We start from the raw sequence: 69,124 nt of genomic DNA on the forward strand, positions 1-69,124 counted from the left end.
AGTCCAGAGACTGCGCGCCATCAGGGACTGCGAGCAGGAGATAGACTCCTACTGTCAGGCCCTTCTCCCCCGGGAGCCGCAGGGGAGAGCTCCGTCTCCCTCCGCGACTAAGGAGGACTCTGGGACCTCCCGCTCTGCCCAGTCAGGGGCATGGACCAAGGTGGTCAAGGGACCCAAGGCCCGCCGCACCAAGGCCCCTGCCCCGCCGGAGCGTAGCAACAGGTTTGCACCTCTTGCAGCCCCGGCAGAGCCCACGCAGTTGCCAGCTCCCGCAGGCAACCCAGGCTCAACCACAGCTACTGGCCCCGCTCTTCCCAAGACAAAGCGAAAGGTGCTTGTCGTGGGAGACTCCATCCTGCGGGGCACTGAGGGGGCAATCTGCCGCCTCGACCCCTTAGCCCGGGAAGTCTGCTGCTTCCCGGGGGCCTGCATCCGAGACATTGTGGAGAGGATCCCGCAGCTCCTCCGGCCCACAGACCACTACCCCATGCTCCTTACTCACATGGGCACCAGTGACACGGCTCGGAGCACCCCCAGCCAGGTCATGAGGCGCTACAGGGAGCTGGGAGCGGGGCTTAGGGGTCTGGGAGCTCAGGTGGTGTTTTTGTCGATCCTCCCAGTCTCGGGCTATGGGCTGAGGAGGGAGAGGAGGATCCACGCAGTGAACCAAAGACTGTGGCGCTGGTGTCATCGGGAAGGTTTCAGCTTCCATGACCACAGCCCGCTCTTTGGCGAGAGAGGCAGCGAGCTGCTGGGAAGAGATGGCCTCCACCTCTCTCCCCTGGGGAGGAGGCTCTTCTCAGCCAGGCTGGCTGACCTGCTCCACCAGGCTTTAAACTAAGCCCGCTGGGGGATGGGGGGACTACTGCCCCTGCTGGCCCGCTGAGCAACCCTTGCAGAGCCAGCAGGCCAAGGCACTTAAGGGAGCCCACCCCTGCCCCAGCCGTGGCACAATCTGTGGGCAAGGCAAGAGCCCCCAAGGGGACACTTGCCTGCCTGTACACTAATGCCAGGAGCCTGGGCAACAAGCAGGAGGAGCTCGTCCTTCTGCTCAGTGCAAAGAAATACGATGTCATTGGGATAATGGAGACCTGGTAGGACTCCACCCATGATTGGACCACGGGTATAGAGGGCTATACCCTGTACAGGAGGGATCGTGTTGACAAAAGGGGCGGGGGTGTAGCTTTCTATGTGAAGGAAAGCTACATGTCCCTGCAAGCTGATGTTGGTGACTGGCATGGACAGCTAGAGACCCTCTGGGTAAAAATTTGTGGGGAATATGGCACAAGGGACACAATGGTGGGAGTCTACTACAGACCTCCCACTCAAATTCATGAGCTTGACCAGGAGTTCGCCCAGGAACTGACTGAGGCTGCTTGCTCCAGGACCTTGGTTGTCATGGGTGACTTCAATTACCCGGACATCTCGTGGAAAGATCACTCAGCAAAATCTGAGCGGTCACAAAGCTTTCTCTCATGCGTGGATGACCTCTTCCTGACTCAAGAAGTCTATGGGCCAACGAGAGGCAAAGCGCTGCTCGACCTGGTACTGACTACGGGGGACGACCTAATCGGCGACCTAGTGATCAATGGGAAGCTGGGTGACAGCGACCACGAGCTGATCACCTTCACCATCCGCCGTAAAGCTGGCAAGTCAGTCAGCAACACAGAAGTCCTTGACTTCAGAAAAGCCGACTTTGACAAGCTCAAGAGGCTAGTCGGTCAGGCCCTCAGGGACCATGACCCCAGGGAGATGGGAGTTCAAGAAGAGTGGTTGCTCCTCAAGGAAGCGATCCTCAATGCACAAGCTAAATCTATTCCAACATGGAGGAAAGGCAGCAAGAAGGCACAGCAGCCCCCCTGGCTCTCCAGGGACCTAGCGGACCTCCTGTGGCTAAAAAGGAAAGCCTACAAAGGATGGAGGACGGGATTCACCTCCAAGGAGAATTATTCTGCGCTGGTCCGGTCCTGCAGGGAGCAAACCAGGAAAGCCAAGGCTGCAACTGAACTCCAACTAGCTTCAGGCATAAAGGACAACAAAAAGTCCTTTTTCAGATATGTGGGGAGCCGAGGAAAAGCAGGGGCAACGTTGGACCCCTGCTAAACCAGCTGGGGCAACTGACAACTGACGCCCAGGAAAAAGCCAACCTATTAAATAGGTACTTTGCGTCAGTCTTTCATCAGTCACACGGGATGCCCATGCCTGCTGTGGGACAGGGAGATCCGGGTGATGGGGATCCCCTACCCTCCATCAATGCTGACCTCGTGAAGGAACACCTTGAGAAGCTGGATACCTTCAAGTCAGGTGGCCCTGACAATCTGCACCCCAGGGTACTCAAGGAGCTGGCGAGCGTCATAGCCCAGCCCCTGGCACGGATCTTTGAAAACTCCTGGCGCTCTGGTGTAGTGCCCGAAGACTGGAAGAAGGCCAATGTGGTGCCAATCTTCAAGAAAGGGAGGAGAGTGGATCCGGCTACCTACAGGCCCATTAGCCTGACTTCTATCCTGGGGAAGATCTTAAAAAAGTTTATTAAGGAGGCCATCCTTGAGGGACTGGCCCAGGCTAACATCCTAAGGGATAGCCAGCACAGGTTTGTTGCGGGTAGGTCTTGTTTGACCAATCTCATTTCCTTCTATGACCAGGTGACCTATCATGTGGACAAGGGAGAAGAGATTGATGTCATATATCTTGACTTCAAAAAAGCTTTTGATCTGGTATCCCATGATCACCTCTTGGCCAAACTGGCCAGTTGTGGCCTTGGCTCCACCACGATCCGCTGGCTGGGAAATTGGCTCCGTGGTCGGACCCAGAGGGTTGTGATTGATGGCAGTCACTCATCATGGTGCCCTGTGACCAGTGGGGTCCCTCAAGGCTCTGTCCTGGAACCCATACTGTTCAACATCTTCATTAACGATGTGGACATTGGAGTCAGGAGTGGGCTGGCCAAGTTCGCCGATGACACCAAACTTTGGGGCAAAGCATCCACGCCAGAAGATAGGCGAGTGATCCAGGCTGACCTGGACAAGCTCAGCAAACGGGCAGACGAGAACCTCATGGTGTTTAACACCGAAAAATGCAAGGTTCTCCACCTTGGGAGGAAAAACCTGCAGCACCCTTATAGGCTCGGCAGTGCTACGTTGGATAGCACTACAGAAGAAAGAGACTTGGGGGTCATCATTGACCACAAGATGAACATGAGCCTACAATGTGATGCTGCGGCTAGTAAAGCGACCAAAACGCTGGCTTGCATCCATAGATGCTTCTCGAGCAAATCCTGGGACGTCGTTCTCCCCTTGTACTCGGCCTTGGTGAGGCCGCAGCTGGAGTACTGCGTCCAGTTTTGGGCTCCACAATTCAAAAAGGATGTGGAGAAGCTTGAGAGAGTCCAGAGGAGAGCCATGCGCATGATCGGAGGTCAGGAAAACAGATCTTACGATGACAGGCTGAGAGCCAAGTGTCCAGATATTTGGTAGTGGAGGTGCAGTCACAGCATTAATTGTTGCTCCCCTGCTTCAGATTTCCAGTGGGGAGCACCACAGCCTGCCACGCATGCCTGATCTGTGGTGCAGGACTGCACTGGGGGGGCACAGGTCTGAGCTGGGGTGGGTGGTTCCTAATTGGGCAGCATGAGGTCAGATCTGACATGGGTCTGCATTAAGCAGCACATGGCTGGATCTGGCACCACACATCTGCATTAGGATGTGCGGTATCTGGCCCCTGGACCAACCCCGCACCACTCATTCGGCTCATGGAGGCAAAAGGTTGGGCATCGCTGCTCTATACTAGTGATGCCCAACCATTTTCTCCATGGGCCAGATGAGCAGTGCCAGGTCAGTCTGAAGCTGGATCCACCAAGTGGGATCAATCCAGTATGCGGGTCCACTATGGTGGAGCGTTATCTGGCAGTGGGGGGATGCATATCCCAACCCTAATCAGTCAGGAGGGGGACCACCGTGGCCCCAATCTGAACGTGGGGGGGAGGGGAAGGGATGAGAGTGGGAGGGGGGGAGGGCAGCAAGAATGGGGGCTTCTTGGCTCTTCTCTAGATGTGTCAGGTGGGGGTGAACAGGGGGCAGTCCAGCCCAATCCAGGCATGCCAGAGGCAGGCCTGACCCTCATGTCACTGTCCAGCAGTGGCCCAGGTCGGGCTGGATCTGGCTGCGGAGAGCTTCTAGCACTTCATGCCAAATTTTCCACCCTGGGGGGATTCTTCTAGCTCCTCCCTTGCCTTCAGTCAAAACATCGCTTTGTATCAAATATGACAACAAGGCTCCTGCCCCCAAAGTTTGAATTTTTAGGTCCTAAGTATGCGGCTACCCATCACTCTCATTAACTTCACTCATGTGAGGTTGCCACAGTGGGTCCAGGCCTCCTCTCATACTGGTGGAAAGCAGGAGTCACTCCGTTTAAATCCCTAGTAGAACTATTGGGAGAAGACAATCAGACCCAATGGCACAACCTCATGCAAGTAGCATTGCTCCTGTGTAAGAGGTTGCAGGATTTCTCCCTCACTGATAAAAAAGCAAAAAAAAAAGAAGCAGGGGCAGGGGTGAGAACAATGAAAGCCTTTACATCAGTTCCCCTCCTATGCTTGTGTGCGTGTGTGTGTGTGTCCACAAAATACAGCCTCTGCCTCAAAGTCCATGTCTGACCCCAGTGCCAATGTCAGAAAGTGGCAGAGGTCTGTCTCGTGAATGTCTGTTGGAGGAGTCAATATGGCTGCACGTATGCAGAAATGGAGGTCTGTCCTGAGGAACGGAGTCCTGCTGTGGCGGGGGAAATGACTGCGGCCATTTAAACACAATTCTTTTCCCTGTTAGAAACCTGGGGAGGACTCGTTCAAGTCAGTGGTCCAGTGCTGATGCCAGACTGGTGTGAAGGAGAGGTGAATTAGGCCCCTTCAATGTGTAAAAAAGGGTGTATCTGCAGAGCCATTACACTGATGTCTGAGAGCAGGCTGCTCGAAGCCCAGAAAGTGCCTTTAGTTTAAAATGTTTTGAGTAGAAGCATGTTCAGGCACTTTCTGAGATGCTGATGGAAAGAGCTGTGTGCTTGTTTCTTTCTCAGGCTTTCCCTGGCGGTGTGGGGAACTCACCTGGGGCACAGGGCTAGGCACCAGCACCAGACAGCAATGCTAATGAAGGGTCAGATCCAACGTAGGGCACAGTGAGCACTCTCAGATGGCTTGCGTGTTATTTAAAGGGATGGTACATCGTCCCTATGCACAGCAGTAGAATGGGGGACTTCCACTATCTCAAACTGAGTGAAACGTAGGAGTCACCGCTGCAAGGAGCTGGCAGAGCTGTGATGTGCAGCCCGCGCGCTCCACGTAGGGAGGCACAGGCAGCAGAAGGCAGCCCTGCCCTGGCTCCTTGCAGCAGCGACAGCCTCGTCTGGAGCAGGGGCAAAGCCCTGATCCCCTGCCTGTACACCCCTGCCCGGAGCAGGCGGGCTGCAAATCCGGGCTCTGCCCAATTGCTCTGGAGCAGCTCCCTGCCCTGCTGTGCCGTGTGCCCTGCCAGCGTGGCTGGGGCTGGTCTCCATGGCAACCCCAGCCTTCAGCTTTCTCAAGGCAGCTGCAGCTGGGGTCTCCATGGAGACTGGCCCCAGCCATGAGGGCAGAGGCTTCTGGGAAATCAAGTCTGGCTGCTGGCCAGAGTGGCCATTTTGCCCTGCCCTGTTCTGAGGGGTATAATAGCGGGAACCCAACAAGAAACTGCCTGGACACAACGGGAACACAAGGCAACGGCACGAGACCAATGTGGCTGCGCACGGCGCTGCTGAAATGCCTGAAATGCGGAAGGAAAGCTTACAGACAATGGAAGAATGGACATGTCAGCAAATATGTGTACCAGGAAACAGCAAGAGCCTGCAGGGCCAAAACCAGGAGACAGAGCTGAAGAAGGATCTGCCCGTGGCCAAGGAGGCTGAGGACAAGAAGGGACCATGAGTGGGTTGGCCAGAAAAGAAGGAGCAAGGAAGCTGCAGTCCTCTGTTAACTAGCCAGGGCGAACTCTTATCAAAAGATACACAGAAGGTGGAGCTACTCAACAGCTACTTTGGTGATCTTGGAGCCCTTGGCAATACTATTTGTGAAATCATGGGACATAGGTCAGGTACCAGAGGACTGGAAAAGGGCCAGTGTAGTGCCCCTCTTTAAAAGGGGCCAAGGTGGACCCAGGATGCTGCACATGAAAACTGCAAGCTTGAACAGTGTCTCTTGCCCAAAAATGCATGACAATGGCTGCGGCAAGACTGGATTGCAGCAACAAGAAGGCCACAAGGAAATCAAACTCTGCTAATGGCTTACAACCCATTAGGTGTTGGGACAGTGGAGTACTTGTGGTACCGAATACCAGACCCATGCCATAAAATATTAAAAGTAGTGGAAATTGTTGGCAGAGACCTGATGCACTCATCACATGTGTGTACCTAAGAAAGCCCTTTAAAGAAAAGGATGAGCCACTGAAGGCAAGGAAAATACACATGCATTTCAATTATCCTAATAAATAAATAAAAGGTATCATTTTGGAACCAAGAGTTCTAGTTTTTTGTATGTTTTCTGTCAGCGACGGACTAGCCAATGCAGCGATTAGATTCGAAACGGTGGAAAGGGGGTGAACCTAGTGTATTTATTCTTTGGCACCAAGATAAAAAAGATTCCCACAAAGTTAAAAGCAAAACAAAAACTTATATCCTACCAACAAACATTTAAGCCATTAAACACAAGTGGCATTTATCGGTCCGAGCGCAAGCCGAGCCGAGCGTGCACGCAAAGTCCAAGTCTATGGTGGGCTACCAGATAACCCCTCACGAGTCAGGTGTCCCCGAGGATCGTGAGCCGTGCTCGGGCCGGAGAGAAGGAATCAGCAGTTGCAGGCTGCCTTGCGGGAGGAAAGTGGCCGCACAGTCCCCTGGGACCCCCCTGGCCAGAGCCTCCTTCCTGGGAAGATACACCACCGCCTTGGCCAGGGCCAGGAGGAGGCTGACTAGGAAGTCCCGGGACTTGGGCAGGGAGTGCCTAAATGAACAGGCAAGGGGGACAGAGCGGCCAGCACCTGAAGAAGAGGTCCTGGAGGAGGTGGTGCAGGGGCTGCAGCCTGGCGCACTCCAGGTACACACGTGCCAGGGTTTCCGTCTGCTCGTAAAAGAGGCATGTATTGGGGGTGTCCATGACCCAGGCTAGATACACACCCCTGGCAACAGCTGCATGGAGGGGCTGCCAGCTGAGGTCCCTGGGGGCTCCCAGGATCAAGGTGGAATACAGACTTGTCCACTAGGGACCCTCGCCCTTGACTTGTCAGGATGAGACGTGAGGATGGGATGACGGGCAGTGTAGAGCGGGAGTGTGTAGAGCTGGTGTGGGCAGATCAGAAGTGGACTGGTTTGGTATCCCCCGGTCTGCTAAGATGGTGGGGTGAGGAGCGCTGTGGGGCCTGGGAGTGATACCTGCCCCTTGTGCCTGTACCTGGCCCTCTACCCTCAGCTCCCCTAGCCCTTTACTTTCTGCCCTGGCCCCTTCTCTCCAGCTCCAGCTCTGCCCAGCAGGAGCTGCCCCTACTTCTCTCTTCCAGGGCAGGGCAGGGCAGGGCTGGGGCTATACTGCTGCCACGTGCCCCAATCTGGAGGCTAAGGGCTCATTAGTGGTTTTCATTTGTGAGTTTCTGCCTATGAACACTAGTGTCCACTGTGCAACGGCGGGTTATGGACGTGACCCTCTGGAATGTGTCACTTGCTAAGGGTTTTAGAGGGTGCGTGATGCTTTAAGAACAAATAGTGCTGAGTCCTGTAAAGCAGCTGAAACAGGCCTGACACAAAGCCAGGGCTTGCCTTTCATGTGGATTTTCCTGGAGCTCAGCCCCTGGGCTGACCCTGCCTGCAGAAGCACTGGGTGTTATTTCCACAGGAAGTTGTGTCATTCAGCAATCCCGGGCCCCCAAATCTGAAATCAAAGGGGCCCTGCGAGCTGGGCACGCTGGGGCCGGTGTTGCCGCTAAGGCAGGTTTCGGTACTAATAAGGTGGACCAATGGCTTGAAGTCGCAGCAAAGTAAATTTAGCTTGGGTGTCTGAAAAAACTCCACTGTGAGAACAGTGAGGCAGTGGAATAGCTGTCCGAGGGAGCTGTGGACTCTCCATCACTGCAGGTATTCAAAAGATTGCACAGCCACTGGTCAGGGATAATCTAGGTGTAGCTATGCCTATGCTCTACCATGGGTATTTCCCCCTGCTTCTGGGCTTGCTGGTTGCTCCCCACCCTCCCTTTTTGCTGCTATATGTGTCAGGGTGTTTTTAAGCCTCCCAGAGGCATTAGATGTTGGCTATAGCTAAGATTCGGGACTTAGTTTCATAGTTTCTAGGGTCGGAAGGGACCTGAGTAGATCATCTAGTCCGACCCCCTGCCATGGCAGGAAAGAGTACTGGGGTCAAACAACCCCAGCAAGATGTTCATCTAACCTCCTCTTAAAAACCCCCAGGGTAGGAGCCAGGACCAACCACCTCTCTCGGAAGTTGGTTCCAGATCCTAGCTGCCCTGACCGTGAAGTAGTGCTTCCTGATATCTAGAGTTCATCTGGTATGTGACAGTTCCCCGGCTAGAAGCAAAGCCAGAGGTTCCTGGCTAGAGGGTCTTGCCCTCCACTCAGCATCAGACCGATCACTGTCCCTGCGGTCAGGCAGGAATTTTACCCCATGGCCAGACTGGTGTCAACTATGGGGGTTTGCTTCCCTCTGTAGCGCGGGGGAGGGCATTACCTGGGACTTCTTAAGCAAATATTGACAACATTTTACAGAAGCAGGACATTGCCTGCCATGGTTCCCCTCCTTTATTTATAGATTCATAGATGCTAGGGGCTGGAAGGGACCTCTTGAGATCATCAGGTCCAGCCCCCCTGCCCTTAGGCAGCAATGACTGCTAGGGTCAGATGACCCCAGCAAGGTGAGCATCTAGGGGATTTTTGAAAATATCCAGAGTGATTGAACCACTCAGGGTGGGGGAGTCTATTCCAGACCCCGAACACTTGAGTTGTAAAGAAGTTTTTCCTTATGTCTAAACTAAAGTACTTTTCTAGCAATTTATGATCGTCAGCCCTAGTCTTCCCCTGGGGAACCCTGGCGAACAGATGTTCTCCCAGTCCCTGATATGCACCTTTTATATATTGATAGGCTGCCACCCAGTCCTCTGAGCCTTCTCCTCTCCAGGCTGAACAAATCCATGCCTCTCTGCCTCTCATCATAGGGCCTGTTCTCCATATCTCTAACCATTAACCATATGCATAACTCTCCTGTAGCAGGTTAGGGTGTTAGGCCTGTGTTGTGTCAGGGTTGATGGTAGTCTTACAGAGTTTAGAATAAGGTTGTATGGGATAGTTTGGCTAGGGATGATCCTACCTCATGGACTGGGCTGGACTAGATGACCTCTGGAGGTCCCTTCCAGCCCTACTTCTCTATGAGCCTATGAGGTGTTTCCATCACTTAGAAACACTGTGGCCTCCATTTCCAGGAAACCCCCTTTTTCAGCATAGTATATTAAGGGCTGGCACTGGTGGTATCATCAATGATCTCATTTCAGCAGGCACCAGTCCTTCCCCAAAGCAACCAAAGGGCTGTGGCTTTGGTAGGCGGGGACATTTGGCACATGAACTGCACACATGGGTGCTCAGTACCAGTCCTTCCTAAACAGGACAGACTGTTAAACTAGCTGGGGGCGGTTGACATTCTCTCACAGGCCAGCAGCCGGTACCTTCACTGGGTTTTTAGCACCACTAGGTAGCCCCTACAAGCCCAATACACTGACCATAAAGCTGCTTATTTGAGCAATAACCTGATTTTTGCCTAGGATTTTTCTAGTATTTTGCTCACTTACATGTGTAAGATACTTGGTGAGGCCTGAAACCTTGAAGGACTTGCATCTAAGTGCAGTTTACCCCTGGCTGGAAAGGCAAACTGCAGCGACAACCTGGGGGCAAAGGGCCCAGCCAGTATTGTTTCGAAGGACTAGCACTGAAAGCCACCAAGTTCCTGCAGCTGTGGGTCAAACGCACGTGGTACTTCGCTGCGGGAGGAAGACGACACGCCACCCTGGCTTGTCTAATTTTATGCCAACCATGCAGCTTGGTCCAATGAAAGATGAACCCAAACAATCCTTGCTTCTTGCCAAATCCCCATTTATACTTAAGGCAGCTGTTTCAAGTGTGCCCGTTAGTTGTGCAAGCTGTTGTTCATACTTCATTAAATCTCCTTCATATGGCTAATAGCAGCCTCACACGTGGCAGCCCTGAAGAGATGTGGCCTGCCAACAGCCCAGCACCAACACTGGTCGAGATGAGGTGGAACAGATTATAGCATCTGCCCCACAACTGAGTTCTCCGTCTGTCAAAATAAACCTCACCTTCTGCCCCTGTACTCCAATAGACCCAACCTAGGAGAGCACGAGGACAGGCCTAGAGGCAGCCAATTTGCCGGTGGGAAACCTTTTTCAACCCACTAACCTTTGTAGTGGAGAAGCCATGGGCAGCAATGGGCAGCGGGAAAAGACAGTTGCCCAGGTCTCCCAGCCCCTCTCCATGAGCAACATCCTAGTGCCAGCACGTGGGGATGGACAAGTGCACAGACAGCTGCCTGCTCACCAGTGCTCATGGAGTGCCGTGTCCGCAGCAGCCATGAGCAGGGGCAGAGTACTGGACTACGCAGCCAGGGAGGCAGGACATCGGGCCGGGCGAGTCCTGCCAGGACGGCGGAAATTCTGCGCTATGCAAGACCAACGCTCTCCTCCAGAGGTCTGCTGCAGCATGGGGGACAGGGTTGGGATGACCCAAGGACCAGGGAGGAGGCTGCTACATCCCAGCCAGCAAGAGAGGCAGGGCCTGGAAATAAATGTCACCTTTATTCATATACAGTGGCTATGTAACACGGGAATGTGGGGCTGGGGCTGGGCCCAGCCTCCTCCCCATTTCTCAATGTGTCCAGCGTTAGGGGGAGGCACTAACACTCGTCCTCCCCCAACAAAGCAAAGGCATTTCTGCAAGCGAGTTTTGCCTTGGGCACCTTCCTGGGCTGAGGCTGGCCTGGGGTGCTGGTCCCAACTCCACTGGGGACAGCTGGCTCCTCCTCCTCTTCCTCTTCATCAGCATCCCGGTCCTTCTCCTCATCCTCCTCTTCCCCAGAGCTGGAGATCTCCTCCTCTTCCTCCTCTTCCTCACCAGAGCTGTGCTGGCCATTGCTGTGATGTGCCTTCTGCAGGGCACTGATCTCTGCTGTTTCAGGGTGGTGCTCCCAGGTGGCTGCAGGGACAGACAGAGATGGGCCTCCTGGCTCCCAGACCCGCTGCTCTAACCCACTGGACTCCTCTCCCCTTCTGGAGCCGGCAAGAGAACCCCAGAGAGTCCAGACTGCACCACTCCGGACCACCTAAACCATGCGAGTTTTCTGACGCAGTGAAAATAATAAATTACAGCCTGTGTACTCTTTCTAACAGGATTTAAAGACTGTACATAATTGTACTGCTGGATGCATTTGTTACTCTTCAGTTACACAGGAGTGCTATTGCTGCTCTTACAAAAAAGAATGTATATTAGCTTCACGCCGAGTAGAGACTATACACCTCATATTGTATGCGGTATTTCTGCTCATTAACAGAAACTGAATTGACATATAGCTTCTCTCTCTGCATAAATCCCCTGTATGTTACAGGATTAACAACCTTTAATTCTTTTAAAATCATTTTAATTCATTCATTAGGGAGTTTAAAATGATAATCCTACTATTATTATTAGAATTATACATGATACAAATGTATATAAGAATTATCAGACAGCAGCACGATCAGCTCTGACTGCTAGCTTCCCAGAAGTCAAAATAAAACCCAGGAGGCCTGACCTCTGTTCTCCTTTACAAGAGCCTCTCTCAGCTGGTAATGAAATCCAGCTACAAACAACTGTAAATTGGTGGAACATAAGCCAAGATTATCTGTATAATTATAACCACACAAAGAGCATCGCAAAGTCAGGACTCCTGGTTTCTATTCTCAGCCCTATACATAAACTCAGCAGAGAACACAGAATCTGCTCCTTTCCATGGGAGTTTCTTCCAATGGTCAATCATCTTCACTGTTACATCTTTGTGCCTTTTCGTATGAATGTGTCTGGCTTCATCTTCTAGTGCAGGGCTGTCCAACTGGGTGCCCACAGGCCACATCTGGCTCAGTGACCCCCAGGTCCCAGTCCAGATGCCGTCCCCTCCATCACTCTGCAACTGCTACCACTGGAGACCAGGAGGGCTGGAGTGCTACAGCTTAGAGTGGAGGAAACCTGTGGCTGGAGGACTTGGGGAAACCCATGGACCACACATGGTGCAGCAAGGGCAATGCAGCACAGAGCAGTAGGGGAGGAGTGGTGGGGGAAAGCGCATGCAGTGGAGTGGGGAGGGGAAGCACATGACACAGCACACAGCATGCCAAAGGAGTGGGGGGTTGCACATGCCAGGGTGAGCAGCGTTGCAGGTGGATGGACTGCACAGCGTAGCAGGCAGCCTGCATAGTGCGTGTGTTTGGGGACCTGCGGCCCTTCCACTCACTAGACATCCCTGTTCTAGCCCTGGGTTCCTGTTCTGCCTCGTACCTGGTATTCTGGTTATGACTAGTACCTGGGTCCTCACTAAAACCCAGCAGGCACAACATTAGATGATAACACAAACTAGCCACTGAACTGCATTTAGGACATCAGTCTAATGCAAACAAAACGCACTGAAAACAACCACCATCGGAAGAAAAAGCCTCTCTTGTATGCAATAAATTAAATGCTTGCAAATTAAACACTCTTCACAGATGAGAAAAGGGAAGCATTTTATAAATTAGCCACTGGAATGGAAAGAATATCTAATAGAAGTGACTCTCTGAAACCCCAGCGCTGTTGGAGGTATGCAATGTGCTGCTGACCTGCCACAGACTGATTCCTCAAAAGCCCCTCCCTTTGGCTCAGAGGCAACTTGGCACTGCATCAACATCCTTTCCCCTGCCCATCGTTAAAGAGCAGGGGTCATCAACCTGTGGCCAGCACTAGCTCAGGGACTCTGTGGATTCACCCACAGAGTTCTGGCTTTGGTTGCAGTCAGCGGTGGAGGACTCTGCCCATGCCATGCCACAACCAGGTTCCTGGGGAGCTTTGGCCACAGGCTTCATTGGAGACAGCTGGAGCCAGGAAAAGTGGAGGAGGCCTGATCCTACTACCTACCCATGCCAGACCCAGGCTGGGTTAGTAAAGCACTGGAACAGACTACCCAGAGAGGTTTTGAAGTCTTCATCCTTGGAGGTTTTTAAGACCCAGCTAAACAAAGCCTTGGCTGGGATGATCTAGTTGGAGATGGTTCTGCTTTGAGCAGGGGGGGTTGAGCTGGATAACGCTGCTGACCCCATCATTGAGGAATGCTGGATAAATTCCCAGAATGCCATGGGAGTGATATCCCTCTGCCCCCTGCATCACTCTGGTGGTCTCCTACCTTTCTGAGTGGAGTAGCCTGGGGGCCGCAGGCAGAGGCAGAGACGTCCATCCGCTGCCAGACGCAGGATGCTGTTGGCAGCTCGGTACACATCATTACGTGCTGCCTTGGCTGTCTTGTAGCCACGCTTCTCAGCCCAGGCTGGGAAGAATACAAGGAGGTCAGAGCTCCCCGCAAGTTGAGTGTCCCCCACCCCATTCTTCTACTGCCTCATGCCCCTCCCCAGTGCTGCCAACACAGGCCACAAGGGGAAAGGGCTCCTCACTGCCTGCAGCACAGTGCCCCCGCATGCCACCACCACACCTGTGCAGATTGTCTTACCTTCACAGATGTCCCATGCACACCACTGGGTCTTGAGTTGATTACCCTCAGCATCGGGGTGGCGCAGTTTGAGCAGGGTCTGGATGGGGATGCGGGCAGCCAGGTACCCTACTGCAGTGTAAGGCTCCTGGATTTGGGAGATGGGGTGGATGCCAGAGAGGATCTGCAGCAAGACAGGGGCAGCAATGGTCAACTATAGCAGGAAGCCTGGATGTTACGCCAGTACCCGCCAACTGGACAGACAACAACATGAGGCACGACTCATACCACTAATCCCCTTGCTGTGGGGACTATTATACCTGTCACAGAGTTACAAGGGAAACTGAGGTAGAGAGAAAAATGGGCCTGAAGTCCTGACTCCCAGTCCCCTCACACACAACTAACTTAAACCCATTAGACCCCACCCCTCATCAGTGCAAATGATAGACACTAGGCTCCCAACGCCCTATGCGCCAATCCACAGACCCCTCTATCATCTCCAGGGTTGGGCACTGAACCCAGGAGTCCTGGCTCCTAGGGCCACTCTAACCTAGTAGGCCTCCTTCCCTTCCCCCACCACTTGTGGGGCAGTACCTGAAGCTGCCTGTCCACCAGGGAGGGGAAGATAAGGCCAGGGCAGTCACAAAGCCGCACAGTGGGGGTGAGGAAGTAGGTCTGAAAGTACTTGGTGTGCCCGGGCGTCCGCGACACACTCACCACCTTGCGCCCCACCAGCCCGTTCATCAGTGAAGACTTCCCCACGTTGGGGAAACCTGTGAGAGGAGGGGGCAAGTCAGAAACCCCAGGCAACCCCAAGACCCCACATCCCCTCAGCTAAAACTTACCCTTTCCATAAGCCCTGCCCTTCAATTCCTCCCACCACAGACCATCCGGCCTTCTTCTCACACCCCATTTCCGCAAAGCCTCCTGCTGACCAGAACCTGCTGTTATCCTCTACATGGACTCGCCCAGCAACTGCTAAGATCTTGCCCACGTGTCCCAGTCACCCCAGACTCTAACCCACCCAACATCTGGCCAGACATTCCCCAAATCACCAGCTGGCCTCCTCTGCCCTAAAGCTCAGCTTACCCCCTGCTAGCTCTCACCCTGTCACTCCTTTGCTCAGACACAACCAATCATACAGGAATTTTCTTCTCTACCTCCTCAACTTCAATGCAGCCCCGACAACGCTTTGTCCTTGACTCACCAGGCCCCACTGTACTGTGACCTATAACAAGCAGTCATTTCTTCCACCCTGGCTGTTCAGACATCTCCTCCACACACAGCCCCCAAATTCCACTCCAGCAACACATCCCCTCCAACCTGACTGTTCAGATGCCTTTTTCTCCAACCCCTATTTCGTACCTGGCAACTGAAGCCCAGGCAACCTGTCCATACCTCTCCACTCCCCAAGCTGAGCTCTGCCTCACTACAACACGGACCTCCGCAAACGATGCCCCAGCAGCTTGCTCAGACACCTGGCCCGTAAGCCCTCTTTTAGATCCTGCTCCCTCCTTTACCTTTCAAACAAGAGGCCCCTTCCTCCCAGCCTTCCTTCTGTACTCCAAATCAGCCCAACACCCGCTACCACAAATTCCTAGCACTACCCCCAGCCTACCAGGCAATACATTAAGGGTTCAGACCCTTCCCCTCCACACCCGTTCTTACCAACACAGCCCACAGTCAGGACACCATCTTTGTATAGTTCCTCGCAAGGGGCCCCTGCCTCCATGGCCACGTCAGTCTGGTGCTCCACCACCACAGCTGCCCCCTCATCCTCCTCCTCTTCCTCATCCGAGTCTTCTGTAGGCAGGCAGGCGCTGGCTGCGTCCCGTTCAATCTTCTCCTTCCAGCTACTCAGGTCCACTAGAGCCAAAAGATAAAGAGACACCTGATGAATCAGAAGCACGTGCCCTATGGCTGCAAGCACAGGTGGGGAAACTAAGCAGGCCTGGATCCAGTCAGACTCTGGGTGGGAAACCACACAGTAAGGGGCACTCTCCAGAAACCCCAACAAGGCACTAGGGGCTGGAGGGACACCAGGGGAGGTTCATTAAGGGTCTTTCTTCCCAAGTCAATACTGTTCCTCAAAGTGCATTAAAAAGTGGTGTAGGGCATGAGTTGGAATTGTAGGTGAACCACTGGGGTGTCTTGAGCAAATTCCAATTCGGTTTCCTCTTGGTGTAATCTTCTTTATAGGTAGGCTTTATAAACATTGCATTCATTCCCAATTCCAAGTTACAATAGCTCAGGTGTCACCAAACTGTTTCACCCCAGAAGCTGCTGCTTCTCAGCACAGGGGGATCAATCCCTCTGTAGCGTTACTGTGCTGTACTCCATACCCCAAGAACAACTACATTTCAGTATCAGAAAAACTATCCTGGTGTCTACAACCCAAGAAGAGCTCTAACATTCTGGAGCATAAATGTCCCCCATGGCACCCAGGCTGAGAGCAGGGAGGAAAAATGAGTGAGTGGTGGTGGTGTTACCTTTCCCAGCAGTGATAGTCTCACAGGCTGACAGCAGCTGTGCTGGTCCCATGGCAGTGCTCCAGGCTTTTCGCCGTTTTCGCCGCTTCTTAAACACTGGTAGATACAAAGGGAGAAGCCAGGATTAAGACTCCTGGGCTCTATTCCCAGCTTGGAGGGGAAAAATGGGGTCTAACAGGTCAGACCAGGGGGTGGCGGTGGCAGCCAGAACTCCTGGGTTCCAGTTTTCATTTGCAGCTCAGTAGTAACATTTTGTGATGTCTCTTCAAAACATCCAGCTCCCACCTCTGGGCCTGCATGGAGGCTCCTAAAGAACCTGCCCCTGAGGCAGATGAGGTCCAGGCCCTACCTCCCACCCCACTGACCTGGAAGTACGCGAGAACCACCTTAGTCCTGTACTGCCTCCTCCTCCCACTTCAATCAATCCTCCACCTTCCCTACCTAGGGCTGGGTAAGAGCTGGCCCCTCAACAAGGGAAGCATTACCAGCGCTTGGGTCCTGGTGGTGCTGGGGGTAGGAGGTGAAGCAGACCACGTGCACCTCAGGGAAACAGGCTGTGAAGTAATGCTTCCAGGCAATCACCAGTGCTGGTGGTGCCAGGTCAATCTTGTTAAGCACCAGGATCAGGTGCTTCTTCATCTCCTTGGTCACAAAATCATACAGCGCAGGGGAGAAGTTAATGACCTGGTGGGAGAGAGATGAGAGTGTTAGAGCAGGGGGGAAGGATTCCCGCTTGGGGGGCACAGTGGGGACAAGAAGGGGCCTAAACCAAAAGTCATGTTTTCCAGGCCACGTTGCAGCCAATATTTCTTTCCTTCCCTCATCGCTGCACCCCTGACTGAAGGCATCTTGTGGGAACCCTCCCAGCACATAGGGGCAGGGAAGGCTTCTAGCGGTGGGCTCAGCAGAAATCCCAATTCCCATCCATGTTTCCTCACACCCAAGAAGCAGCTGGAATGGCAGCTGCTGTGCTATCTTCAGGCAGGCGCTCATGGTAAGGCAGTGAAGGGAAGGCACAGGGACCCTAGGCACATGTAGATGGATCTCAGCTGAACCCCTGCCAACATCACCCCTCCACCTGGACTCACAGGAAGGAAACTGAGCTCAGCAAGGATGCTGACCAACAGACAGGAGCAAGAGCAAAGAAGACATCAAATTGCTATGGGGCTCTTCATTTCCTTCCCAGAACTGGGGAGGAAACCCAGAAGTCCTGGTCCCCGCCTCTAGATCTCACATGGGCTGTCCTGGGCCAGGGCTTCTCTGCTCCGCCTTCTAGGCTGCCTCTGTGGCCTTGGCCCCCTACAACTACCCCCTGCTCCCAACCTACATCTGAGGATGGCTGCTCTCTCCTCCACTCTGGGGTCCCAGCTAGGAGGAAAAGGACCCCTTACTGGATGCCGGATGTCCGTGATAAGGAGGACAATGTCTGACATCTCCAGCACCCGCCACAGCTGGCGCCACGTCTGCAAGAGAAAATTGCATTGTGAAAAAACACAAGAATGCTCCATTCCCATTCCCATGTGCAGTAAATTCGCCCCCATCCTCCTGACCTGGTATCAGATCAGAACCAGTAATCCCACCCCCCAGAAGACCAAGGTCCTTGTATCCCTTTCTCAACCCACATAAGCCAATCCAGACTCCCCCCACTTGGAGACAGACTGGGCCCTGCATCCCCTCACCTCCAGGTTGTGCTCAAAGTAGCTGAGCTGGCTGGGCTGGTAGGTGCTGTAAATTCCCTCCAGATAATCTCTGAAACACTTCTCCTCCCGTGCCAGGAGCTGCTCCTTGGTCATTTGGTAGTTCCAGGGGGGGCGCTTGGGGAAATCTAGTACTGGAGAAGAGGAGACAGGCAAGAGAAAAGGAATGAGAAGAGAAAAGAGATGGAAAGTGGAAGACATAAGTACAAAGGGATCCCCATGGGCCCACTAATCTCCTGCATTAGGGAGATCCAGAGAGCAGCTATCTTCCTGGATCTCTGACTAGCTTCAAGCAACAAAGCTCCTCCCCTGGGAAACGCTACTTGGAAAGTTCAGAAGGGAGCTGAACTTGCAGCAGCAGCCCCTGGGGAACAGCAGCTTCCAAGAGGAACAAGGAATCCAGCTCCTGCAAAGTTCCCTGCTGGGACACATTTCACTCTAGACTAGAGGCGGCCACATCTCAGCAGGATGGATGCAAACAGTTGCAATTCATTTCTTGGGAAAGCAGCAGAGGCCACCAAGAGAAGGCAGGCTGTGGCACAGACCAGCCACAAGATATCTGTCTGATAAGGGGTGATTTTGCAGAGTCCCAGTAGTTCCTGCCTTTCCAGACAAGATCCCGATCCCCTGTGCAGTACCCTGGGCCTTTGCTCACCAGAACCAGATTTGTAGACGTCCTCAATGTCCAACTCCAAGCTAGTCTCGGGGACAGGCTCTAGGATCTTTTCCCGTGCCACCTTCTTCCGCCGTTCCACCTCCTCACGACTCTCTCGCTCAAAGTGTATGCGGTACCTGATTGGGGAAGGGAGAGGGGGCGGGGGCGGGGGCAGGAAAAGAAACCGACAGGGCATGAGGAGACTGGGAAACCCCAAACAGATATGGTTATTTCCTCTACCAAGGCTTTCAAACTCAGCCCATATCTTAATCCAAGTCTCCCTTCTGGATCCAAATCCAGGCTGACTTTGGCTGCAAATCTGGGAAGGGTCCCTCAGCTAATCGGTTTTACTTATGGATGAACAGAGGAACTGGCTGACTAGAGGGAGAGGGGCAGGAAAGGTGGCTTGAGGGTCCTCCCCACAGAGTTGGTCCCAGCTCTGACCCTGCTCAAACAAGAAGAAAACGATAGCTCAAGGGGCAAGGAATAGAAGAGGCACCGCTTGTGGATTGTGAATAGAGCCAATCCAACCCCACTCCAAATGGCAGCCCTCTCCCCAGCTGGCCAGAGTCCACTTCATGGCCATTACAAATTGCCAAGTGATCCAAGCTCAGTCAGGGATGCACACATCCCCCTGCCTAGAGGCTTTGCCTTAGCCAAGGAGGATGGAGCTCCTTCCAATACCCTTCAATCCTTTACACAGGCAGAGAAGCAGAGGAAATCACACCCCAGCTTCCAACAGCAGATCGATCACAGTCCTGCAAGGGGACAGACCTGAGCCAGCCTCAATCACATGCATCCTATTGAACCTACCAAGATTAGCAATAGGGTGGGGGCTGGGAACCAGAACTACTGGGTTCTCTCCTCAGCTCTAGGAAGGGAGTGAGGTCTAGTAAGCCAGGGGGAGTCCTGGACTTAAGCCCCACTTCTTCCCGTGCTGCCTGCGTGACCTCGAGCAGGTCACGTCCTTCTGAACCTCAAGGCTGGGGCCCTGGTCAACCAGGTCCCAAATTACCTGTTGGGGTCATAGCCTCGTTCCCCCGGCTTGCGGACCTGGGGCTGCTGATTGATCCTGCGGACCTGCAGGGACAGGGACTCGCTGTCCGACGTGTCCGTGTGATCATCATGCCGGTCATGGCTGCCACTCCGGCTATTTGAACTGGACCTCACACCATCGTGGAGACCTGGTGACATTGAAGAGACAGTGAGTGCCCTCTCTCCTACGGGACACCAGCGCCAAGCCAGCTCCTGTTCCACTGGACTGTGACAAGCCTCTGCAGTACACAGACCTGGGCACTGCAGGGAGACTGAGCAGGACCCACAATGCTGCATCAAGGCTGCAGAGAGCTGCCTTGCTGCCAGCCATATCACATATCCACAGGATCCTGCCCCTCCTCCCTGGAAAGAGGCTATTCTCCCAGACGCTCACCTTCATAGGAGCAGAGGACAGCCTGATGGCAAGGGGGAGGGGCAAACAAGGACAGGTCAGGATTCCTGGGTTCAGTCCCAGCTTTAGGAGGGCAATAGGATCTTGTGGGTTAGAGCAGAGGAGCCAGTAGGAGCTGGAGCTGAACGGGTGACTACTACTAGCAGGAATTTTTGAGAGAGACGTTTTTTGTCTCAGGACTTGAGGGGCATTTAGGGGTTGAATAGAGGGTGAGGGATTAGCCTGACATGGGTGGGGCCCCCTTATCAACACTTCCCAGTCCACATTTCTTCAGACCAGCTGGTGATCTCTGCTGCAGGCAGTGGCCGAGGAACGCCAGGTGGTTAGACTGGATCAGGGATGGGGACAAGCAGAGCCAGCCCTGGAAAGTTACTGAGTATAATCCCAGTACAAATGACCCTAGGATTTGCTCGGGCAGGACCGGTGGGTCTGATCCACATGGGGTGACACGACACAGCCGGACAGAGGGAGGCCTGCCCAAGGCCACAATGGGGTCCCAGGATCAGCTCCCTACAGAGCCCCTAACCCCCCACTCCCGGCAGCCAGACGCCTCCTGGTGCCCCCAGGCACAAGCATCAACAACCACTCCGGGCACATTTGACAACCAAATGCTTTGGTGAGGATGTCTTGGGCCTGGAAACGAGCAAAGGGCCCAGGAGGGCAGCCAGTCTCACGCCAGGACCAGCACTCCCAGAGGCTTAAACGCAGCCGGGGCCAAGCTTCGCAGACTCTCTGGCATGGGGTTTGCCCTGGCTACCTCCCCCGCCCCTTCCACGCTCACCGCGCCCCCGGCCGCTGGGGCGGGAAGGGGTGGAAGGAGTCTCGAGGTCTCCCATTCGGCTGGGGGGGGGGCGGGACAGGAAACCAAAAGTCGGGGGAGGGGGAGCCAGGCCCAGATGTTGGAGGGCAGGGCAGGAACCCAGATGTTGGGGGGAAGCCAATCCAGCTGTTGTGGGCAGGGCAGGAACCCAAATGTTGGGGGGCAATCAGGCCCACATGTTGGGGGGGGGCAGGGCAGAAACCTAGCAGGTGGGAAAGCGGGAGCCAAGCCCAGATGTTGGGGGGGAAGTCTGGTCCAGATGTTGGGGGGGAGGGGGGAAGCCGAGCCCAGCAGCCCCTCACCCCGCTTCCGCTCCCTCTTGTCTTGCAGCTGCTTCTTCTTCTGCTTGGCGCTGAACGGCCTCTTACGGGGCATGTCCCGAGCCGGCCGCCGCCCTCCCGCCGCGCCGCGCCGCGGGGAAGGCGGTGCGGCAGGGCGCGCGGCAGCGGCGTAGTCCAGGGCGGGGGCGTGGCCGGGTGAAACCACCGGGCCGCCAGGAAACGGGGGAGGTGGAATATACCAACGGGCTCTTGGGCGAAACCACTGAGCGGGAGGACAGTGACCCGCGTCCAATGAGAAGATGGAAGAGTGGAAGAAACCATCGGGGAAGAACCCTGTCAGGGAGCTGGACCATTTTGCCGGGGGGCGTTGTCGGCTCACTGCCCGCAGCCTCCGAATCCTGGAGGACTTTGGATCCCCTCTCCCGCTCCGCACCCCCTGGGCTTGTCTAGCTGTGCAGCGCCAACTCCACTGCTCCGCGCCAGGTCTTTGTGGATCCGGGGCGGGGCTGCCGCGGTACTTCCGGGCGGCATTTCCGGCCGGGCGCGGGGCACACGTGAGGTTGGGGTGGGCATGCCGCGGGGGGGTCGGGCGGCGGCGGTGCCGCCGCGCGAGGAGTGGGTCGGGGATGGTGACGAGCCGGGGCGGCCCGCGGGGGAGCCCGCCGGTGAGTGAGTGCGCTGGGCCGGGAGGGCTGGGCGGGCGGGGTGGGGGGCGCTGCCCCAGGCTGACGCGCTGCTCCTGTTGTAGAAAAAGCGGTGAAGAAAGGCAAAAAGGACAAAAAGGCGAAGAAGTCGGTAAGGCCGGGGAAGGGGCGGGTGAGGCGGCCGGGTCCGGCTCCCCAGCGCTGACGCCACAGCTGGCGGCCGGCACCGCCCAGCCCCACCCGGGTCGCCGCCCCCGCGCCTCTGAGGCGAGAAACCCCCGAGCCCCGTGGCACGGGTGGGGGGGGGGGGTCCCTGCCGCGCTGACGGGCTGCTGGAGGGCCAGGCTGGGAGGTCTCTAACAAACGTGCCCTGCTTGCCCCAGTTCTTCGAGGAGCTGGCTGAGGAGGAGAAGCAGGTCAGCGAGCAGCAAGTCGTTGTGAAAGAGAAGGAGCAGCAGCAGCAGGTGAGCGGCCAGCAGGGCATCTGGGCTGCAGTTCTCCGCCTCTCTCATACCAGGACCTGTTTGTAAACATGGATGGCCAGTCCCAACCCACTGCCCCATGCAGCCCCTCACAAGGTGCAGCTCTGGCAGCCCGGAAGGGAAAACCCATAGTGTCCTACATTTTATTTTCTTTAAAGGAGAGTCCATTTTTTAAGGTTGCTCGTGATGCTGCTATATTTTTGTGACCGCTCTTTGGGTTGCAATCTGTGGGTTGAGACGCGCTGCTCTTGGTACTTGCTGGGGGTTTATTGCATGTCCTGCGAGACTTCTCCTGCTAGCGAGGGAAGGAGCGCCCTGGCTTAACCACCTGCACCCCTGGAGACTTTGTGGGGCAGTGGATGCAGATGTGGCCTCTTGCCGCAGCTGTGTTCCTTGCCCCAACAGCAGCAACAGAAAAAGAAGCGAGATAAGAAAAAAGACAAGAAGAAAAAAGAGGAGGAGGATGTGGAGGACAACCTACTGATTGAGAAGCTGAAGAAGCTGTCTGCTCAGGCCAGTGATGAGGATGAGGAAGGTGAGCTGGAGGGATCCAGGGGAGTGTGGGATGAAGTGGGTTACAGCAGAACAGAGTTGGGGACTGGGGGGGATTTGAGGGTCAGAAATCTTGGGTCCTGCATGAGGGAAGTAGGCTCTGTAGGTTGTGCTCAGTGAGGAGCTGGAGGTGAGGATCTTGGATTTCTGCAGTCCCTGTAACTCGCCTAAACAGCTTGTCTCCCTTTCCCATGTTTGGCAGCTCCTTGCTTGCAGATGGTTATGCAATAGGTAATACTTGATGCTGAGTGGTGGCTTTTGACAGAAGCTATGACACGGTCCCTGGGGCACAAACAGCATCGTGGTTATGTTGCATCCTGCCAGGAAGCCTCTGGAGGGATCTGCCACAGACCCTCCTGTACAAACTGCCTTGTGAGACTGAGGGTTTTGTACAAGGCAGGTATTATCTCCCCTCACCCTAGCTTTTTCTCTTCTGCCGTTAGGAGTAGAGAGAACTGACCTGGGTGCTTCAGCAGGGTGCTGGAGAGTCCCCACCAGGAAGTCATTGCTACCCCTGGCCCCATTTCACCACCCTAGTAGCATAACCAGGGGTGGATAACTAGGACATCTACTTTGGGTGTTGACATTAAGGCAGTGCCAGTTAACTGCTATATAATGTTGATGACTCCATGTTTGTCCCTTGCTGTCACCAGATGGAATTGGCATGTCAGGCAGGGTGGGGACGTGAGAGGCTTTCGTCATGTTGCTGGGGTGAGGAGTTGCTCACAGCTGGTAGCTTGTGTCCCTTGCCTGCTCCACATCTCCATTAGCCATGGTCTTATCAGCCTTATACTCTTTGGGAGATACCGCTGCTCTGGGGAAACGTGTCGGTACAGCCAGCCAGGGGCTTCAGTGCATCCCCCTCGCTGTAGCTGCTGCCTTTGTTGCTCAGGCAGTGGGGGTGAGCTAGAGCGTTATTCAGAGTTTGTTGATCTGATTCAGGTTGAACTTGGGCTCTTGTAACTAGCACTGGCCTCTCCATGGTCCGTGGACAGGAGAGATCAGCCTTGATGCCTACACTGCCCCTGTGCTGGTGCCAAGACCTTTCCACTGTGGAAGGATTGCATGGTAGGATTCTCAGGGAAATATCTGCATTCACTTTAAAGACTGGACAGAGCCAAAGGTATAAAGGGGTGTGAACATGACTGAGCATCAATTCTTCCACTGCCAACAGAGTTCAATTTGAAATGGGATTTAGGCTCCTAAATCATTTAGATAATTTTCAAAATTTTAATCTAGAATTGATCCAAAGGTGGTAAACTGCTTTATTATTTAAGTTAAGTGGAGCCTCTTTTTTACTGTGAAACTATTCCTGAGTTGTTATGACTTACTGATTTTTTTTTTTTTTCCTCACCAAAGAGTTATGCTTTTTTTCCAACCCTTTCTTGTACGATGTTGTCACCAACCTTAAGCCAGTCAGTTTACTAGAAGCCTGGATTTTGGACAATAAAACTTCAAAAAACAAATTCACTTAAAATTTTGAAAATGTTACACTTCCAAAAGAGAGCGAGCTTCATTTGGAACACGCAGAACTTGGGCATTTTTCATGAAAGTTGGATTTTGTTTTCTGCCAGTTCTAGTTTTCTGGCACCCACAGTCATTTTGAGGGACCCAGCCTCTCTTTTTTTTCTCCCATGGCCAAGGAAGCCACTGGGCAGCCAAGAATTCAAGATTTGTTAGGGAGGAGAACAGACATGACAGAGACTTAGTCAGTAGCCAAAGAATTAGGATTCTCTCCTGGGAAGGGAGACAGGCCTGTGTTTCAAAGTGTGTGCTTTGTGTGCTGATGTTAAGGTAGTGCCAGGTGGACTCAAAAGGACACTGCCCTACAACGTTGCTGAATCCATGCTTGTCCATTGCTGTCAAGGGACAGCAAGGGTGGTTCTTGGGAAGGGGCAGGGTGGGGGGAAGTCACGGCCAGCCTGAGGCTTTGGGAATGTTGCAGGGGGCTGGAATCACTCTCAGCTGGTGGGGCAGCTAGTGGCTTGTGTCCTCCCCCACCATTAACCCTGGCCTCATCAGCCTTGCACTGCTTGGGGGAGAGCCTTGCTGCTGTAGGGGAAAAGGTAAGAGTAGGGCCAGCAGCCAGGAGCTTTAATGCACCCCCCCACCTTACAGAAGCTGCTGCCTTTGTTGCTGGGGCAATGGGGCTGAGCTGCAGCACCGGTGCAGTAGAGAGTCTGTTGACTTGGGGGCTGCTGCATTAATCCATTTGCTGCTGGGCCTGCTGATACCTACCCCTGCAGCAGGTACCAAGGGTACAAGCCTTACCCATTATGCCTCTGCCTGCTCCCTCCAATCCTCTCTGGCCACAGGAAGATTGAGCGCTCTCTGGTTCCAGTGCCCTGCAAATGCTCATGATGAGGATGGTGTCTTCTTGGATTGTTTTCTGAAATTTTGCCATTGTTTCGCTTTGCAGTGGTTGCCCCTGTCAGCAAAGGCAGCAAGAAGAAGGTGAGTCCTGGCCTGGAGGGACCCCTTGGCCTAAGGACAGCTATGATTACAAATGCGCAGAGTGTGAGGGGGGCTGGACTGGTAGAGTGACCCTCTCCTGTGGATTTCTGGAGTATGTTTTACCAATGCTTGCAGCAGCAGCAGGACACTTGCTGACAATCCTCATCCCCCTGCTTTCTGTGGCAGGTTCCTGGTGTCTTTGGTCAAAGTGCCTTGTACCTATGTGATGGAGTAGATTGTGTAGTTTTAGGTTAGACAAGGATTTCTATGGGATGGTTTGGATGGGAATGATCCTGTTGCGAGCAGGGTGTTGGACTAAATATGACTTCCAGATGTCCTTTCTAGCCCTACTTCTGTATGATTTTGTGATTTTATGAATGAGATATAGTTCTAGCCAAAGTGGGGGTGAGCCTCAGTGGGGTGTCTTCCATACCCTGGGTGTCAGTAGATGATCCTGTTTCCAGGGGGCAGCACAGGATATAGAAGTGTGTTGGACCATGGCTAGAGGCTTTAGCTTTGCTGTTTTGCAGGGAGGAAATGTATTTGCAGCCCTGAGCCAGGAGCAGAGTGAAGAGGAAGAAGAGGAGGAGGAGGTGCCAAAACCAGCCAAACTTGACAAAAACAAAATCAACAAGGTTAGCTTCTTCAGGCACAACCCAGTGTGAGTGGGGAGCAGGGCCCTAGTGATTACAGAGGGGAAATGCATCTGGGAGTTAAGACCCCTAGGTTCTGTCTTCAGCACTGAGAGGAGATGGACCCAGTGGGCTGGAAGTCGGGACTCTGGGTTCTGCTTTTAGCTCTGGGAGAGGAGTTACAGCTGGTGGGTTTGAACTGGGTAATGGAAGTTGGGAGTCAGGAATCCTGGGCTCTATCCCTAGCCTCATCAAGGAGAGCAAGGTGCAACAGGCTAGAGCAGGGTGGGACAGAGTCAGGATTCTCTTGTCCTGTCCAGCTGGAGAGAAGGCAGGTGGAGAGTCATCTTTTCAAGCAGCCTGGAATGTGACCTCCCTGCCCTGGGAGTTCTCTGTACGAGACCTGGCTTGAATGCTGGAGCCTGGAGTGAAAGGATGATCTTCCTCTGAGTAGGAAGGCAATGGCTGAAATGGACGATTGACCTTTCATGCCCTTCCCCTCCTCTTCCAGGCTGCCTCTTTTATCATGAAGAGGAGAAAAAAGCAGGAAAGAAGCTGTGACAAGGGATGACAAGCCAAAGGGGAAACAAAGTCACCCTCCACATTGCTGTCATTCTGGGGTGGCAGGAAATGGGGCTCACTGTACCACGGGAAGGAAGAGCAGTGCGAGTCGGGACTTCTGGGTTCTGTTTCCAAAAGCAGAGTCTACTAGGTTAGGAGTCAGGACACCTAGGCCCTAGCCCAGCCAGCTAGGTACATAATGGGTGGTTTGGTTTCTGCCGACTGCAGTGCAGTAGTTGGGAGTAGCGTGATGGGAGTCCTAGCTTGTGCAGGGTAGTTGGTGCTGTTTCATCAGAGTGAGATTTGCTTTACATTTTTTTTCAGCAAGAGGATGAATACAGTAAGAATAAAAGCAGGAAAAATGAGAGAAACAAAGGAAAGCAGCAGGTAGGCCTTGCCATTCCCCAGCCCACAGGGATTCCTGCTGTGAAAGCCATGCCCTAGTGCAGTGAGCTCATTAGGGGGCAGTGAGCTCACTAGGGGGCACCCACACCTCACTGATGGTGCTGACTCTAATGCTTCCCTGCAGCACTAGAGGGCACCCAAAATCTTTACTCTTGTCCTTGGTTGAGGCTGGGGGATTTAATCCCAAGATGAAATTCCTAATTCCCGCCTATTCCTTTGGTTGGGCTCAGGGAAAAAGCATGGCCTTCACTGCTCTGGCCCAGAGTGAGGAGGAGAGTGAAGAAGAGTCCAAACCCGAAGGCAAGGCTGGCACGGTGAGTGATGGGCTGGTGAGGTGTGTTGCAGCGGAGCCCCCTGCATCAAGGGAACTGGGGGCTGAGGCTCCCAGAGTCTGTTCCCGCTGTGCCAGATGGTTCAGCGGGCCATGATGGGGCTTGGCATTCATGGAGGAGTCCAGACTTGGCCATGCTGATCTAAACAGATATGCCAGAAACAGCAGGTTGGACACTAAGTCAGAGCAGAGAAGAGCAAAGGGAGATGGGATCCCTAGGCTCCTTCACACTCTTCTGTCTCTTCCTTTCTAGACGGTGACGAAGACAGAATTAGGCGATGCTAGGAAGAAAGGAAAAAAGGACCAGCCTGTCCAGGTGGGGGGCACTCAGGGCCACTGTTATAGGAGGAGGGGAGCAGGAGAGTGTTCTGCCCTCATAGTTACTGCTGAACCCATCCTGGTGCACTCTGGGGCTGGGGGCTTCTCTTGCTCATGTATTCATCGAGGAAGACATGGGGATGAAGTCTGGCATGGTTCCCAGAACTGGGCAGCGGAACCCCGGTGTTGTGGCCAAACCCTAGCCCTATCCTCCCTCCCCTACTGCCCCTGCTTTGTGATATTGGCCTGAAGTCAGATTTCCAGTCCAGCCTGCCATGTCATCACAGAATCTGCTACCTCAGCCAGATAGCTCCATCTCGGTGATCAACAAGAAATCCCTGCTCATTGCAGAAGGACTTACACTTACTGAGTTGCTTGTTTATTTGTCCCAGAATAAATTTGCTGCTCTCGAAGATGACGAGGAAGAGGAGGAGATGGCAGAAGATGAGAAGCCCAAGCAAGGCAGTCAGCCTGTAAGAACTTACTCCCTGGGGTGTGGTTGTGTGTGCGCCTGGCATAAGGGGGATTGGGCTCCATTTAAACTCTATATTTTGACAGTCCACATGTGAAATGAGCTGGAGGGTTTGCTGTCTGTTTCTCAGGACCTAGCAATCTCAGCTGACGGATGAAGAGGTCTCTGAGTCTGACTCCATTCTGCCCCTCACAGGGAGGTCCCTGGAGGCCAGGAGTGATGTGCAGATTCACTCTGCTGCTTTCCAGGGACTGAGAGTTGGGACCTGGTGGGTTCTGCTTTCATTGGGCAAAGTGATGCAACAGGCTGCTCGCATTGTGGGGCTTGGTTTGGTTTCTGCAGAGGATTCAGCTCCATGAGATAGATTTGGCATGGCAGAAAGGGGAGCAGGGAGTGCAGGATGATGCGACTTAGTGGGGTATATACTGATCTTTTCAGGCAGGCGAGGTGATGGGACTGCTGGGCTTTTTATGCTTTTCCATGTTCTCATTTCTAGATGATAACTAAACAGACAGAGGTGAGCAACACTGCAAAGAAGCCAAAAGGGAAGAAGAGTCAGCCAGTCCAGGTGAGGGTTGATGTGGGCCTCCTGTTGGCAAAGGGCACTCGGCTGTGGGTGTTCTCCCCGAATGGTTGGTGCTAAGCCCATTATGGTGTCTTGGGTGGCTGGGGAGAGGAAGTCTTTGGTGTCATTCACAAAAATTGATGTATGAGCCCTGGTGTCCTGGGCAAACCCCAACTTGGGAGAGGCAAGAGGGTGTCTCCAGCTGCCCCCCTTTGGCAGCATCTACTACCTTCAGGATTTTCCATGTGCAGCTTCCATACACTTCCCAATCAAACCTGTTGTACGGCATCACGGTGCAATTTGTAACCTGGTTGGCCCACCCCCAAGGTTGATGTATTTCAGCGTGTGTTGGGAAATGCCTCCCTGTTGCCGGAAGAATCACTCTCATCTGATCTGACTTCTCTTATCCCAGAATAAATTTGCTGCTCTTGAAGATGAGGAGGAAATGGAGGATGATGAGGAGGAGCCGAAAAAGGACAAGGGGAAGTCCAAGCGAGGCAGCCAGCCTGTAAGACCTCCCTTCTCCCCTGGGCATGGATGGGAGAGAGTGCTCCATTCAAGCCACTTAATATGATGGTGTATATGAAAGGCGAATTGTTGGGTTCTCAGCCCATATTCCAGGATCCAGGCACTGGCACAATGAGGCTGAGACCTCAACAGCTATTGGCGTCCAACTCCCCTCTGTCCCTCAACTGTGGGGCTGAATTGGGGTTTTAACCTGTCATTTTCTTGGGATTTGGAGCCCATGGTCCTAGTTCTACCCCTGACTGGGAAAGGAGTTGGGTCTAGAGTAAGACCAAAGCAGGGTTGAGAGTTAGGGCTCCTGGTTTCTGTCCTTGGCTCTTGGTGGAAGGTGATGCTGACAACTAGCTTTTCCTTGTCTGCAGCATTCAGAAGAGGAGGAGGAGGAGGAGGAAGAGGGGGAGAAGAAGGAGGATGACCCTTATGCTCACCTCAGCAAGAAGGAGAAGAAAAAGCTTAAGAAACAGGTGAGATCCAGAGGGGAGGTGCCCTGGGGGCCAGCAAGGCTCTGTTCTGTGTTCTGAGCCTAGGTTCCTCCAGTGGGATGGCTCTGCACCACCCCTACACAGGCCCTGCTGGCACCTCTGAAGCGTCAGGCAAATGTGCTTTTGGGTGGGTTGGAGATTGACAGCTGGGATGAATCCATTTTGTGGGGAATGAGGTCATCGCCTTCCCAACTTCCCCCTTCCCCCACTCCAAATTTGTGCCTCTGCTTGGCACATCATGGCCCCAGAGGGTTCCACTTTTGGTGCTTGTGCACTTAGCTGGTCAAGATGTGGCTGACAGCCCAGACAGCCTAGGACGGGGGGTTCTGTGAGAGTCCATGTGGTGCCAGGAGGGGGGTCCCATTTGAATCGGGTGGTCAGGAAGGGCAAGCCAACCCTGGCAAAGTCAGATTGTCCAAGGGAAGACAGCAGGCAGGAAAAAAGTTTGGGAATGGACCCCATTCCCTTGTATTAGGGTAGGTGGCCCCAGGGCTGGGGAAGAACATCCTAATGCAACAAGAAAGCTGCAGAGTACAAGGGCCATGTGCGGGGTCCTTCACAGTTGGTAGGGTTGGAAGGGACCTGAGCAGATCATCAAGTCCAACCCCCTGCTGTGGCAGGAAAGAGTACTGAGGTCAAATAACCCTGGCCAGGTGTTCATCCAGCCTCCTGTTAAAGACCCCCAGGGTAGAAGCCAGCACCACTTTGCTTGGAAGTTGGTTCCAGATCCTAGCTGCCCTGACCGTGAAGTAGTGCCTCCTGATGTCTAGCCTGAATCTACCCTCTGCCAGCTTGTGACCGTTATTCCTGGTCACTCCTGGTAGCACTTGGGGGAACAGGGACTCCCCCAGTACCTGCTGGTCCCCCCGACCTAGTTTGTAAATGGCCACTAGATCCCGTCGCCGCCTTCTCTTGTGGAGGTTGAACAGGTTCAGGTCCCATCGCCTCTCTTCGTAGGGCCTGCCCTGCTGCCCCCTGATCATGCAGGTGGCCCTCTTCTGGACCCTCTCCATGCTGTCCACATCCCTCCTGAAGTGCTGCACCCAGAACAGGACGCAGTACTCCAGCTGCGCCTGACCAGTGTTGCATAGAGGGGGAGGATCACCTCCCTGGACCTGCTTGAGATGCATCTGTGGATGCAGGACAAGGTGCGGTTGGCCTTCCTGACCGCGTCCCCACACTGCCGGCCCAAGTTCATCTTAGCATCAATAGTGACTCCAAGATTCTTTTCTGCCTCCGCACTGACAAGAAGGGAGTTCCCCAGCCTGTAGGTATGGTGCTGGTTCTTCCTCCCCAGACGCAGTACCCTGCACTTGTCAGTGTTGAAACCCTTCCTCTTCTCATCCACCCACCCCTGTAGCCTGTCCAGATCTGATTTGCAGCCTACTCTTTCCTTCTAGCGTGCCCACTTCACCCCACATCTTAGTGTCATTTGCAAATTTGAACAGGGTGCTTTTTACCTGTTTGTCTGAGTTGCTGATGAAGGTGTTGAACAATGTGGGCAGGAGGGCTGAGCCCTGGTGAACCCCACTGCCCATATCCCTCCAGGTCGAATAAGACCCATCCACCACCACTCTCTGGATGCGGACCTCTAGCCAGTTAGTGACCCATCTGACTGTGTAGGCAATGACACCGCAGTCTCCTAGGTTTTTTTAATGAGAACAGGGTGAGAGACCATGTCAAAGGCCTTCCTAAAGTGCAGAAAGACTATGTCCATTGCGACATCTGCGTCTAAGGATTTGGTGACCTGGTCATAGAAGGCCACCAGGTTGGTCTGATAGGACCTGCCGCTGATGAACCCATGTTGGTTGCCCCTAAGCATAGTCTCCCCTGCTGTCCCTTCATGGACATGTGGCAGGATAACTTTCTCAAAAAGCTTCCCCAGGACCAAGGTAAGACCAATGGGCCTATAGTTTCCTGGGTCCTCCTTCCTCCCTTTTTTGGAGATGGGAACCACATTGGCCCTTTTCCGGTCCTCCGGCACATTGCCAGAACACCATGAGTGCTCATGAAGCCGTGCTAGGGCTCCTGCAATAACCTCTGCTAGTTCCCTCAGCACTCTGGGGTGAAGATCGTCAGGACCATCTGATTTAAATACATCCGGTCCGTCCAGAAGTGCCCTAACTGGGTCCTCGCTGACCTTAGTACTGGGTGTGCCTCCCACAGGGCCTACATGGGTCCCAGTTAGGGTGATGACCAGGTCCCTACTCAAAAAAATGGAGGCAAAGCAGTTGTCAGATAGGTTAGCTTTGGTGTCTTTTGCGATGACCAGATTTCCTAGCGTGTCCTGCAGAGGCCCCACGTTACCTGGTACCTTCTTTTTACCCCCTATGTATTTAATGTATTTAAAAAAGGACTACTTGTTGTCCTTGATCTGGGTAGCTAGTCCCAGTTCCAGCTCCACCTTAGCCTTCCTGACCGCCCCCCTGCAGTCCCAAGCAACGGAGGTATAGTCCTTCCTGCTGATGGCCCCTCCCTTTAAATGGGTTTACGCATCCTTTTGAGTTTGGAGATGTTTCCAAGCTTCAGCTGGGATATGGGGGCATGTACCTCCAGCTGAGGTCTTACCCTTGTCTCCCCATAGCTGGAGTATGAGCGCCAGGTGGCGACCCTGAAAGCAGCAAATGCGGCAGAAAATGACTTCTCAGTGTCGCAGGCAGAGATGTCCTCACGTCAGGCCATGCTGGAAAATGCCTCTGATATAAAGGTAAAGCCCACCACACTCCCTACCCTTGGAATACCCTAGTAGTCTCCCTCCTCTCCTGCCCATTTTCCCTTACTCCACTTTCAGTTTTTCTCATGCCAAGAAGCTGCATGTGAACAGTTGGTGTCTCATTCACCTGGAATATTCCAGCCATTCCTACCCCCACATTTAAATTTGCATTTCCCAGTAGCATGTGACAGTTTCATTTGGGAGATGAGGGTCTGGTAGTCCCACATGGGTCTTGGCAGCGAGGTGGAATGTAACTAATCATCCCAGCCTGGGCTGGACTGGGCCAGGTGGAAGCAGGGACAGTGGTACCATTTGAGTGGGTTGTGGAGCTGTGTGGAGTGTTATCTAGTATAGGAAGTGGGGGGGGGGGCGGTGAACCAAGGGAGAGCAGTTTGGATGGGAGAAAGCTGGCCACAGGACCCAAGTGGACTTTACCTGCTGGCAGAAGTGGATCTTGCAGTTAAAGCCTACATGCAGAATGGATCCTGCCATGAGAGCTGTAATGGGGGGGAGCAGAGGGAGAGGGTAGATCTTCCATGTAGCACGTTTAGGGTGGGGGAGCAGAGCATCTTATTCTGATCGCAGCAGTATCAGTAACCCCATCATTGCAGCTGGAGAAGTTCAGCATCTCGGCTCATGGCAAAGAGCTCTTTGTCAATGCGGATCTGTACATCGTGGCCGGGCGCCGGTATGGCCTCGTGGGTCCCAACGGGTAGGTACATGGAGAGCTTGGCAGGGGGTGTGGCGCTGCAGGGGACAGGGCTGGAGCTGTGACAAGGGGCTGGTGGTTTTCTTTTGCTTTTTGTCCATGGGTTTTTTACTTTTTTGCCCCTCCCTCATTGCAGGAAAGGCAAAACCACCCTGCTGAAGCACATTGCAAACCGGGCCCTGAGTATCCCACCCAACATTGATGTGCTGCTCTGTGAGCAAGGTAAAGAGGGGCAGGAGGGGAATTAGTATGTCTGGGGTCCATTCTAGGTCCTAAGGAGCGAGTGGGGTCTACTAGCAGGACTGAGAGTTGGGACTTCTGGCTCCCTTCCACCTGCATGGGAACTAGAGAAGGGTCTACTGCTTAGAGGGGGAAGCCTTCCCCTCACCCACACCTCGTCTCCCCAGAGGTGGTAGCGGATGAGACCCCTGCGGTCCAGGCCGTGCTGAAGGCTGACACTAAACGGCTAAAGCTGCTGGAAGAGGAGAAGCAGCTGCAGGCTCTGCTGGAGAAGGGGGACGACAGTGTGGCTGAGCGGCTGGAGAAGGTACGGGGTGGGCCATGGAGTAGTGGGGATACTACTCTGAGATGTTACACCTGGGGGTGATGGGAGCCAAGCAATTGTTGCTGGGTATGAATGTTGCCAAGATGTTAAGGGAGTATTGGTGAGAGGGAGCTGAGGCACTGAGAAGCAGAGTCGGGCTCTGGCAGTGGAAGGGGAGTGAGGCAAATAGTGCTGGTGCTTGCAGTACAGGGTGGTGTGCTCCCCGTCCTTGTTAGACTCACGTCCTTAGCGCCTGCATCTCCCCCTCCCCAGGTCTACGAGGAACTCCGGGCCACGGGGGCAGCTGCAGCGGAGGCCAAGGCCCGGCGCATCTTGGCTGGTTTGGGCTTCAACCCTGAGATGCAGAACCGGCAGACCAAGAAGTTCTCAGGTGGCTGGCGCATGAGGGTGTCTCTGGCCAGGTGAGGGTATAACGTGGCTCTGCGCCCCTTCCCTGTGCAATGGCCTGCAGGGAGATAACTTGTATATGGTTTTACAAGCCAGGGGGGCGGGAGGTAGACTCGGATCCTGTTCCATTCCCACCCCTCCCTGTTCACAGCACTTACAAGAACAAGAGCGGGCTGGATGTCTGAGCACAGGTCTGTCCCACAGCCTGGGGATGTGGTCATGAAATGCTCCCCAGCACTTCAGCTGTGTTCCCTCAGTGTCTTTTGAATCCTCTACTGGTGGCTCTGAGGCCTGTGCCCTGCAGCCTTGTTTGTGAGGCTGCCAGCAGAGGAGGCAAATAGTGCCACAGAGTGTAGGAAGCAGACTCTAATGGTAAAGCATGTGAGTACTGTACAGCTGTGGTAGTTCCTAGGAGATGCAGGTCAGATGATTTGCATGGTTAGCCCCCCCCATTTACTCTCTCCACCAGGTTTCCTAGCCATCTTCCCTTTGCTCAGTGAGGAGCTAGACTAAGACCTGACAATCTTTTTACCCCCAGGCCAGAGTGATCACCCCTGTCACCAGCTCCCATAGGTGGGAAAGGCTCCTCGTCTTGCCCAGGGCACTACTTACAAAAGTGCCATTCACCTGTCCTTCGTATCCCTTTCAGGGCCTTGTTTATGGAGCCAACTCTTCTGATGCTTGATGAACCCACGAACCACTTGGACCTCAATGCTGTCATCTGGCTCAACAAGTGAGTCTCCAGCCCCCTGGGCTGGAGGTGGGAAGGTGTCCCCTTATTTATCAGTGGGCCCAGTGGAAAGTGGGAGAGAGTCATTCTCAGCTGGGTTGGGGTTCATGAGTAGGGACTTGTGGCTGTTGGTATGGGGCTGCAAATGCCCTAGAGTGGTTATAAGCTGTAACTGAGGTGGCTTTCCTTTCTGAGGAGGGCTGAGGGTATCCCACGGGCTTCAGGCAGGCTCAGCGGGAAGGAGGAAGAGTGTGGGTGAGAAGTCTGCTGTGCCGCCCCCACTCGCAGGTCTTGAGTGCAGTCTCGGCCATCCCCACAGTGCCTCTGAGCCATGGGGGTGGAACAGGTTGCTCTGAGCCTAGGATCCATCCATCTGTCTGACATTGACTCTCGTCCCCTTTCCGCCCACACAGCTACCTGCAGACATGGAAAAAAACGCTCCTCATTGTCTCCCACGACCAGGGCTTCCTGGATGATGTCTGCACAGACATCATTCACCTGGACACTCAGAAGCTCTTCTACTACCGGGGCAACTACAGTGAGTGTGTGTGTGTGTCGGGGGGGCAGTGCGCCACATCTAGCACATACATTGTCAAAACCTCTGTGCCTCTGAGACCCAGGTCTGTCTGTCTCCCTCTAGTGGTTATGAATGTGAGTACTGTACAGCTGTGGTTGTTCATGGGAGATGGAGGAGCTAACAGTACAAATCATCTGGCCTACATCTACTCTGTAGGGCAGGTTTGCTGGCCATTTTCCCTTGTGCTCCCTTAATGAGCAGCTGAGTAGTACTGAGAGATTGGTTCTTGTGGTATCGTAGTGCAGGAAGTTCATGCTCCCACTTCTTTTTTGTGGTTTTTTGGTTGTTTTTTCTTCTCATCCAACTATATTTCCCAGCGTGCAGACTTTCCACTGAGCTGCTACAGTGCATCTTGGGACATGTCCATTGGAGGATCTTGTAACACAGGGTCCCCTGACACGCTGCATCTTTTATGATGCATTATGGTTACTCATTGCTGCACTGTATCAATTTGATGCACTAGCCTGGTCAGGGAATCCTGTTTTGTCAGGAAAAAATGGGTGCTTTCTGGGCAGCACTACAAAATCAAGCTCCATGCCCACCCCCCTCCCTTCCCAAGCAGAAGCTTTTAGCTCAAAATATGGCTTGATTGGAAACCCACTTTTCCCTGTAAAAGCCTGTTTTATGAAGTAATTTTAAACTGGGCTTAACTGTATATCCCCACAATGGAGCATATCCTGACTGATTGGTCTTCCACACAGGAAGGTTGGGAAGAAGTGGGACGTGTCCTTTCCTCAGCTTGCACACAGGGAACTGATGGTAGAGGTGGGAATTGACTCTGGGTCCCCTGAGACCCAGCTCAGAGTCCTTACTCTCCCCATCTCTGACAGTGACCTTCAAGAAAATGTACCAGCAGAAACAGAAGGAGCTGCTCAAACAGTATGAGAAGCAGGAAAAGAAGCTGAAAGACCTTAAGGCTGGTGGAAAGTCCACAAAACAGGCGGTAAGTCCTGAGATCCAGACTGACTCCAGGGGCACTGTGTGGCCCAGGGGGACAGGTACATAACATGAGACCTCTTCCCTCTGGAGATGGGGGCTCTAAGCTGGTCCCCAGTCAGTGGGGACAGGCTGGCTTGCAGTGGTGGGAACTTTTCCTATCGGATTTCCCCACAGCAATAAACTGACGTGGCCTGCAGGAAATGTTATTGGGGGAGAGATCCCTCACCAACAAATCACAACTGGGTGTCACAATAGCAAGGCATGGTGGAGGTCATGGGGGCCACAAAGGAAATGCATATTCTAAGCTGGGGTGGGCTGAAGCTGGGGAGATTGCCTTCCCCTGTGGTGTCCCCTTCCCAGGGCAGGCCTCAGCTTTAGGTTAGCTAATGGCACTGTTTATCTCCAGGAAAAACAGACGAAAGAAGCTTTGACCCGAAAGCAGCAAAAGTGTCGCAAGAAGAACCTGGATGAGGAGTCCAATGAGGCCCCTGAGCTGCTGAAAAGGCCCCGGGAGTACACAGTGAAATTCACCTTCCCCAACCCACCACCACTCAGCCCCCCCATCCTAGGCTTGCACGGTAGGCCCTGGGCACTGGGAACTGCTGTGCTGCAGGGGTGTGCAGAGGGCCCTCTCCCTTCCAGATGTGTTGGGCTCCTTGTCCCAGAGCAGCGCTAGTGGTTACTGTACTGCAGGGAGCAGCTGGGGCTTCAGTAGAGATTGTTCTTTCTCAGCCTCAGAGCGGGGAGCAGGCTCCAGCCTGCCTATAGGAGGCCCTGTGCCACCTGTGGCTGCTACTACCACTAAAACCTTGACAGCTGTTAACAAACCCTAATGCATCACACAAGGTGGAATGGGGGACATAAACCCTGGTGTCCTGGCTACAACCCTGCTAGCTTGGTTTCCTTCCCCATCCCACAATCATAATTAGATGAAGGCTTTCCCTTCCATTCTTGCTTGCAACTGCTGCATCCCTTTGACCAGCTATCCCAAAGAGCCACATCAGTGTCAGGTGACTGATCCCTTCTTATTTCATGGGAACACAAGGCATTGAGGAGTCCAGGTTTCCCTTGGCCTTGTTATCAGTGAGCTGCTGGGTGGTAACAGATGGGCTGATTTCTCCTCATTGCCCCTTCCCTTGCAGGTGTTGACTTTAGCTATGAGGGGCAGAAGCCACTCTTCAAGAACCTGGATTTTGGTATCGACATGGAGTCCAGAAGTGAGTGACCTGTGATAGCACGTGCAGTCCCAGGGAGGGAAGGCCCTATGCTGGCACCCAGCCATGAGTCTTGGGGACCCGACAGTAACAAACAGACCCAAGAACAGCCCCAACAGTAACGTGGCTTGTACAGTCTCGGGGAAAAGCCCCAGTGATCTTAAACTACCAGCTTCTACCCAGGTTGCAGGAGACCCTGTAATAGCACTGTACCCTGCTGGGCTCTCTTCGTAACTGTGTGTCTCTCTCTCTCTCTCTCTCCCTCTCGCTTGCTCTCAGTCTGTATTGTGGGTCCCAATGGTGTTGGGAAGAGTACACTGCTGCTGCTGCTGACGGGCAAGCTCACACCGGTAAGGCTACCAACCCCAGGGCCCTGGTTAGACTTGGCTATGGGTGATACTTGCCTCTCACTTTCTATCCGGAGTGGCTGTGGGGCTACTCATGAGCCCAGTGGCAGCTGCATAGCAATAGTAGGCGAAGTGGTCCTAGGCAGCCTCTCACTGTAGCTGTCATGCAGCTACCCCACCAACAGCTGCATTTCAGTGCTGTCTGAGTCGCCCGCCTGCCATACTGTTGAATAGCCTATGAACTTGTCAGGGCACAGGGGTACGCCACAGGCTCTAATCCTTGTTTTCTTTACCTTCCAGACAAAAGGGGAGATGAGGAAAAACCACAGACTAGTAAGTGATGACTGGATGGTAACATGGAGCTCCTACAGCAGGGGTGGGCAATTATTTTGGGTGGAAGGCTGCTTACCAAGTTTTGGCAAGCTGTTGAGGGCCACATGGATAGCCCTGCCCCTTTACAGGTGCCCCGCCATCTGGTCACCATCTTGGGACCAGAAGTCCCTCCCCCTACCCCCAGACTTTGCCATCAGAAGCCCTTCCCTTTGCCCCCAGAAATACTCCTTTCAGCAAGGGGTTTTGCCATCTCAACCAGAAAAACACCAAATTATATTCTAAAAATCAAACAACTACAACATTCATTGATTTGATTTCAAAAAATACTTTTGTCCTGACTTGCATGTGTTTGCATAGTGTGCATAGAGGTGATTGCACAGTAGCTTAAAATGAAGTCTTACTCTTGTATACTGTGAGGGTGTGGGGGGCATGCGGGGGTGGTTATAGGTTTTTGGGGGGCAGATAGGTGTTGCGGGGCAGGGAGCATGTGGGTGGGTATGGGGCTTTTGTGGGGGGAGGTGGCTGGTGTGTGGGGGTCTACGTGTACGGCAGTGTGAGGGGAGGGTGCATGTGTATGGTGGGGGGTGCTTGTGGAACTCACCCTGTGAACACGCACACTCCATTATTGCGCGCGCACACACACACACAGTGTGCTTTTCTCACTGTATACGTACACAGACTGTACTTTGCTAACTATACGCACACGCTGTACTTTGCTAACTACACGTATACCGCCCCCTCCCCCCCCAGGGTACTAGCACACCCCTGCTCCCCCAGTCCAGTGATTCAGTAGGGGCCAGGTGGTGCTGGAGCAGCCCTTGCAGGGAAAGCTTGGGCAGGAAGAGACTTCCCAGTGGGAGGTCAGGGCTGGGCTGGCTTTCCTCCTGACTCATGCTGCTTCCCCTGGGTCCTACTGTCCCGCCTCCTGTCAGCTTTGACAGGGAGCCTGGAGCAGAATATTTATCTTCTAAACTTTGTAGGTGTCCCACGGGCCAGATAGAGTCGGACAGAGTGAACGGGCCGTATTTTGCCCGCCCCTGCCCTACAGGGTTGAGGGGTGTCTAGAGCCAATGGCTGAACAAATGGGTGTGGGGCAGAGTAAGGGGCACCTGCAGAGCAGTGGGGGGAGACCTGGGCAGGGCTGAGTAGTGCAACAGGTGGTGAACCCACCCCCTTCCTTCCTGGCAGAAAGTGGGGTTCTTCAACCAGCAGTACGCTGACCAGCTCAACATGCAGGAGACGGCCACCGAGTACCTGCAGCGCAATTTCAACCTGCCCTACCAGGATGCTCGCAAGTGCCTGGGGCGCTTCGGCCTCGAGAGCCACGCTCACACCATCCAGATCTGCAAATTGTCAGGTATGGGGCAGGGGCTTTTGGGCAGGGGGAAGAGTGAATACAAAGGAGCTAGCACCTAGGAGCACAGGAAGGTGATCAGGAGGTGAGCCTTTGAGGCAAAAGGAAAGATAGCCTGGGTCTCCACAAGTGAGAGCTGGCATCGAGGTAGAAGTCAGAGATGGGCTAGAACTGTGCCCCTCTGGGAGGGGTGTGGGTTTGGCCATGGGGTGCAGGGTGGCACTTCCACTAGCTTTCCCCTTCCCCAGGGCGGGAGTGCAGGGCACTGAGCTGCTATTGGACGGGAAGTAGGATCATGGCATTTTGGGGAAGGAGAGGAGATTGTGTGCTCATTTCACCCGACATGTCTCAGGACCTTTTTCTTTTCCTGTGCAGGGGGGCAGAAAGCCCGTGTAGTGTTTGCTGAGCTGGCCTGCAGAGAACCCGATGTCCTCATCCTGGTGAGTCTTAGGAGATGGGAAGGGGGTTCTGATTAGTTCCCTGCTCTGGGAAAGAAGGGCGGGGGGGCCCAGCCAGTTAGAGCAGAGTGAGCATGAGAATTGGGGCTCTTAGGTTGTGTCCTGCTCTGGCTCTTGGAAAAGAGTGAGGTTCAAGAAGAGTGGTTGCTTCTCAAGGAAGCGATCCTCAGTGCACAAGCTAAATCTATTCCAACACGGAGGAAAGGCAGCAAGAAGGCACAGCAGCCTCCCTGGCTCTCCAGAGACCTAGCGGACCTACTGTGGCTAAAAAGGAAAGCCTACAAAGGATAGAGGATGGGATTCACCTCCAAAGAGGATTACTCCGCGCTGGTCCGGTCCTGCAGGGAGCAAACCAGGAAAGCCAAGGCTGCAACTGAACTGCAACTAGCTTCAGGCATCAAGGACAACAAAAAGTCCTTTTTCAGATGTGTGGGGAGCCGGAGGAAAAGCAAGGGCAATGTTGGACCCCTGCTAAACCAGATGCGGCAACTGACAACTGACGCCCAGGAAAAAGCCAACCTATTAAATAGGTACTTTGCGTCAGTCTTTCATCAGTCACACGGGATGCCCATGCCTGCTATGGGACAGGGAGATCCGGGTGATGGGGATCCCCTACCCTCCATCAATGCTGACCTCGTGAAGGAACACCTTGAGAAGCTGGATACCTTCAAGTCAGCCGGCCCTGACAATCTGCACCCCAGGGTACTCAAGGAGCTGGTGAGCGTCATAGCCCAGCCCCTGGCACGGATCTTTGAAAACTCCTGGCGCTCTGGTATAGTGCCCGAAGACTGGAAGAAGGCCAATGTGGTGCCAATCTTCAAGAAAGGGAGGAGAGTGGATTCGGCTACCTACAGGCCCATTAGCCTGACTTCTATCCTGGGGAAGATCTTAGAAAAGTTTATTAAGGAGGCCATCCTTGAGGGACTGGCCCAAGCTAACATTCTAAGGGACAGCCAGCACGGGTTTGTTGCGGGTCGGTCTTGTTTGACCAATCTCATTTCCTTCTATGACCAGGTGACCTATCACCTGGACAAGGGAGAAGAGATTGATGTCACATATCTTGACTTCAAAAAAGCTTTTGATCTGGTATCCCATAATCACCTCTTGGCCAAACTGGCCAGTTGTGGCCTTGGCTCCACCATGATCCGCTGGCTGGGAAATTGGCTTCATGGTCGGACCTAGAGGGTTGTGATTGATGGCAGTCACTCATCATGGTGCCCTGTGACCAGTGGGGTCCCTCAAGGCTCTGTCCTGGGACCCATACTGTTCAACATCTTCATTAACGATGTGGACATTGGAGTCAGGAGTGGACTGGCCAAGTTTGCCGATGACACCAAACTTTGGGGCAAAGCATCCACGCCAGAAGATAGGCAGGTGATCCAGGCTGACCTGGACAAGCTCAGCAAACGGGCAGACGAGAACCTCATGGTGTTTAACACCAATAAATGCAAGGTTCTCCACCTTGGGAGGAAAAACCTGCAGCACCCTTATAGGCTCAGCAGTGTTACGTTGGATAGCACTACAGAAGAAGGAGACTTGGGGGTCATCATTGACCACAAGATGAACATGAGCCTGCAATGCGATGCTGCGGCTAGTAAAGCAACCAAAATGCTGGCGTGCATCCATAGATGCTTCTCGAGCAAATCCCGGGACGTCATTCTCCCCTTGTACACGGCCTTGGTGAGGCCGCAGCTGGAGTGCTGCATCCAGTTTTGGGCTCCACAATTCAAAAAGGATGTGGAGAAGCTTGAGAGAGTCCAGAGGAGAGCCACGCGCATGATCAGAGGTCAGGAAAACAGATCTTACGATGACAGGCTGAGAGCCATGGGACTCTTTAGCCTGGAAGAGCGTAGGCTCAGGGGTGATCTGATGGCCACCTATAAGTTTATCGGGGTGACCACCAGGATCGGGGGGAACGTCTGTTCACCAGAGCACCCCAAGGGATGACGAGGTCGAACGGTCACAAACTCCTGCAAGACCGTTTTCAGGCTGGACATAAGGAAGAATTTCTTTACTGTCCGAGCCCCCGAGGTCTGGAACAGTCTGCCAGCGGAGGTGGTTCAAGCACCTACATCGAACACCTTCAAGAGTAAATTGGATGCTTATCTTGCTGGGATCCTATGACCCCAGCTGACTTCCTGCCCTTTGGGCAGGGGGCTGGACTCGATGATCTCCCGAGGTCCCTTCCAGCCCTGATGTCTATGAAATCTATGAGGGACAGGGTTTGTGAGGATTCCTGTGTCCTGTCTCTAGCTGAGAGAAGCGGAGTGGGTGTGTGGGGAGGGAGGTGGGAGGAAGGTTCTGTGGCTCAGGAGTCCTGGGTTTTATTTGGGATTTGTCATTTCCCCAGGATGAACCCACAAATAATCTGGACATTGAGTCAATTGATGCCTTGGGTGATGCCATCAACGAGTACAAAGGAGGTGAGTTAGAAACATCAGGGTGGGAAGGATCCACGGGCCTGACAAGAGGACAGGGTTGGGGGGATACTGGACCCATGGATCTAACTCAAGGGTAGATGGTGATAGTGGGCTAGGGTTGTCTTGCGGGTCTGGCAGAGGAAAGTAGTAATAGGTCCATGGGTGAGATCCAGGCTGGCATAGATGGGGCTCCAGTCTGGGGCTTCAGGGAAGCAGAAGGGTTACTAGGCAGGAGGTGAGCCTGTGAGTCCCATGGGAGAGTTGGTTCACTAGAAGCAGTGCCCTCCTGCCAGGGTCCCCATTGGGTCCCAGTCATGTCCTTCATGGCCCAGCCCTGTCCTGGCAGTGACTGATAGAAAAACCATGGGGATTTGCCATTCTCCTCCAGTCTGAAAATGGCTCCAGCCAGTTACCCCTCTTACGCTTTGCCTCCTTCCTCCGCTTTGCAGCAGTCATCATCGTCAGCCATGATGCACGACTGATCACGGAGACAAGCTGTCAGCTGTGGGTGGTGGAGGAGCGGTCCGTCAACCAAATAGATGGCGATTTCGAGGACTACAAGCGGGAGGTGCTGGAGGCTTTGGGCGAGGTCATCATCAACCGGCCCCGGGAGTGACTTGGCTCTGGGCAGGCACTGCTCAAGGACCTGCCCACCCCCTCTTGGAGACCTCCACAGCTCCACATCCACCCACAATGGAAGGACTCTTGCAGAGCCAGCGGGGCCACAGCCACAGGGGTGGGGCCAGACCTTTGAGGAGAGGGAGATCTAATATAAGAGGTGTTTATTTTTAGAGCTGCTCTTCTACACCCACTCCTGTCTCAGGAGAGTGAGAGTTTAATTTATATGAATGGGAGGGAGGGGTTTCTACTGGAATGGTCTATTTTAGGCAGGGGTTGGGGCTGTCTTTGGCCCATTGCTGGGTTCCTTCCTCCCCTTCCCTCCCCACTCTGGAGAATGGCTTAAGCCTTGTTCTGCTTCCACCCAAAAGGATTATATTAAAATATAAATGAAAAATGGCTTGTGATGACTTTATTCTGAAGAGGTTGAAGTAGGGCCTTCACATTATTAGCAGGAGGGACATCTGGGAGTTTTTGCTGGACAGATGGACACAGCTGACACATGGGCCTGGAGCGAGCTTCCCTATGAGATATGGCTTGTCCCTTCCTAGAATCATAGAAAATGAGGGTTGGAAGGGACCTCAGGAGGTCACATCTAGTCCAACCCCCTGCTCAGAAAAGGTCCATCCTCAACTATCATTCCAGCCAAGGCTTTACCTAGCTCTTAACATCCAAGGTTGAAGATCCCACAACCTCTCTGGATCAGGGCTATGCGAAATGTTGCCACCAGTTTTGTTTCAAGGTTGAAACAGCAAAATTGAAACAAAACATTTGGTTGAAACAGCCTCGAAATGAAATGAGGCAAGTTGAAATGTTTCGACACTGTTTCTAAGTTTCGCCTGGAGGCTATAATGGGGAAGGTCAAAACAGCCTATAACTTTGTTATTTCTGGCCAGATTTGGATGAAACTTGCAGAAATTGTAGACCCCTCTGAGGACATGATGCGTGCCAAGTTTCAGGAAGATAAGTGCAGGGGGTGTGGAGAAACTGCACCCCAAAATCCTGAAAGCAAAAACATGCCACGTGTATGTGTTAAGCCACAGCAGGGTCAAAACTGCGGGCATGCTAGCCCCTGCTGAGGCCATGAAGCCTGCCAAGTTTCAAGGAGATGGGTGCAGGGGTTTGGGGGAAACTGCACCTCAAGCTGTGGACAAGCAGAACTCGTGACATGGGTGACACTGGGTGTGTTAAGGTGCAGTGGGGTTAAAACTGCAGGGATGGTGGCCCCTGTTGAGGCCACGATGCCTGCCAGCTGTCGAGTGGTACAGGGGCTTCCGGGGCCCTGCACCTCTGGCTGCTGACAGACAAAGCTCGTTCATGGGGACCTGTGCAACTATGTCCGTCTTGGGCCGCGGGGGAGGAGAAACTACTGCAGGCCTGGCTGCTAGGCCTTGCTGCGGCCACAAAGCCTGCCAGCTGTTGAGTTCGGTGCAGTGGGGTTCTGGGGTCCTGCATCCCTAGCTGCTCACAGACAAACATCATGACATGGGTGCTTGTGCAACTGCTGCCTCTCATCAGGCAGCAGGACTGAAGATGCCCCATCACTTGCCACCAGGACCCGAGGGTAATAACTGATCACAGTATGAACATGAGCTGGCAGTGCAATGCTGTAGCCAGCAAGGCCAACAATACACTGGCATGCATCAGTTGATATGTCTCCAGCAAAACCATTGCAAAGAAGTGATTCTCCTGCTCTACTTGGCTCTTCTCAGGCTAAGGCTAGGGCTGTGCAAAGCTTCGGACTGTGGTTCGGATCTGGAGCAGCTTCGGTGTCCAAAGCAGCATGTCTGGATTGAAGTGCTGGCTTAGTTAGGCTTTCCAAAGCGGTTCGGAGCTTCGGAGCCACTTGGGAGATCTAGCCATAGGGTATAATCAGGAATCAATAAAATATCTATAACTTTGTTTTTTTGTCTTATTTGGATAAAACTTGAAGGGATGGTAACCTCTGCTGAGAGCATGAAGCTTGCCAGGTTTCAAGATCAGTGCAGGGGTTTGGGGAGAACTGCACCTCAAATTCTTGAAAGCAAAACTCATGTCGTGTATGTGTTACACCACAGGCAGGTGAAAACTGCAGGAGTGGTGGCTCCTGGTGAGGCCACAAAGCCTGACAAATGTCAAGGAGAGAGGTGCAGGATAGCTGTTCCAGTGTTTCACTACCGGCTTTGTGAGAGTTTTTCCTGATATGTAACTTAAACTTCCCTTGCTGCAGCCTGAGGCCATTGCTCCTTGTTCTGTCATCTGTCACCACTGAGAACAGTCCAGCTCCATTCTCTTTCGAGCCCCCCTTCAGGGAGTTGAAGGCTGCTATCAAATCTCCCCTCAATCTTCTCTAGACCCCAGAACAGAGCAGCCAAGATGATGACAACGGTGACAGAGACTATAATGAATAAAATGATGAGTGAAAGTATTGGGCAAACAGGCAGGGGAGTTGAGGCAGGGGGAAGCGGGGACAGGACTGAGATGGTCCTTTGCATGATTGTGATAATTGAAAGTGACAGTGATGGGCAAATGGGCATGCAGAAACATGGGTACACGGTGCCCCATTAGTAGCTGGAAGGTTGCTAGCAGATTGAGGGAAGTGATTCTTCCACAATTTGGCCCTGCTGAGACCACATCTGGAGTCCTGCGTCCAGTTTTGGGCACCCTGCTACAGAAAGGATGTGGACAAATTGGAGAGAGTTCAGTGGAGGGCAACAAAAGTGAGGGGCTTGGGGGCACATGATTTATGAGGAGAGGCTAAGGAAACGGCATATCTGGTCTGCAGAAGTGAAGACGACGGGGGGATTTAATTAGCAGCTTTCAACTCCCTGCAGGGTGGTTGCAAAGAGGATGGAGCTGGACTGTCCTCAGTGGTGGCAGGTGACAGAACAAGGAGCAATGGCCTCAAGTTGCAGCAAGGGCTTAGGTTAGATATCGAGAAAAGCTTCCTCACGAGGAGGGTGGTGAAGCATTGGAACAGGTTACCCAGAGAGGTGGTGGTATTTCCATTCTTGGAGGTTTATATGATCCAGGTGCACAAAGCCCTGGCTGGGATGATTTAGTCGGGGCTGGTCCTGTTCTGAGCAGGGGAGTTGGACTAGATGTGACCTCCTGAGCTCCCTTCCAGCCCAAATTTTCTATGAAAACATGGAAAAGTTTTTCAGAAATTCTTCCCCAAAAAATCATCCCATTTTATGGGATAGATTTTTAAAATTGAAATATTTTTATCATTTTTAAATCTTAAACTATCTGAGAGAGTTAATCGTGAAGAAAGCCAGGAAACCCAGGCAATCACATGCTCCCCCCCAACAAGGATCTGTTGTTCTCCTTAATGAGAAAAAGTCACACATGTCCCACACCTCACTTTTCGTAGGCGAGATTTCCGGAGGCCTATGACTACGAAGTGCTTTGGGGCCTCGAAACGCTTCCTACTGCAGCCCTGAGGCTTCCTGCCATGCAGCATCTGGCACTGCGGTTGTAAGGAGTGAATGACGACTTAACTGCGTGTGGGTCTTCGCGTTTTTCTGAAGGTTCCTGTTCTGAACCATGTTTTTCTGAATTACCCGGAGAGAGAAGTTCACAATCTGTCAGTCGTATTTCTCTCACCACAGCAGAGCTTTATACCTAACAGCAAGCACCAAAACTGGTTTTCAGAAAGATTCCAGATTGGAAAAGGGGATGTGATATGATACGATCCACCCACCTGGATGCAAAATCTTTTGGATGTGACCCAAAATCTTTTCCTCTGTCAGGGATCTGCAGTTTAGTGAACTAGTTCCAGAACCTTTTTACATATCATAAACAGGAAGGGTTTTTTTTTTTTTGGCAAAAATAGGTGATGACATGCTCTTTTTTTTTTTTCTTTTTTTTTTTTTTTGGGGGGGGGGGTCTGTATAAATCAACACAATTTTTCGGACCCCAGGAAGAAAGCGGTTTGTGTCCTGCAGAGCAACACTAGAAGGATCTTTGTGGGCTCCTGTCTCCTTCCACTTGTCGCTCGTGCCCGAATCCAGCTCGGATCATGCATGGAACCAACAGCACCTGCCTCCTCCGCCCCAGCAGCGCCAGCTCTCCCAGCAGGTATGGGCAGCTCCGGCTGGGCTGGGGCTGGGGGCACTTGGTGGCAGCAGAAGCAGGGCACGGTCCCGGGGATGGAGCTGGCGCAGGGGGCTGCAGGGCTGGAGGCTGCAAGTGGGTTGTGGGAGCGGGGAGTGACGAGATCCCCGGTGTGGGCAGGTGGGACCCTCCTTGGGGTCTCAGGATTGTGCTAAGGACCAGGGGATGCAGAACCAGCCTCTGCTCGGCCTTGGTGGGGAATGATGTCTTGGGGAGTTTTCTTTCCTCCACACAACTCTCTTAACACTCATGTGTAGATGCTAACTTGTGCCATGCCATTCTTTTCTTTCTCTTTTTTATTTTTTCATTATTATATTTTTATATTCTTTATTTTATTTCATTTTATTTTATTCTTTATTTTATTTCAATTTATTTTTGACATTTTTTATCTTTTTTTAAAATATTTTTACTAACAAATTGCCTGTCAAGAATGACAGGGGGGCCAGTGGGGCTGAAGCCCCTTGTTCCCCACCCCCAGCTCCTTCCCCCTGCCCCCCCCAACTTTGGGTTCAGCTGTGCTCTAACCCCCTTCACCCCCACCATTTTGGGTCCAATCCTGATCCATCCCTCCCCCCAGCGCTTTGGATTCACCCTCTCCGCCACTCCCTCCTTGCTTCAGGTCCATTTCCATTCCCCAACTCCTCCCCACTCATTCAAGTCTGACCCTGCTTCCCCCTAATTTGGGTCCAACCCTGCACCCCCCCCCTTACCCCCCATTTCAGGTCTGACCCCACTTCTCCCCTCCCCTCTGCCAATTCAGGTCTGACCCCACTGCCCCTCTCCCCCACTTTGGATCCAACTCCTCCCCGCCCCCCTGCCCAGGTCTGGGTCGGACCCCGCTCCCTCTCCCCTCCTCCTCCTTATTTGGGTCCGACCCCACTAAGATGGAGGGGCTCCCACTTTTTCTTCAGCTGGCTCTGCTACTTGTAATTTTTTTGCCATGAGTGGAGGAGGGGGAGGGAGCCCCCGCACCAGAGGCTGCAGGAGGCAGTGGCGGCACCGGAGGGGATCCCCTCTTAACTCAACCGCCTTGCCCATGCCCCCCTGGCCCACGCAGCCAATCGGCTCATATGCAGTTGGGCAAAAGCGTTACAGACAGACAGACAGATGGGCAGATTAAGCCCTTTATTATATTAGAATTGACTTTATAGTTATTTTTCTTTTCTTATTTTTCTTTTATTTAGTTATTTTTATTATCCTGCACTAGCCCACCCCAGGTGCAGAGGCCCCTTGATTTCAAAGGGCAGCCTAAATAAAAAAAGCATTCAATTGAATTGAGTTAGCGGCAGCTGGGAAAGCGGCCATGCCAGCTAATTACTTCCAGACCGCTGCTGACACTCCCCACCCGGAGGGATCCCTCTTGGGCCCATGCTCTCCCACAGCTGGTTTGGGGCAAAGGTGGTGTGGGGGGCGGTTATGTGTGTTCAGCTGAAACTCATTCAAGCCCTGCTTCTCTACGGGCAAGGAGAACTCTGTGATTAACCACCAGGACTCGTCCAACAAACAGTCCAAAGCTTTATTGGCTACAAAACATCTATGAAGCACAAAGCAGTTCATCAACTGGGGTTGCCAGAATACAAGTTGTCAACTTTACTGGGGCTGCCAAAATATAAGCAGACAGTTCCCAAAGGCCAAGCACGTTAACGTGACTTCACCACTTCACAGCCTGTCTAGAGCTGTTATGCAGGAGTGACTTCCCTCAGCCAGCCGTTCTGGGAAAGCTTCCTGGGTTGCGCTGCTCCCATCCCAAGGCTTGATCTTCCCTTAGAAATGCATGCAGGCAGTTCAGACAGCAAGCGATGACCAGCGCTGCTCATGTGGACAGCAAAGGAAAAAAAACAGGATGGGAGTGTAGGTTAAAGGGCCAAAATAAGGGTGCCAATGGGGACTCAGAAGCATTGGGTGTGGACTGCCCTCAAGACTAGGTTTTTTGACTAGTGCTCCTGCTGGGATTAAAGCCTATGGGTTCCTGGGTAGAGGGTCTTGCCCCTCCATTCAGGGTCAGACTGATCCCACATTTGGGCTCAGGAAGAGCTTTTACTCCATGCTCAGACTGGTGTGGACGATGAAGATTTTGCTTTCCTCTGGAGGGGTGGGCATAGCTCTCTTCTTTGGATTTCTTGAGTGTCTTTGAACAATCCTTATATCAGCCGGACAGTGTCAGCACCCTCATCCCCCTGCCTTACCTGTGGCAGCTGAGGGCATTTTTGGTGTTTGGATGCAATCTGCCTTGTAGTCTGGTAAAAGGGCTGTAGGGTAGTTTTAGGACTAGATTAGATAAGCACTTCTGTGGGAGGGTTTGGGCAGGGATAACACAACTAAGTTTGATTGTTCTTTGTTCCAACCTAAGTTCTTGAGGCTTTAGTGGTGATTCACATCCTTTCAATCTACAGTGGCTATGCAGGCAACATTACACCATCGTTGAGCCAAATTTAGCTTTGTTCTTAACCATCTTTTAAGCACAGAGATTTCAGGTTTAGGGAAGTATTACCTTTGCAGGCACTTGTTTCCTTTAAAACAATGGGGTCAGTGTAGTTTTTTTACCCACATTTTGCTATGTTAATGTTATAACTAGCATTTCAGCACAGAAGAAATTGTCTTTATAGCCTTGAATACATTTCATCAGGTTGTTTGCTACACACACATATATTAGGGTAGGAGCCAGCACCACTTTTCTTGGAAGTTGGTTCCAGACCCTAGCCGCCCTGACCGTGAAGTCGTGCTTCCTGATGTCTAGCCTAAATCTTCCCTCTGCCAGCTTGTGACCGTTATTCCTGGTCACTCCTGGCGGTGCTCGGGGGAACACGGACTCCCCCAGTGCCTGCTGATCCCCCCGACTAGTTTGTAACAGGCCACCAGATCCCCCCTCAGCCTTCTCTTGTGGAGGCTGAACAGGTTCAGGTCCCGTCGTCTCTCCTCATAGTCTCCCCGCAGGCCCTGCTGCCCCTGACCATGCGGGTGGCCTCCTCTGGACCCTCTCCATGCTGTGCACATCCCTCTTGAAGTGCTGCACCCAGAACTGGACGCAGTACTCCAGCTGTGGCCTGACCAGTGCCGCATAGAGGGGGAGGATCACCTCCTTGGCCCTGCTCGAGATGCATCTGTGGATACATGCCAAGGTGCGGTTGGCCTTCCTGACCGCGTCCCCACACTGCCGGCCCATGTTCATCTTGGCATCAAGGATGACTCCACGATCCTTTTCTGCCTCTGCACTAAGGAGAAGGGAGTTCCCCAGCCTGTAGGTATGGTGCTGGCTCTTCCTCCCCAGGTGCAGCACCTTGCACTTGTCAATGTTGAAACCCATCCTGTTTCCATCCACCCACCCCTGTAACCTGTCTAGGTCTGATTGCAGCTTATTCCTCTCATCTAGCATGCCCACATCCCCCACATCTCAGTGTCATCAGCAAATTTGAACGGGGTGCTTTTTACCCCCCTCGTCCAAGTCACTGATGAAGATGTTGAACAGTGCGGGCCTGAAGACCGAGCCCTGGGGGACCCCGCTGCCCACATCCCTCCAGGTCGAAAATGACCCATCCACTACCACCATCTGGGTGCAGCCCTCAAGCCAGTTGGCGACACATCTGACTGTGTGGGTGTCAACACCACAGCCCCCCAGTTTCTTAATGAGAATGGAGTGAGAGACGGTGTCGAGGCCTTCCGAAAGTCCAGGAAGACTATGTCCACTGCTACCCCTGTGTCTAAGGATTTGGTGACCTGGTCATAGAAGGCCACCACATTGGTCTGACAGGACCTGCCGCTAATGAACCCATGTTGGTTGCCCCTAAGCATGATCTCCCCCCCAGCCCCTTGTGGACATGCGCCAGGATAAGTCTCTCAAAACCTCCCTTACTGAGCTCAGTTTGATAGTGACCTTCAAGAAAATGTACCAGCAGAAGCAGGAGCTGCTAAAGCAGGAGAAGAAGCTGAAAGACCTTAAGGCTGGTGGAAAGTCTACAAAACAGGTGGTAGGTCCTGAGATCAGGAATGACTCCAGGGGTGCTGCGCGGCTTAGGGGGGTGGGTACATACCATGAGACCTCTCCCCTCTGGAGATGCTGGCTCTAAGGTGGTCCCCAGTCAGTGGAGACAGGCTGGATCATGGTGGTAGGGACTTTTCCTATCACATTTCCCCACAGCAGTAAACTCTGACTGTCCCACAGGAAATATTACTAGGGGAGTGATCCCTCACCAACAAATAACAACCAGGTGTCACAATAACATGTATGCCAAGCTGCGGTAGGCCCAAGATGGGGAGATTGGCTGGGCCATCTGGTGTCTCCACCCCAGGCCAGGCCCCAGAGGGGCAGGCCTCAGTACTAGGCGAGTTCATGGCGCTGTTTATCTCCAGGAAAAACAGATGAGAAAGGCCTGGATCTGAAAGCAGCAGAAGTGCCGCAGGAAGAATCAGGATGAGGAGTCCAATGAGGCCCCCGAGCTGCTGAAGAGGCCCCAGGAGCACACAGTGAAATTCACCTTCCCCAACCCGCCACCGCTCAGCCCCCCATCCTGGGCTTGCACGGTAGGCCCTGGGCACTGGGAACTGCTGTGCTGCAGGGGTGTGCAGAGGGCCCTCTCCCTTCCAGATGTGCTGGGCTCCTTGTCCCAGAGCAGCGCTAGTGGGTACTGTGCTTCAGGGAGCAACTGGGGGTTGATAGAAATAACGGTCACAAGCTGGTAGAGGGTAGATTCAGGCTAGACATCAGGAGATGCTACTTCACGGTCAGGGCGGCTAGGATCTGGAACCAACTTCCAAGCAAAGTGGTGCTGGCTCCTGCCCTGGGGGTCTTTAACAGGAGGTTAGATGAACACCTTGCTGGGGTCGTTTGACCCCAGCACGCTTTCCTGCCATGGCAGGGGGTCGGACTAGATGATCTGCTCAGGTCTCTCCAACCCTACTAACTTTGAAGGATCCCGCACATGGCCCTTGTGCTCTGCAGCTTTCTTGTCACATTAGGATGTTCACATTTGATCCAAATTTGTGGTCCATCAATCTTATAATCATGGGGGTGGTTAGTGGTAACATAAATCAGGTATTCCCAATAATAACATTGGGGAGCTGGATCAATGATACTTCCATGATCCCACAAACAGGCAAACATTGGGCTCTAAAACAACCTAATGGCCAATTTAAACCCATCACAGTCAATAACTGTGAGGATATTGGCTCTGGTTTCATTTGTGAAGAGCTTACGTCACAGTCCCAAACCCTTTGTTTTGACCCTGACTTTTCAATTTGTCCCTATATAATTTTCAAAGACCCCAATGCTCAATCCCTACTTGTCAGCATTGGTTTTGGATATGTTTGTCTCTGTACCCTTTGTGAATCCATTATAGTGAATGAATTTTATAATATCACTGGCCTGCAACACATCTGTCTATGTAATGTCAGATCCACCACTGGGTGTGACGTTCAGTACAGAAAGAGGACCATCAGTCAACCATCCCACCATACAGTCTTTTTAAATCTAAACTTACCCCAATCCACCTGTATCCCCACAAACCCTCGGATATGCTACCACATACCCAGAACTCCAACATGCCCTGCAAGCATTACAGTCCCAAGCCAAGAAAACCTATGCTATCATCCAAACTAACAAGCACCAAGTCACCCAGGTACTCACCAAAATCAAAGAAGTCACCCAGTACAGCCCCTAGGAAACCCTCCTGGGCTGGTCCCCAACTGCCACTGGTATCCTGAACCTCATGGCGCACCCCATTGTAATACTCCTCTCCCTAATGCTAATTTTAACATTCCTAACTATATTCCTGCACTGTAGATTCATGTCCACCCTACATACTGTACATGCTAAAATAGATGAGGCTAAAGCATTAGGCCAAATATTATAGTTACATCACCCTGACCGCCAATGTCAACGGGGGGAATAATGTATCAAGAAATCTTTTTGCCTGCCCGCCCCCCACCTCAAATTTGAAGCTCCTCCATATGGCAAAAGCCCCTTTTGCAGTAGTTTTCCCCTTTTCCACATTTTGCTTTACAGTGTCTTGTGCCAAACTGAACATTTTGGGGCCTAGAAGTCTGAATTACTAGGAAAGGCAAGTTCATAACTAGTCAGTGGTACTCTGCAACTGCAGCACAGCTTTATACATAATTTGTCAACCAGCAGCAGAATGTGTCCAGGAGATGGAAGGTGCAGGCAGAAGTGCCAATTTCCCCTTGATCTAGCCACAGAAAGCAGCTTATAGCTGTGACCAAAGGCAAGTGCAGGCTGCAGGCAGCATCAAAAATGGCCAATTATGTGAAAATTTGACCCCTCGTTGCACGAGGTATCAGATAAAGATGTTATAAAATGTAGCCTCTTCTGTAACCTGTGTCTGCAGAGTTGCTCCCAGCCTGTGGCTATTCTCAGAAAGGAAGGGGGGAAAGGGAGTGGAGAGAGTTGAGTCTGAGGGGTTGTCAGCCCCCCTCTCCCTCCCAGAGGGTGGGGTTGGTGTACTGTATTCCAGTTCACCCACCCCACCGTTCAACACCAGCTGGGTAGCTCCAAAAACGGGTTTTGTTGGCTTCCTTTCCCCGCTCCCATTCTGAAAACTGAGCACTAGCAAAGAGCCTGGCCATTGCTATGGGATCCTGGCTGCGGGCTCCCAGCCTGCAGCTAGATTCCCTTCCCCCCTGGAACCAACAGTGAACTTCTGTTTGGTCCTGGGTAACACTTTGCAAAAACCATCTGAGTTACAGCTGGGACCTGCACCCAGCGGCTTCTGTTTACTTACCCACATGAACAACGTGTGCCCCCAGCGGCTGGGGAGGCACGGCTGCTCTGGTGGCGGTGGGAGCATGGCTGCAGCAGCGGGAATGCAGCGGCGATAAGCAGGGTAGCTCCCACAGCCACCACCAGTGCTATCATTGGGTGGGGAGGAGGTGGTGAGCACCAACCAGGGGTTGGTGACCACCCACAGCCGCCATTGGCAGCATTGCCAGTCGCCAGCGGGGATAATGGACCACCCGCAGATGCCACCAGTGGTGTCGGTGCTGGAGTGGTAAGCAGAGACCACCAGCAAGTTCCACCAACAGTGTCGGTGGCACCTTTTTGTAGGGGGTGCACCGCCACACTCAGGGTGCATGTGTACCCACATTGCACTGCCCCTGCTTACCCACACCACCCATCATTTTACTTGACACTGAGATTTGGTGGGAAACATGCTTTTTTTTGGTCAGGGATTCCTGGATCTGTAGTGTAGTGGGTGTTTTGGCATTCCTCTACAATAATTTGCTTTGTTTGTGTCTTTGTCACTCTGTCTGTCTCACCCAAAAAAACATATTTGAACTCCCTTTTCTGGATTATTAGTGATTACTTTCAGTTAGTTATGGCATACTCTCGTATCTGAGCAAAAGATGTCCCTTAACACTTGTACTTGAACCCATAACACCCTTACCAAGGTGAAGCAGAGAGTAGACAGCAATTAAATGCAGAAAGAATGGTGAGAGCAAGACAAAATGAAACAAATGAGCAAAAAAAAATCATAGAAGAGATGCAATGGAAAGGCAAAGGGTTCACAGAGACAACAGAAGACAGGCTGAAAGAGGAGACAGCAATAGATTCACTGAAGAAGACACTGGGGAACATAGTTGAGGATTGACGAACATAGTGTGCCAGTTTTGTATCTCTTTACATTTCCAAGCTGAAAGACCATCAGATGTCCAACTCCAGAATTGCTGTCATAAGGCGGAAGTGATTCTGCTTCCAAGAAGACTGTTTCCAGAGTATTTCAGGGGGTTGATGATGCACTGGCCAGGCAGCTGGGGGCAGGGCCAGCTGAGTTAAAATTGCATCCCTCCACCATCGCTGCCTCCTTCTGTAGCCTCCAGCGCGGTGGCTCCTGCTGCCCCACCTCCACAGAGGCAAAAAAATAAATTGACACGAGCACTTTGCAATTGGCAGGGCCAGCTAAGGAAAGGCGGGAGCCCCTCGGTGGTAGTGGGGTCTGACCCAAAGCGGGTGTGGGGGAGGAGGGGCAGAAGGCTCACACAAAGGGAGGGAAGGGGGGAGGGAAGGGGGAAAGGTGGGAGCGATGTCACACCTGAGTTGGGGAGAGTGGTAGGGTCAGACACAAAGGGGGAGAGGGGGGCAGGGTTGGACCTGAGAGGGGGAGGGGGAGTGGAGTCAGACCTCAAAAGGCGGGGTGGGCAGGGTTGGACCAGAAGTGGGGGAAGGGAGGGGAGTGGGGTCAGACCCAAAGCGGGGGTAGCAGGGTCGGCTCTGAAGCAGGAGAAAGGGGGGAGTAGGGTCAGACCCAAAAGTGGGGAGGGGGAGCAGGGTCAGACCTGAAGACGGGGGACGGGGTCAGACCCAAAGCAGGGGGGGAGAGGAGTCAGACTCCAAAAGGGAGGAAGGGGCAGTGCTGCCCCCCCCCCCCCCATTCTTGATGGGCAGTTTGCTAGTCTCTATAGAAATGCTGAAACAGCAAAACCGCAGAGGTGATGTCACATGCTCAGTTTTTCTTTATACGCTTTTACAAATTGTAATGATCAGTTAGAGCAGGGCATCTGCAGCACAGCCATGCCATGAAGGAGCTGCGCTGAGCCAGTCTCCTGGCTTCCCTTCCAGCCGTCGCCAGTGCGCATGGAGTCAACAGCATCTGCTTCCTCAGCAGCAGCAGGGGCTCCTCTCCCAGGAGGTAAAGCCTGAGAGTGGCTGGTGGGCTGGGACTGGCGGCGGGAGCAGGGCACGGCCCCCTTGGGAGGAGCTGGTGCGGGCTGCTTGCAGGATTGCAGGACGTGGGAGCAGCGAGACTCTCTGCTAAATGTTGGGCTAAGTTCTGGGAGGTTGTAAACCAGCCTCTTGTAGGAGCAAAATGGTGGCCGAGGGGGGCATTGACTTTGCAAGTTTTCTTCCATTCATGTGCGGTCTTAACACTCTCCTGTACACACACTGACTTGGGCTGTTGATTTTAGTGTAGTTTATTTTGTTACCCCGAGCCCCACCTGCCCCAAGTGCAGAGGCACTTTCCTTTTCAAGAGAAGCTTCAACAAAAATTCCTTTGATGGATCTGGGCAAGCGGCCACGGAGGGAAGCAGATCCTGGCCCGGCTCCCAGAGCCGCAGCAATTCCAGTGCCGCCACCCCGCTCTGGTCCCTGGCTCTTCTGCTGTCATCCCATGGCCCCGCTCTCCCACACCTGGTTTGCGGGCCAGGGTTTGGTTACATGCAAGAAACTGGCACTGCTGTTTTCCAGCACTGACAGTGCCCTCATGCTTCAGGGGTGCATGCTCGTCCTCGCCCTGTTCACTTTAATGTCACGGCTGCAATCCTTGGCTGCTCCAGGGCCTGCAGACACCAGCTACAGGCACCGGTCCACTCTTGCCCTCCCCCATCCCCTGCTCTGCTGCCCACAAGGCCCTTTCCCCTCCTCCTTCTGCTCCAGATGCAGCTGGCCAGAGCTGGGCAGTCGCCGTTCCCAAGGAGCAAGGACTCTCCACATGGCTCATCACAAGGAGCACGTACAAGGGAATGACAGGACCCCATGGCTTTGGGGAGGGGCGACAACGTGCAAAGAAAGCTGAGGGGGAAGTGGAGAGATGCATGCTGCCTCTTCTAGTATGCATTAAATTTTCTTGATCCAGGGAGGACTCTTCTCTTATGCTGGCATGTTTCCTCTCTCCTCAGTCTCCTTGGGTGGCCCCACCATCCACTCAGGCGCTGCCCTGTCTCTGCCTCTGCCCTGTCTCTGCCAAGATCCTGCTGCTGCTTCCCGGTGCTCGCCTGGGGCTCTTGCCATGGGGGGGAGGCGCTTCTGACGGCTTGGGGCTCTTTGGAGGAGGGAGCTGAGACACGACCCCTGCAGGGGTCAGCCCTAAAGTAAAGAATCATCTAGCAGGTTTTCCGGCTGAACAACACGCTCTGCCCAGCTGCACATACAGGGCCTGTTGGCCTGAGCGAGTCACGTTTATAGTCTGGTTTTCAGAGATCAATTTGGCAGGAGCTACTTCCCCTAAGAACTGGGGCAGAGTCAGGTTTGACTTGGTTTGTGGCTTGCAAAAGGCTTTTCCTGTCATTAAGCCAGCTGCTTCTTCCTGCAGCCCAAAGCTGTACTGGCAAGGCAATGATTCATAGGTTCATGGATTGCTAGGGGCTGGAAGGGACCTTGCAAGGTTATTGGGTCGAGCCCCCCTGAACTAGGTAGGAAAGACAGCTGAGGGTCAGGTGACCCCAGCAAGGTGACTGTCCAGTCTCTTCTTGAAGATTTCCAGGGTAGCTGATTGCAACACCTCTGAAAGGAGTTTGTTCCACAGTCTGGACACTGACTGTAAAGGAGTTTTTCCTGGAATTGAACCTGAAGTGGCCTTCCAGGAGTTTGTATCCATTGCTCCTGGTCTTCCCCAGGGCTGCCCTGGTGAACGGTTGTTCACTGAGCTCCAGACGTACTCCCCTGATGTAGTGGGAAGTTGCTACCAAGTCCCCTCTCAGCCTTCTCTTCTTTATGCTGAAGAGGCCCAAGTCCTTCAGCCTCTCCTTGTACGATCTGCCTTGCAAGTACCTGATCAGACAAGTGGCTCTTCACTGGACCCTCTCAAGTTTTTCTACGTCCTTATTGAAGCGTGGTGCCCTGAACTGGATGCAGTACTCCAGCTGCAGTTTCACAAGTGCCGAGTACAGTGGAAGAATCACTACCTGGGTTTCACATGAGATGCATCGGTTGATGTATTTTCCCTGCTAGCTACAGCATCACACTGATGGCTCATGTTCATGCGATGGTCTATTACTACCCCTAGGTCCCTTTCAGCCATGGAGCTAATCAAATTGTCACCACTGAGCCTGTAGGTCTGTTGGGCATTGTTTGCCCCCAGATAGAGAACTTTACACTTTTGAGTGTTGAAATTCATCTGGTTTTGATTCACTCTATTCTCCAGCCTGTCTAGGTCCACCTGTATCTGCAGCCTATCTTCAGGCATGACCATGCTCCCCCAAAAATTTGTGTGATCTGTGAACTTGCCCAGTGAGCTCTTCACCCTCACATCCAAATAATTGATAAAGATGTTGAAAAGCCCTGAACCAAGCACAGACCCCTGAAGGACACCATTGGCCACTTCTCACCAGGATGACACAGATCCATTCATAAGAACTCTCCGGGTCCTACCCCGCAGCCAGTTTCCTACCGACTGAACCGTCAAGCAGTTAAGTCCACAATCCTCTAATTTTCCCACAAGGATATCATGGGATACTAGATCAAAGGCCTTTTGGAAATCTAGGTATATAAAGTTCACCTCCTCTCCCATGTCCAGGTGGTTAGACATCTGGTCGTAGAAGGAGATGATATTGGTTAGACAAGGCTAGCCTGTGGCGAAGCCATGCTGGCTATCATTCAGATTCGTTCCCTCTATGAGTGTACTGCACATAGACTCCTTGATGAGTTTTTCTAGGATTTTCCCTAGGATAGTAGTTAGGCTGATTGGTCTATAGTTGCCTGGGTCCTCCCTCTTCCCCTTCTTGAATGTGGGCACAATATTGACCCTCTTCCAATCCTTAGGCTTTTCCTGAACGTTGGTTACCAGCTGCCCTGAGGTGTTGAGCAGGGGCCCCATGCTTTCATTTGTTTTTCTTCTGCTCCCTACATATGTAAAGAAGGACTTCTTATTGTCCTTAACTTCCATTGCTAACTTAAATTCTGTCGCCGCCTTAGCTTTCCTAATCTTTTCCCTACAAATGTGGACCACTGTTGTATAGTTCTCCTTAAGGACTGTCCCTAGCTTCCATGGTGTATATGCCCCTTTTTTCTTTTTCAAGAGGACCACGATATCCCTATTGAGCCAAGAGGGCTCTCCAGCCCTTTTGCTACCTTTTCTCCACATGGGAATGGTTTTCTTTTGTGCTTGGAAGATCATGTCCTTGAGGAACGACCGCTCTTCATCATAGGAGGGAGAAAAAAAAAAATTGTGGGGGGGTGAGTGCGCACATGCATGCACGCACCCCTCCCCCCCCAACAGCAAAGTCTGCTGGGGAAGAGGCAGAGGGAGGGGGAAGTGGGGCAGGCAGGGAGCAGGAGGGAGTGGAGCAGAGCCTGGCTTGGGGCCAGACCTGCTACGCCCACTCCTTCCCCCACAACTGGGGTCATTTTCCAGCACTGATGACCTCCATTGAATGCCGCCCTTCAGCCCAGCCCCAGCCCAGCCCCAGTCCCAGCTCCCGGGGCGGGGCCTGGAGCCAGACTCCAGAGCGGGGCCAGCCTTGGCTGTGCTACAGGGCTGGGGGGTGGGGAGATTGGAGTCCCAGGGACCCCCGTGCCTGCTCCATCATCCCTGGAAAGAGCCTGGCACGGCTAAGTGGCTCCTCCACAGGCATGGTGCTGGGAAGCCAAGTAGGGTGGGGTATGTGGCCTCCTGATCTTTGTACAAGGCAAGGGTGGGCGGCCGCTGTTTGGCTTCCCAGTGCCACAGCTCTGGAGGAACCACAGGGCTCTGATTGCCCCACGACCTGGCCTGGCCAGGGCCCGATTCACCATGAAAGGGGCCCTGGATGGGCTGGGTTATGGGGCAATCAGAGCCCTGCAGCTCATCCAGGGGCATGTGTGGGGAGCTCCTGCTGTTGTGCACACCATGGGGAGCCAAGTGGGCAGGAAGCTCCCCCCCACCTGGCTCCCCCACACTCTGCCTCCTGACAAGCCGCTGGGCTCTGATTGCCCCACGACCTAGCCTGGCCAGGATCCCATTCATGGTGAATGTGGCCCTGGCCAGGAGGGGTCATGGGACAATTGGAGCCTGCCAGTTTGTCCAGAGCCAGCACGTCACCAGGGAGCCAAAGGTGGGGCATGTGGGTCCCGATCTTTGCATACAGCCACTGCTGCTTTGAAGGCAGTGCACCATGATGCATTTTCACTCCCACTGCTGGGTGGGTCGGGCAGTGAAGCACATGGCGTCATGCCACTTTCAAAGGTGGCAGCGAGGCACGGAGGTGGGGAGCAGGCAGAGCCCAGCTTGCATCTGCATCTCGCCCTTGCCCCTGCCCCATGTAAAGATCGTGGGGCCATGTACCCCTCCCCCCTCTTTGGCTCCCTGGTGCTGCACCTCTGGAAGAGCCACTGGGCTCCAGTTGCCCCATGACCTGGCCCAGCCAGGGCACGATTCATGGTGAATGAGGCCCCAGTGAGTCTGGGTCATGGGACAATCCCCACAGTGCAGGAGGGAGTGTGGTGTAGTGGTAAATGATTTGCCCCTACCCCTACCCCAGTCTCTCCTGCACTATGGGGGTCTCAGTCTGCACACACATACCCAGCCCAGGCAGTGATAAGGAAAGCGGATTGAAAGAAACTTATCTGCCTGTAGCTGGGCCGGCTGCAATCCTGGCTGCACGTGTCAAGTGTGCAGGGTATCTAATTCCTCCCCACCATCCCACTCCCTCCTGCAGTCTATGACCTGGCTGCTCTACAGTCATACCTGCTGCCTTGTGTTTGCAGGGGCTAAGCCCCATTAGCGCCCTTCTTCCACCACCTATGCTGTTCATGCACTCCATTTGCCTTCAGTCCCTGGTCCCACATCACCTTCCCTACTAATACCCTCAGCTTATTGAAATTAGCATTTTTGAAGTCTAGGACTTCAATCCTGCTAGTTCATTTGTCTGCCTTGCAGCAGACAGTGAACATGATGATCTCATGGTCACTGTTGCCCAGGCTACCCTCAATATTCAAGTCGCTCACCAAATTGTCTTCTTTGGCCAAGGCCAAGTCTAGGAGAGCATTGCCTCTGGTTGGCCCTTGCATTTCCTGGGTCAGAAAGAGCTCTTCAATACAGGCTATGAAGCTATGTGACCAATCTGACCTAGCCAAGTGTTCCTCCTAATCTATGTCAGGTTAATTGAAGTCAACCATGATGACCAAGTCCCTTGCATGTTCGGCCTCTGCCAGTTCTTGAGAGAACTCCAGATTAAGCTCTTCCCCCTGTTGTGGTAGCCAATAGTAAAATGCCTACACTTAGGTCTCTCTCACCATGCCCCCTCCCCACCCCCGTAGTTTGACTCAGAGGATTTCAAGCTGCTTATCTTTGGAGTCAATGTCAGCCTCCAGAGAGGTGTACTCACATAAAAAGCTACCCCTCCACCTTTCTTCCCTACTCGGTCTCTTTTGTGCAGTAGCAGGCATGAACTGCCAAGAAGCAGGCCCAAACTGGATGCTACCACATGGGTTCCAAAGTCTACCAGGAAATACAGTGTCTAGACCCCAGCTGGCTCAGGGCAGAGGCCTTACTGGGCAGTGGCTTTACTGTGAAGGTTTGGGATGGGCAGACAACATGGGGCTGGCAAGACTGGGAACTGTGCCAGTCTCTCTTTGAGGATCCCGCTACACATGCAGGTAAAGGTATGATGGGATCTGTTGGAGTGATTTATACACATGTGCTTCCTGCCATACCACATGTGCATAGCAGGAGGCATGATTGTGAGATCATGTGTTAGATACCATCATGCCTTATTGCTGGTAATGGGGAAGGCAGATCCCAGGTTCCCCCGGAACTGGCAAGAAGCAAGCTCCTGCTGCTGCTGTGATCTCCCGGTCTAGGGTACCTCACAGGGGCCTGAAGATTGTAACAGTTCCCTGGGAATCAGAATCCACAGCTGCTTGGCACGGCTGGGCTGAGAGCCACTTCAGCTGCAGAAGTCACAGCCCCAGTTGTTCATGGTGCACCCCTGCAGCTGGGAAGCCAGGCAGCTGACGGGGCTCCTAGCTGCAGAGGTAGACTCTGCTACATGTGCACATTAAAACTGGATAACAACCACCAATAAAGTTACTAAACACTTTTCAGCAATAACTATATAGCTGTTTTGATCTTTTTATGGCAAGACAGTTCATTTGCATATGTAGTCAGTAATTGGACTGACAATCTGGTAATTGTGTTATACATGTACCATCTAGAGAGGGCCTGAGAGTGCTACAAAGTCCTGCAGCCTCACACACAGTCCCACCACCTGCCTCCATGGAAGACTGCTCCCCACATTAGACATGCCCCCATCATTTCAGGACTTCGAATATCAGGGATTTGCACACATGTTATTTTGTACTACCTAGTTTTGTAACAGTGATTTTTACACCTTCCATCTGTACCTTTGTCCAACAGTAAGCAGTCTGCAGGAACAAATGCTGGCACCTTTCCACAGAACCAGCAGCTCTGACAGTAAGACTGGATATAGGCTTGGAAGTAGAACTGTGTCAGACTCTTCTACATACATGGTGACTACAGTAGAGCTGTGCGAAATTTCACCAGCTGTTTCGTTTTGATGCTATTTCAAGTCATTTTGAAGTTGAAACAGTGACATCAAAATTAAATGAAGGGCTTCAAAACAGCCTTGAAATGAAACAAAGGCAGTCAAAATGTTTTGAAAGTTTTGAACCGTTTTGAGTTTCAAAGCTGAAGCTGGGTTTGCCTTCAGTGAAATAGAAACTAAGGAGAGGGAGGGGGAAGAGAGGGGAAGGACTGCTTTGATATTGACTGTGTAGCTGGCCAATGATTGTGATCCTGCCCTGAGGTCCCTTCCAAACCCAGTGCTCTGGGGGAGGGATGGAAAAACTGCATAAAAAGCAACATTGTTTGAACTGCCATGCTTTCTGCCTTGGGGTCAGTTACTGAGCTGTCTTCCAGAAGCTCAACAACATTAGACAACAAAGGCTATCATTTCCTAATTGCTAGCCTAGCAAGTGGGATTCAGCAATACCTTTTACTTCCTTTCTATACCCTTTTATTTTTTTATTATACTCATTGATTGATTCCTCTCAATTTATTCTTCCCCCAAAATCCTCTTTTTATTTAGTCTATTTTGATTCTTTTCAGATCTGTGCTCTCTCTCACAATGTATATTCCCTTCACTGTGCAGGGAAGCACAGCATAATTATATAGCATATTATAATATAGAATTTATATAGGAAAACACATACACACATTTATATATTTTTATTTTATTTATTACATAAATGCATGCATACAAACTTATATACATTACATAAATACACATGCATACATTTATCTTAATATCTACATATGTTACATAAATCAGATAGATAACATTACAGAAGAAGAAGAGACAGATTTTCCAGCACACCAAGGCAAAGACAAGATACTATGGAACACACCATGAAGGGTGCTAGAAAGGCAGGTGGCCAGCCTTCAGGGAAGGGCAGAAGAGGGGGTAGAGGGAGAGCTGTAAGTCCCTCCCCCCCAAAACTGAGATACAGCCTCTCTGCTACAACAAGCAGGCATGAGGATCCCACTAGTTCTACAGGCAGCAAGGAGCAGAGAACAGTACCAGTGCCACTGCCTGTGCCTGAGTCTGCATCCCCTTCCAATATCACCAGCCATACCCCACCCCCCACCACCATGACAACAAGCAGTAGCACCAGCATGACAGTCTCCTCTGTGGGGGAGGAAAGGCCAGGGACTCACAATGTGGCCCATCCAGGAGCAGGGAAAGATAAGTGGGGCCCCAGCCCAGCTGGGAGGTTCCAAGGATTGGAGACTTCCAGACCCAGGCAAAGCCATGGACTGACACCACATTCATCTGACCACCGGGCGGGCATAGCTCAGCACAGTGGGATTGGCACAGCCCAGTGGAGGCCTGAGGCAGGGCTGGCCTGTCCTGTCCTGCAAAAACTGCAGTCACAGGAGGACCCATAGCCAAGGGGCCCCCTGTAGCCATAAACACTCCAGCAGCACCACTCTGCTGCCACCACTGCTGCTGCTGGCTTCATGTCCAGCTGCTCACCACGCATCCCCCCCACTGCCACCGTTGGCTTCTATAGCTGCTCATCACAGCCCCCCACCCCAATGCTGCTGATGCTGCAGCCAGCTTCTGCAGCTGCTCAACCCTTCCCCCCCAGGTTCTGCAGCTGCTTGCCACACCAGCTCACCCTCCAACCCCCAAATGCCACCAACAACTTCTTCACATCAGGGGCCCCCAAAACTATATCTTGCAGGGGGCCCCAAAAATGGTGGGCTGGCCTTGGCCTCAGAAGCCTGTGCCTGACCCACCTGTTCCTGGGGGGTGGGCCAGGAGGCAGGGTGGAGGGCAGTGGGGGCAGTAGATCCTGGGGTGCCCTGTACTTAAAAAAGTGTTCTTCACCATAAAAGGTTGGAGAAAACTGCTAGAGAAAACTCTTTAGTACCAGAAAAACTGCTTGAGTAGTAGTGGTGTGTTTTCCTTTGAAGGATGAGATTGTAAATACAAGACTTGCTGTGTGTAGCCATGTTTTTTTGCTGCTTCCCAGCCATCTAATGGCCAAAGCACAGGTTTCTGGAGTCAGAGAGGGTGTCTTTGGCACCTGCCAATTCTGAATATTTCAGATTGAAGGCCTAAGGGGGCAACAGGGGCCAGGGGGTTGCAAGCACTGCCATCTGCAGAGGACCAACAGTGCTTAACACCCATAGGAGCTGGACAACATCACTCCCCAGCTCAGAGCTTCCTGGTGCAACTGCGAAAAGGCTGTGGAAGCTCCTCGGCCTCAACGCATCACTAGCCTACAGGACCATCAGTGCTTAATTCACTATCAGGGCTCTCAGTACTAACTACAACCCAGGGTGGGGGAGAGGGCTTGAAAATCAGTCTATGCCAGCCACCAGCCAGCCCTCCAATGGGAGCAACAGTGACAATGGATTAACTGAGACTTGAAACCCAGTAATCGGGGTGTGGACTAAGATTGCATGTTTGGGGTAGGGAGGCCAGCCGGCGGTTGCTTGGGACCATGGGCCTGTGAATACATGTATTATAATGGGTTTATGGATTTGTTGAGTGAGTTAAGGTATGAGAAGACAAGTGTACTAGAAGGTGTATATCTATAACTTCTATTCTAATATAATAAAAGGCTTAGTCTAGCTGTCTGTAATGTTTTTGTCCAACTGTACATGTGCCGATTGGCTGCGTGGACTGGATGGATGTGGGTGCGGACAGGGCCAGCTAAGGAAAGATGACCATGTGGACCTGTCAATGCTGCCGCCTCCTGCAGCCTCCAGTGCTCCCTCTGCCCCACCTTCACAGAAGGGAAAAGAAATTAGCACAAGCACTTTACAAACAGCACGGCCAGCTGAAGAAAGGTGGGAGGTCCTCTGTGGTAGCGGGGTTGGACTCAAAGTGGGGGGAAGAAGAGGGAGTGGGGTCAGACCCAATGGGGAGGAAGGGGTGGAGGGGGGTCAGACCTGACCTGGGAGGGAAAAGGGGGGAGCGGGGTTGGACCCAAATGGGATGAGGCAAGGTCAGACCTAAAGTGGGGGTAGGGGGGAGTCAAACCCAAAATGGGGAGAGGGAAGAGGGGAAAGGGGTAAGAGCCAAAGTGGTGGGGCAGGGAGGAGGATGGAGCAGGGTTGGACCTGAAGTGGGGGAAGCAGGTTTGGACCTAAAGTGTGGGGAGGGTGAGGGGGGTGGAGCGGGGTCAGACCTGAAGCAGTTGGGGCAGAGCAGGGTAGGACCCAAAGTGATGAGGGGGAGAGGGGAGAGTGGGGTAAGACCTGAAGTGGTGGGGAGAGCATGGGGCAGGACTCAGGGCTCTGTTCCCACCACACCCTCCCCTGCTTCTGCCTCATTCTTGATGGGCAATTTGCTAGTATATATATAAAGACATATTTTCACAAAATAAATAAACAAAGCACTGGCTGGTTTCCCCTCACCTGCCGCCAAGGGCAGGAGGGCTCCACTGACTATAGCCTGACTGAGCTGAATGAACATGATCCTGGTGATCTTAGCAGCTAATCAATCCTCAACCTGGCTTATACTTGGATGGGAGACCACCTGGGTGCTGTAGGCAGCCCTCGCCTTTTGACTGGATGGGCAGAGGAGGCCATTACTGTCTGATGTGGTGGCCTTTTCTGTTGACTGGTCTGGAAAGTTTAAAAGTTGGATCGAGCCCTAGGGAAAAAAGGATTGGGCCCCTTGCTGCTTGGGTGTGAGCCTGGCCAGGGCGTGGGCTCCCATGGATAGTTGATCAGTCCCAAAGTAAAAAAGTACCAGGCCCATGCTGTTTTGCCTTCAGCAAGCTGCTGAAGGGCAGGACAGCTGGGGCCACCCCAGAATGGGCTGGCTTGCTGGATGGGCAGGGTGGGGAAGTGGCTGGGAATGGCTGGGTGAGCTCAAAGGGGAGAGAAGGCAGCACAGACAGGTGTGTGGTTGTAGCCAGGGAGACGTAAGCACAGGTTTTGGAGGGTGTGGAGGGGGTTTGCAGGCTTAAGCTCTCTGGGGTTAGTTGGCCCATCTGTGCCTATAATGCTTCAGAAAGTTGACTGAATACTAATGGCCACAGTCTTGCCCAAGTGCTTTGAGTCTGTAATAGATGCAGTGATCCATCAGAGGACCAGGCATCTGCAGTGCTGGGAAGACAGATTCATGAATCCCTGATGCAACTGTGAGATGCGCTACAGAACCAACAGGAAAGAGGGCTGAGGTGGTCCTTTGCATTACTGTGACAGCTAAAGGTGAGGGTGATGGGCAAATGGATGCACAAGTCTTGTCAGGCTGCCTAGCCCAGCTCCGGCCCTCAGTTACCTGGCCCAGGCCCAAGCAGACCAAGCTTTGTCACTCAGTCACTCCAGAGAGGGGAGGAAAAGACTCCTGAAGCCAGTCCCACACCTGAGCTGCTTTTCCCAGAGCCACTGCTCTCTGCTTGCTGCTCGGTTTATAACCCTACAAAGCCTACCACGGCCTTCATAGAATCAGAAAATGCAGGTTGGAAGCCAGGTCTTAAAAATCACCACTTCACAGTTGCGGTGTTTTGGCGTGTTGTCAGTGCGTGGTGGCAAGCGAAAAGGCAGCTGTCTGTGGTGCTGAACTCTCTTCTGCCAGGGCTCCTTCCCATGCGCTCCTCCTGGTGGTGAGTGGCTTGAGGCCCTGCACAGAAATCTGGGGAAACAGATTTTACCTCTGTTCCAGAGTGGATAAACTTCCCAATCAAAAGCAATAGTAAGCTATAATGGGGGGAAAGGGATAAACACCCAACCTGAAGGAAAAACTTAACCTTAATCAATAGTTCACCACAAGCAGCTATTTGTAGCTTATCACAGTCTGGGATATCAGAGTTTTCCCCAGTTCCATGCAGCGTGAACCTGGTAGCTAGTGATGCTAAGGTGCGGGCTGTCCTTTTAGGATGACACAGTTAACCCCATACAGAGGGTGCTAGTCCTGAAGCAGAGGCCTCTTTCAGCGTGTTACAGAAGAAACCCTAGGGGAGCCCTGCTATCTAAGAACGTCAGGCTTGGTCGCAGGGGACCCAGGAACCAAGCATCCCCTATCATGAGCCACAAGAAGAGGGAGGAGTGACAAGTTCACCTCCAGGGCAGAAATTATTCAATAAAAGAAGCTGGGTAGGTCCTAGGAAGTGGGCCATGACCTGCACCAGTGGTCTGCAGCCTTTCGTTAACAGGGGATGCAGAATGAATGCAGCTGGGTCTTCAGGCAGTCTGGGTGTATGATTTACATCTGGCCAATGCACATGTCTGATACTGGGTGGCAGTGGTGGTCTCTTACTAAGGATGAGTTATACAGACTGTGGACAACATGAAATCTCCACTGCATCACAGCATACATGCCCCTGACTCCCAGAAGCTAATTCCCTTCTGCCCTCCCCCAGCACCCAGTCAGGCCCCCTCTCCACTCTGTATCAGGCTCCCTCTGCTCCATCTCCAGCTTTGGAGCTGCACCAGGGCAGGATGCAAGGTCCCAAGAGATGCAGAGAGATGGGGCTCCCCTGGGGAGGCTGGGTCATTCTGCAACCTGGCAGCAATAGGTGGGGGCCACTCCCATGAGTTTATCTCCAGGGCCCCATCCCTCTCACCCTGCATGGGGGCTGGGAGCACTTTGCAAACTCAGCACTGGAATGTGTGGGATCCCCAGGATTCCTCAGCCCCCGCTGCCTGAGACAGGCCCTGCGGGGACACGGCGAGTGTGCTGCACCTCCCGTACCCCAAGCTTGCACACTGCACTCACTCGCTTTCTCCTTGCTCTTCTCCCTGGGCTGGTCCCTTCCCACAGGGCCCTGATGCAGCCGTGTCAGGGAGGGACAAGTGTCTCCTGGCCTGGCACTGCCTGGATCCCCCGTGCCCGCACACCACATGCGCTTCCTTTCCATCTTGCCTGGGGGCCCTCAGCCAGCTCTGCTAGCCCAAGCCCTCTGGCCTTTGCAGCCTGCTTCAGCCAGGAAAGGGCAGAGTGGAGAAGGAGGGGGCTGAGGCTGGGGCTGGTCACTGGCTGCCTCCAGGACAAGCTGTGGTCTCACTGTATGGGATGCCCACAAGGGTCAGCGTGTTCCTGTCCTGCATGTGCTGGACCTTGTGACGTGAGGGCTGCTAGTGCTCACCCTCTTGTTCCTTCGGTGGTTACTGACTCCTTGCTGTGGAGCCATTTGCATGAGTCCCTAGGTACTGAACTCAGGCTGACTGCTCTGCATTTCTCTGGGTCCTCCTTCCCCCTCTTTGCAGATGAGCGCTCTGCTTTCCTCCCCTCTTCTGGGACCTCGCCTGTCTTCCATGACTTTGCTGAGAGGACTGCTGGTGCCCCAAGACCTCAGCTGCTGGTTCTGCAACACCCTGTTTCCTCAGGCCCTGATGACTTGAACTGATTCAAATCAGCCAAATATTCTCTAGTTCATTCCTTATCTTGATCTTGAGCCCTTGTCCTTTTTCATTTACATTCCCTTTGCATCCAGTCTATTCAGAATTTACCATCTTGGTTAAGACAAGAGAAGGTTGTCCAGAAAAGCTCAGCCTTCTTCTTGTCTTTGTATCCTCCATTAATAAATCACCTTCACTTTAAACAGCAGACCTATGGGTTCCTGTTTCTTTCTTTTCATTCTGATGTACTTGGAGAACCACCTCATCCAGCTTTCAACATCTGTTGTCAGCTGTAACTTACAGTTTAAGTCGTTGTCTTGCTAATCTTGACCCATTACACTTGTGCTGGGGATTTGTATCCTGGGTCTGTGACAGCTCGCTCCTCCAATACTTTCTATGCATTTCTCATGATATTTAGGTGGGTAAAAAACTCCTGAAGCAGCAACAATGGTCCCTTGCTCTCTCACCTGTCTTTCCAGCATATTGGAAGGGGCTGCAGTTGTACCTTTGGTGTTGTGTGTGTCGTCTAGGAGTGGC

General features: G+C 52.9%; 2 protein-coding genes across 7 annotated transcripts; one reads left to right on the top strand and one right to left on the bottom strand.

Moving 5' to 3' along the window:
* Positions 1–10,863: 10,863 nt before the first annotated feature.
* On the bottom strand, positions 10,864–21,370 carry GNL1 (G protein nucleolar 1). 2 transcript variants are annotated; one of them, XM_090028601.1, is made up of 12 exons: positions 21,203–21,369; positions 19,649–19,817; positions 18,634–18,770; positions 17,961–18,112; positions 17,673–17,744; positions 16,767–16,965; positions 16,282–16,377; positions 15,461–15,658; positions 14,387–14,565; positions 13,814–13,976; positions 13,493–13,633; positions 10,864–11,280 (listed from the first exon to the last, which is right to left on the bottom strand). In XM_090028601.1, exons 1-12 carry the CDS (start codon positions 21,273–21,275, stop codon positions 10,982–10,984), a joined length of 1,878 nt encoding a protein of 625 aa, XP_089884727.1. In that variant the 5' UTR covers positions 21,276–21,369; the 3' UTR covers positions 10,864–10,981. The 2 variants fall into 2 exon arrangements, with proteins under 2 accessions (XP_089884727.1, XP_089884728.1); XM_090028602.1 differs by lacking the exon at positions 10,864–11,280 and adding an exon at positions 11,415–12,289 and having other exon boundaries at positions 21,203–21,370.
* Positions 21,371–21,465: 95 nt separating this feature from the next.
* ABCF1 (ATP binding cassette subfamily F member 1) lies at positions 21,466–43,368 on the top strand. Of its 5 annotated transcripts, none has more exons than XM_090028595.1 (29): positions 21,466–21,664; positions 21,930–21,976; positions 22,209–22,289; positions 22,713–22,842; positions 25,279–25,313; positions 25,844–25,948; positions 26,831–26,893; positions 27,142–27,225; positions 27,496–27,558; positions 27,953–28,033; positions 28,529–28,600; positions 29,010–29,105; positions 29,485–29,586; positions 32,189–32,311; positions 32,929–33,029; positions 33,163–33,248; positions 33,434–33,573; positions 33,844–33,992; positions 34,628–34,711; positions 35,122–35,246; positions 36,116–36,228; positions 36,631–36,802; positions 37,367–37,441; positions 37,718–37,788; positions 38,086–38,118; positions 39,307–39,475; positions 39,848–39,912; positions 42,281–42,353; positions 42,800–43,368. In XM_090028595.1, exons 1-29 carry the CDS (start codon positions 21,481–21,483, stop codon positions 42,964–42,966), a joined length of 2,889 nt encoding a protein of 962 aa, XP_089884721.1. In that variant the 5' UTR covers positions 21,466–21,480; the 3' UTR covers positions 42,967–43,368. The 5 variants fall into 5 exon arrangements, with proteins under 5 accessions (XP_089884721.1, XP_089884722.1, XP_089884723.1 ...); XM_090028596.1 differs by having other exon boundaries at positions 22,716–22,842; XM_090028600.1 differs by lacking the exon at positions 21,466–21,664 and adding an exon at positions 21,715–21,846 and having other exon boundaries at positions 22,716–22,842.
* The last annotated feature ends 25,756 nt before the right edge of the window (positions 43,369–69,124 follow it).

The sequence above is a fragment of the Crocodylus siamensis genome, chromosome 15 (genome assembly GCF_052110815.1).
Source record: "Crocodylus siamensis isolate JL-2025a chromosome 15, ASM5211081v1, whole genome shotgun sequence".
Classification (NCBI taxonomy): Eukaryota; Metazoa; Chordata; order Crocodylia; family Crocodylidae; genus Crocodylus; species Crocodylus siamensis.

What these genes read in the sequence shown, in the direction of transcription:
- GNL1 (XM_090028601.1), bottom strand. Translation starts at nt 21,275, where the DNA reads ATGCCCCGTAAGAGGCCGTTCAGCGCCAAGCAGAAGAAGAAGCAGCTG. An exon ending in ACTTTGAGCACAACCTGGAG is followed by an intron (nt 17,745 to 17,960) that starts GTGAGGGGATGC and finishes TTTCTCTTGCAG; the next exon opens with ACGTGGCGCCAGCTGTGGCG. An exon ending in TGGTGGACAGGCAGCTTCAG is followed by an intron (nt 13,977 to 14,386) that starts GTACTGCCCCAC and finishes GTCTTGCTGCAG; the next exon opens with ATCCTCTCTGGCATCCACCC.
- ABCF1 (XM_090028595.1), top strand. Translation starts at nt 21,481, where the DNA reads ATGGAAGAGTGGAAGAAACCATCGGGGAAGAACCCTGTCAGGGAGCTG. An exon ending in TGACGGGCAAGCTCACACCG is followed by an intron (nt 37,789 to 38,085) that starts GTAAGGCTACCA and finishes TTTACCTTCCAG; the next exon opens with ACAAAAGGGGAGATGAGGAA. An exon ending in CATCAACGAGTACAAAGGAG is followed by an intron (nt 42,354 to 42,799) that starts GTGAGTTAGAAA and finishes TCCGCTTTGCAG; the next exon opens with CAGTCATCATCGTCAGCCAT.